Below are 53,390 nucleotides of genomic sequence, written 5' to 3'. Positions count from 1 at the left end.
TGCTCTGCCGGATGGCATGAGAGAGATGACACGTGTGCAGTACCTGAACATGTTGCAGCAGCTCACCGGTTTCCGGCCAAAGGATGAGACTGTACTATATGGGGCCAGTCGTTTTCTGTTGACGACTATTCGACTGTGGTTGGAGGCATTGCATTCTCGATTGATGGCGCTATACTGGATGATCATGTTGACCAGTATACGAGGTTGCTGCTACTCCTGTTGTTTGGAGGGGTCTTGTTCCCGAACACTTCGGGGAACCTAGTCAGCTTGAGATTTCTTCATCATCTTGAGCGGCTAGATGATTTACCCCAGTATAACTGGGGCTCTGCTGTTCTCGCCTACTTGTACAGGTGCATGTGCCGGGCGAGCATGGGCACCCAACGTGAGGTTGTTGGATTCTTGGAGCTACTACAAGTGACAACATATTCGAATACTCTATTCATTTTAACATACCTAGTAAAAATATATCTTAACTTTTACGTCAATTTTTTATGTTAGGTTTAGGCCTGGGAGCGGCTTCTGCAATTGCAGCCACCTCTACCACCATTAGATCCGGATGTACCACCTCGTTTGCTCCCTCTATCTAGGAGGTGGGTTCTCCGGCGGGGACATATGCTCGAGTACGAGGCTCGGCATAATCTCTCCTTATGCAGGGATATATTGGATTTGCTGGATGGTGCACAGGTAAATGTATATCTAAGTTTACTTGTCATTGCTTCAAACATAAGTTGTGTATACTGACGTTTTGTGTTCTTCCTTAATAGTTCATCTGGACGTCATACAACGACGCACTGATAGATGGCTTTCCCGATTGTTGCTTGGCCGGCCGTGATATGTGGGGTTCTTCCATCCTATTGTTATGCCTTCATATTGTGGAGAATCATGCCACCGAGTGAGTACTTTGCCAGTTTGGGAGGCCGCAACTCGTATCGGTAGCGCCCACCTGGGAGGCCACACATTACCAGCGGGATGATCATACTAGGGTGGACGACTTATATTTGACATAGCTACAAGATCAGATATTTACTTGGGACCAGCGATTAGAGCTGATTCCGCCCCCCTCCACCGACTCGGGAGGATATTGAACATGATTATATGCCCGGGTACCGCGGCATTACCTGACTTTTTATCGGGAACCCCATTCACCGAGCTGGCGATCGGTATGTTACATATGCTGGAAAGCACGAGGCATTGGTATGTTATTTGGTATTCTTACTTATAATTGTGATATAGCATTCTGTAATTTATATTTTATATGTTGTGCAGGCTATTGATCCAAACCTCGTTCTAAATTGGGACTTGACACTATACAGAAAAGAAGTCGTACGAAGTACACCCTTCTTCATGATTCAGAAGACTCAGAGAGAAGATGGGTTTCGGCACAATTTATATACAGTTCACATAATATCAAAGCGGTAAAAGCATCATTTAGCACATTAGGCTCAAACACATGTAAAAATCAGATAAAGCCAAATATAACAATTTATCTAAGCTCGAATTTCTAACCCTGAACCAGTGGTTCTGGGTGTTTGTCCCCAGCAGAGTCGCCAGAGCTGTCACACCTCCTTTTTCCGTACCCGAGAGGGTACAAGGGAGTTTTTTCCAATTAAAGGACAATCGAAACGGGATTGGTTTGTTTATTTCAGAGTCGCCACTTGGGAGTTTTAGGGTGTCCCAAGTCACCAATTTTAATCCCGAATCGAGGAAAAGAATGACTCCATATTACAGTCTGCGTACCAGAAATCCGGATAAGGAATTCTGTTAACCCGGGAGAAGATGTTAGGCATTCCCGAATTCCGTGGTTCTAGCACGGTCGCTCAACTGTAATATTCGGCTTGATTATCTGATTTTATACAAATATGAACTTATGTGCAAATTTTAACTTTTTACCGCTTTCATAATTGTTATTATTATTTTCTACAAGGAATTGCAACGTTGTGAAAATATATCCCGAACCGCGTTACAATCAATGTACCCGTGGTCGTCGACACATTTTGACTCTATTGAGATTTGGATTTGGGTCACATCAATGTGCACCCGTGTTTAAGAAGGTTAAATTATTAAAGGTGCGCCTAAAGCAACTAGCGTATTGTTATTTTGGGAAGGCCGTAAAATTCGCTAAACGGCTTGTCCCGAATTCTAAGTATTTTAATATATACATTTAGAGGGCCCCGCAGCTTGTGCATTTTTGTTTGTCGAGGCTCGTCTCATTTTTATTTAAAAGGATAAACCTACAGTGACTATATTTTCCTATTAAGTTCGTCTCTAAAATAAAAGAAAATCTCTTAATTAATTACATGCTAAAAACGTAACTTATTAATTATTAGTTTACGGCTAATGCGAATGGAAAATTGCGACCGAGTTTGTACAAAGAAAAACTGCTTTCATTCTATATTCTATTATTCAATAATACTAAAACGTGAGATTGACACACCATAATATCAAAACAGATTAACTATTCTTTGATTAATTTAAACTAACATTATTAGATGAAGAAGTTATACATATGTGACATCGTTACTAATTTAATCAATCAACTACATTTTTATACAAAGAAAAGAAAATTATATTCAACCACAAATCTAAACAGGAGGAATTCAACAGGAACAAAGCCTGATTAATATTTCATTTTTGCTTCAAGCCGAGATTGTACAAATGTGTACCTGGAAACAGCAGTACAAGAACAAAAGAAGGAGAAGTCAGCAGCAGTAATAACACAGCAACAACAGATTCAGCAACACCGCAAACCAGTACAGTAGGAATAGCAGAAAACCCAGGAGACTATAAACGACTCCAAGTATAGAGAAGAAGTAAAAGGCAGGAAGGTTCTGACTATTTCAGATCTTAAGCGAGGCAATGAAGCAGTAACTATTCTTTTTCAACTTCAAAACTCTCCAAAATGAATTCTGCCCCTGTATATTCAGTATATCCAGAATGTATATCGGGTGTATACTTTTCACTCCGCCCCCTCTTTTTTTCTTCTCTCTATCTAGTTTTTCCTCTTTTTTTCCCATCCCTTCTTCCTAAATTTTCTCTTCTATTTATAGTTCTTTCTAAATTTTCTCTTCTATTTATAGCAAAATTTTCGAAATTTTCAGATTTCTTTTTTATTATTTTATTATTTTTTTAATTAAAAGAAATCCCACTTACAAATTGCTTTTATTTTTTTAGAAAAAGAAATCTCACCTTTATTTACTTTTATTTTTTAAATTCCAACTTTAATTACTTTATCTTATTTAAAATCCCACTTTTTATTTTTTTAAAAGAGAATCTCACTTTATTTAACTTTTCTTTAAAAAACAAACCATTATCTTTTCTTTTTCTTTTAAAAATGCTACTTTCAATTACTTTAAATTTTTTAAATTTTCAGATACCTTTATATTTATTTTTTAATTCCAACCTTCTTTTACTTTTAAATTTTTTTTAAAAATTTCCACAAAACTTTTTATTTTTTAAAAATTTTCTACATTCTTTTACTTTTTTTTTAAAAAAGAAGAAGAGAATTTCACCTATTTTTACTTTTATATTTTTTTTATTCAATACTTCCCTTTTTCTTATTTTTTTTAAATCATTCCCGAAATTATTATATATTTTTTAAAAAAATAAAAATAAAATAAAATAAAATATTTTCGGATTATTTATATATAAAAAAAACAAAAAATAAAACTATTAATAGTGATAATTCACCTTTTATTTTTTATTTATTTTTTTGGTTTTGTTTTGTGTTGGACAAAAATGAAGAAGGGGTGTTGGGTTAATGGAGCGGACCGGATCGACCCGGTTTGAAGTGGACCGGGTCATGGGGAATGTTGGGCAATTATTTGGGCTTGTGGTTTGAAATTGAAGAAGTGGCCCAATCCGATTTTTCTTTGTATTTTTGTTCTCTTTTCTTCTTTTATTTTTCTAAAACTAAATTATAAAAGTACTTAAATTATTATTAAGAACTAAATTAAGTTATAAAAGCGCAAATTAACTTCCAATAACAATTAACGCACAATTAAGTAATAATTAAGTATAAAATTATTCATTTGGACATTAAATGCTAAAAATGCAAAAGATGCCTATTTTTGTAAGTTTTAATTTTTGTACACAAATTTAATTACTAACAATTGTAGAATTAAATCATACATGCAAAAATGCGACATATTTTGTATTTTTTTTATTAATCAAATAAACATGCATAGACAAACATACAAATAGTTACACAAAATATCACAAAATATCACAAAAATTGCACACCAAGAAAAAATATTTTATTTTTGAATTTTTTGGGAGTAATTCTCATATAGGGCAAAAATCACGTGCTTACATCCCCCAGCCAGACAAGCATCCCAACAGTATGCCGTCGTACAGCCTCCAGCTGGTGCTGCCAGCATCGCAAGTGACCCCATCAGATCCATTGTTGATCACGGGCACGAGCATTACCGGAGATTGGGAGCAGTTCTTTTCGGGCCCATCGACCGCTGCTGAGGATCGACCGACCCGAGATGTGGATGGTGGGCACCGACTGAGTTTTGGCTCATCGTCGACGGGTGTTGTAGATCTTTCACATGCGCCGATATGTTTGTATTACTATTAAATTTAAATTTGTTTTTATCTTATTGATTCGCCATAAATAACTTTATAAATTTCTTATTAAGGCTTCATCCCAACCCATCACGGATGCCAATTTGTGCGATGCTGAGGACCCCACGGATGCTTATATTCAGGAGCCCGACGAGACCATGGTACAAAATTTTTATTGACTTAACACGTACATTACTAATATATATTTTCATATACTGAGCTGACTTATTGTGTTGTAGGTTTCTAATGGACCGATGGTGTCACAACCTGGATTTTCCACCCTCGGGAGTCGTGATGGCGCCTACTAATGAGAGCTAGGCAAGCCAAATGTTTAAAACACCTTTCCTGCTTCCTTTCAACAATATAATAAGCGAGACAAAATCTAAACAGAAGACTTTAAATTTAAAACAACTGAAAATCAAAGGTGCGGAAGTTTGAACTAAAATGCTACCCAAAGTTTGGTGTCACTAGCTCACGGACTACTACAGAATGCTACAAACAATGTCTGAAAGGAAAATACATCATGTTTGTCTGATATAAGATAAACAAACGAAAAACATGGAAAGGGACTTCGGCCTGCGAACGCCAGCTAGGCTACCTCGAGAGTCCCTGGGCTGAAGATAGCTCCCAAAAAGTCCTACTATTGCGGTCCGAAAGCTGCTCCCTGATCTGTGCACAAAAATTGTACAAGGTGCAGCATCAGCACAACCGACCCCATGTGCTGGTAAGTGCCTGGCCTAACCCCGGTGAAGTAGTGATGATGCTAGACAGGATCTACCACAATTAACCTGTACAGAAAGTCAAGGACAAGTGCAAGAAACAATAACAAGATAATACAAAGTAAAGCTGGGAGGGGACATGCTATCGGGGAGTAACAGATAAAAATGAAGTATCGGAAATAAACAGAAGAAACTCCGGTTTCCATAATATATAAATATATATATATATATATATATATATATATATATATTATATAAACAGAAGAAACTCCGGTTCTCATGATATATATAGTGGACGGCGTGCCACACGATCCCATAATATCATATATAAGTGGACGGCGTGCCACACGATCCCATAATATCATATATAAGTGGACGGCGTGCCACACGATCCCATAATATCATATATAAGTGAACGGCATGCCACACGATCCCATAATATCATATATATCTGACTTCATATAGTAGACCCCTTTAGGGGAGGATAACAACTCAATACCTTTAACCCGACAAGGGTACAGCTAACAGCCCAAAATATCCCGACAAGGGAGAGTATATATCAGTCTACACATCCCGGCAAGGGAGTACTCACAACACATTCTCTTTTTAAATCACTTCTTCCTCAACTAACACATTCATGTTCGAGCTAACGCTCCAAAAGTACACCAATCACAATTCTACCTCAATCGTTCACATTATATGAAACTCATCAAGTAAACAAGGAGATTGTGTCACATTATTCGAATTAAAAGCAATTAAGACCCGCAGTCATGCTAGACTCCGGTGCATACATAACCGTCACCATGCCTATACACCGTACTCCACATTAGCAAGTAGCAAATAACATCCTAATCCTATTCCCTCAAGCCAAAGTTAGAACAAACACTTACCTCGAACTTCCACGGTCAACTCAAGCCTCAAACATCGCTTTTGCCACGAGTATCAGACTCCAAATGGCCCAAATCTAGTCAATTCAATTTCATAATGTAAATAACACTTCGAGTAACTGATTCTACAATTAAATTCTAAGCTAATATGCAAAATTATGTAAAATGACCAAAATGCCCCTCGAGCCCACATCTCAGAAACGGGTAAAATTTATATTTTCAGAATCCTCATACCCTCACGAGTCTAACCATACCAAAATTATTCAAATTCGACCACAACTCGGCCTTCAAATTCTCAATTAAAATCTATGGAATTTTCTACCATTTTTTTAACCCAAAACACTAATTTGTTGATAAAAACAATAATAGATTCATGTAATTTAACCAAATTCGAGTTAAAATCATTTACTCCAATCAATATGGTGATTCTCAATTCAATTCTTCACTATTCATCTTCTTTTTTCTCCAAAAATAGCATTTTCAAGACCCACCCTTAGGGTTCATACAATATCCCATTACAACTTCAAATAAAACTCATAAACATGCTATCCATACTCCAATATTACATATATATGAAGCTCAAGTGAAGAAATTATCTTTTGGTGGAGGAATCTCATTTTTTTCTCTTTTTGGTGTTCTTGAAGATTCAACCCATTTCCTATGGATTTGATCCATAATAATGTTAGTAGTGTCACCTAGTGATGTTATATAATCATCTTTATGCCAAAATAACTTACCTTGAAATGTATCCATGCTGAAAGAGCTCCTTCTTCTCTCTAAAATTCATTCCAAGTTGAAGAACTAACTCATTCTCTCTCTAAACCCACGTTTTCAGCTCTTTAAAATTCAACTCTAGTTATGCGTAGCCTCCTTGCGTAGCCTACGCATGAAACCTACGCAGGAGGCTTTCAATTTGGCCAAATTCTGATTTTTGCTACGCATGTTGCGTAGCCTGCTGCGTAGCCATACGCAGATTGCGTAGCCTGCTCTGCTAACTTTTTGTAAAACGGTTATAACTTTCTGTATACACCTCCAAATGACAATCGGTTTGATGTTCTGGAAACTAGACTCATAGAGCTTTAATTTGATAGGTTGTGCCTCACACAAATCCTTATATATATGTAGATATGCTCGTCCAAAGTGAGGTCTTGTGCGTACTCATTTGCAACTTTAGTCTATTATGAAAATTTTCCAACTTGGCTTAGACTTAGGACTTTCCTTAGACCCCATATCTCTTCTAGTATGCCTCGTACACCTATTATCATATCTAATTGGTATCCATCATATTAATAGTCCTCGAATGAGAAGTAGAGTCGACCCCCAAACACTTAGCATAACTTATCGCTTTTCTCACACATCTCTAACTCCCAAATTTTGACTAACTCCCAAGTTTTCCAAAATTTTTGCCAGAGTTTCCTTTGTAACTAGGCCTATCTACCTGTCAGAGAATCCCAAGAACCAATCCTAAAAACACATACACAATCCAATCAACGTAACACCACACGAAAAATAATTCTAATAGTGACCTCATAAGCAATATGTTGCTAGAAAAGAAATGCCATATACATCAACTATTTAAGTGATACTCAACTCATAGCAGGTAAGTTCTTGACATTTTCATGAAACATAGAAATAAATATTTAAATTAAAGATGACATTATTGGGTCATCACAGATGGCCCCTTCTACCGATCCTGCCAGCACTACTGACGATCATGCTGCAGCATCCTCATATAAATAGGCAACGTGATGAGGATGATTCTGATAGCATATCCGGGCGGGAAGGGATGCGCCTCCGGCCAGCGGCTGCATTGAAGCACACAGGGTGTGGGACACATTGATTTTTTTTTTTATCTTTTTTACATACACTATGTAAATATTATTTTATGTAAATAATAACAATAATTTTTTATGCTTACATCATATGTGCATTATGTTTTAATTTCCCTGTTTCTTCTACAATACAAACATAAACATAGAAATTTAACATAATTTAAATGCAGTACAAGTAATGAAAACACATGACACGAAAAACATAAAGATAAAGTACTACACTCAACACATACATGTCATATATTAGTCACCACCGCCTAGTATTCTCTGCTCCAACCACTTAAATTTTTCTTCCAACTTATTTTTTTCTTCTTCCACCTCTTTGAGTTTCTCCTTCAACTCCGCAACTTCTCGTTCGTATTCTCGATCATATTCCCACTGTTTTTTGGTCAAATCATGAAGAAAGTGAAAGATTGTTTGTATCATTCCTGGTGACAGGCTACATCAATCCATACCTCAAAATTGCAAAAAGGTTCGTCGGAAACCCTATAAAACTTGTTCACACACATCTAGTAGCGGCGTCCGACTTCACCATCATCCCAACAATCTTTAATGATGCATTTCTTGCTGCACTCGCACTTTGGTACATAAAGGCGTTCAGACATTTATTAAAGCATAAAAAAGCCTTGCTTTTACGGAAAGTTTTGCTATTGATTATTGTTAAGCGCAGAAAATAACTAGAATGCGCCCGTTATTTATAGGCAAGGCAACACACAAAACGCAGTATTTTAACCGCTCTATATATATTCATGCAAAACATAGTATTTAACTGCGCTATGGCGTGTTAAGGATTCTTTCTGATACAAAATAACTTTTTCGCAGTCGTGCAGCTTTTCAAAATGACAAGACAACACACAAAACGTAGTATTCAACCGCGCTATATATATTCACACAAAATGTAGTATTTAGCCGCGCTATGCTTGGCGTGTTAAAGATTCTTTCTGATACAAAAAAGCTTTTTGCAGTCGTGCAGCTTTTCAGAACGACAAGACAACACACAAAACAGATAACACACAAAACGTAGTATTCAACCGCGCTATATATATTCACACAAAACGTAGTATTTAACCGCGCTATGCTATGCGTGTCCCTATATATATAGTCACATACTCAAAACATAAAACACACTTACATACTCAAATCCTAAAGACATAAAACACACTCACATACTCAAACCCTAAACTATGGATGCCTCTTCCTCTACCAAACGAGCCTTATCTTACTTTTCTAATAGCAGTGATGTCTTATCTGCCTCTTCCTCTACCAAACAAGCCTTATCTTACTCTTCTAATAGCAGTGATGCCCTATCTTACTCTTCTACTAGCAGTGATAATAAAGAAGAGAATTCTCCAATATTTGAAGTGGTTATGACTGATTCATGCATCGACGACAACGATCTGGTAAATTATTATGTCCATTAAACTTTATTTCTTTAACATAAAATACTTTTGTTTCTTATACCTTAACTTAAAAAAATATATATACATTAGTATTGTATATCTTTATTCAATTTCATATTTTCCAAAACTTAATAGTAGGGCTTTTTTAAAGTATATTCCAAGAAAAATCTACAAGCATCTTCCTCCAACATTAGTGTCATGACCCCAAATCCGGACTCGGTTGTGATGGTGCCTCTCGTGAAGACAAAACCAGCCGACACATTTTCAGTTCCGTTTCAAATAATTAAACAATAAGTATTTAGTTTTAAACATGATATAACTCCAAAAGTAAGCAGTGACAATACAAAACAATTTGCGGAATACAACCCAACACAACCCGATACCGGGGTGTCACTAGTCATGAGCAACTACCAAATCCGGAAAAATACAAGAAAGGTCTATAAAGCTACTACAGAGTCACTAATCAGAGAAAGGAAATGAGATAAAGGGGGAGAAACACGAGGTTGTGGACGCTGAATAGCTACCTCGTGAACTCTGAAATCTGCCGGGAGCTCTCAACCTTCGCAAGCAGGATTAACAGCGCCTGAATCTGCACATGGGGTGCAGGGAGTAAAGTGAGTACTCCAACTCAGTGAGTAATAATCATAAATAAACGACTGAGAGATATGAAAACACATAAGGCACATTACAGGCTATAACGAAGCAGTAAAACCAGTAAAATAGTGAATCAGTAAAGATATGTAAAATCATTTAAGTTCAGTTTAAGCTTACTAGGATCTCAGCCTCATATCAAGAAGCCACCTCGTGGTGTACATATCTCAGGCCCTCGGCCTCATAATCATAATCAGCGTTTCCTCACAACATAGGCCCTCGACCTTACTCAGTCAAAATCCTCACAAGCCACTCAGGCAATAGTAAAATATGGTTCTCAGCCCAAAATATCATTTAAAAGATCATTTAAGTGTTAAAATAGAGTAATCATGGCTGAGTTATGAAAATAGTGGAATATAGCATGACTGAGTTCAAGAATAAAGTCAAAACACTGAGGAAATATCAATAAGAATCCCCTAAGGGTTCAAATAGTTGGCACGAGGCCCAAATATGACATTCAGCCCAAAACATGGTGTTCACAAATAGATTTCAATCAAATACAAGGTAAAATAGTCATTTGGGACAGATAAATTACAATCCCCAATAGTGTACGACCCCACGCTCGTCATCAAGCATGTTCTTCACCTCAATTAGCACCACGATGTGCAGTCTGAGGTTTCATACCCTCAGGACATCATTTACAATCATTACTCACCTCAATCCGGTCCAAACTCTAGCCTGCGATGCCTTTGCCCCTCGAATCGGCCTCCACTTGCGTCGAATCTATCCAAAATCAGAATCACGGCATCAAAATATGCTAAGGGAACAAAGCCCAAGCAAAAATATTCAATTTACAACATAAATCTCGAAATTACCAAAACCCGACCCCCGAGCCCACGTTTCGGATTTCGGTAAAAATTACATCAATGGATTCTTTATCACTCCCGAGTTCATTCATACCAAAAGCATCAAAATCCATCCACAAATGACCCCTCAAATCCCAAATTTTAGGTCTCCAATTTTAAGCCCTAGTTCTTCAATTTTAGGCTTAGTTTCCATGATTAATTAGGTAGATTTCATATTAGAATCGAGTTTTGAGTCCATGAATCTTATATCCAAGTGATTCTCCTAGAATCCCTCTTCAGTGCTCTTCAAAAAGCTCCAAAAACGCTCAACAATGGTGGAAATAAATCCCAAAATCGCGGACAAGACGATTATTTAAACATTCTGCTCAGGCCTGAAATCCTTCTTCGCGAACACGGTCAAAGCCTCACGTTCGCGAAGAACAAAATAACTTTGACCAGAATTTCCTCTTCAAGATCGCGACCTTCCCATCGCGAACGCATTGCTTTCTCAGACTAACCCTTCGCAATCGCGTTACCTCCCTCGCGATCGCGATGAATGAAATTCCCTGAAGCTCAGCTGCCCATTTTCTTCTATGCGAACGTGACACCACCCCGCAAACGCGATGCACAAACACTCAGCCCTTTGCGAACGCGGAGCCTTCCTCGCGAACGCGAAGTCTTAAATCCCAGCCTTCACCAACTGACCCTTCGCGAACGCGAAGGCCATTTCCTCTGCAACAGTGATCAACAATTTTTGCAATTCCAAACATCATGGAATGGTCCGATTTACCACCCGAGGCCCCCGGGACCTCAACCAAACATGCCAACATATTCCATAACCTCATTCAAACTTGTTCCAACCTTCGGAACGCTCAAAACAATATCAAAACACCAAATTCGCATCAGATTCAAGCCTAAAAATTCCAAAATCTTCTAAATTACGCTTTTGATCAAAAACCCAACCAACCCACGTCTGAATGACCTGAAATTTTGCACACACATACCCAAATGACACCATGGAACTACTACAACTCTCGAAATTCTATTCCGACCCCTATATAAAAATCTCACCTATCAACCGAAAAATGCCAAAATCTCATTTCGTCAATTCAAGCCTAAATCTACTCCGTGCCTCCAAAACACATTCCGATCATGCTTCTAAGTCTCAAATCACCTCCTGAAGCTATCCGAACTATCAGAACTCACATCCGAGTGCTCTAAGACATAAGTCAACATCCGTTTGATTTTTCCAACTTAAGCTTCCTCAAAAGAGACTAAGTGTCTCAAACCTTACCAAATCCTTTCCGAACCCGAGCCAACCAACCCGATCACATATAGAACTGATAGAAAAAGCAATAAGAAGCATAAATGGGGGAAACGGAGCGGTAACTTATGAGACGACTAGCTGGGTCGTCACAATTAGAACACGCATTTCTTCACCATCGTGGCAAAGAGTGGTATATAAATATGAGCGTTTGGGATCAAAGAAGGTTCAAGGTAGGATGGAGACTTTTTGTGTTGGAGAATTTTATCAGGCGAGGTTTCGTCGTCAAATTTACATTGGTTGATGTTTCACCACTGGGTGTTATCTTCAATGTGGACGTGAAGGGAGACAGATATCCTGTTTGTACTAATCCATTTTTAACTTTCTACTTGGATGTGTTTATGTTAATTTATCCTTTTATTATCTTTTATTTTCATGTATGTTGCTTTAGTTATGGTTGTTGTGCTTTTTTCTCTTGAAGTATTATGTTATGAAATTTCAATCTTCATATTGGTCTTCTTTACTAACACCAATAAATTGAATGTTGGAACTATCATATCATCATCGCAATTCAAAAGGTCATGTTCCAATCTGTTCAAATCATACTTAACAAACATAATTTTATTTGATACATCTTGCAACATAAACAAAATAGCTACTTATTACAACATATTATATTGTTTGATAGTTGGGTACATTAGACAAACTTGCACCAGGAGCTTGATTGCCACAGCCACCCAAACCAGCTGAAGGACATTTACGACGGTCGTGTCCTGTTTGCAAGCATATGCCACATTTAAGCGCATAAACGGTATCACCAACATCCATTTGGTTCCGTATAAGCATTCTCTTTTGCACTTGCAGCTTCCGCAAATAGTCCTTGTTACACAACATTTTAAATGGTTTCGTTGTCCAATAATGCTCAGCATTCAAGGGCTGCAACTGTCCACTATATATGTTTACGTATGCAGCAACACTCTATTGCCTATCAACATAGTTGGTTGCCCCTAAACCAACTTGTTGAAAGCACTCCGTGGCATGTGAGCACAACATGTGGTAGATGGTCCATTTCCCACATGAACACAACCTGTTGATTTCATTTACGGTATGTAGATTATTCCCCCGATGTTGACGGATAGCGGTGCCAACTTCAAAAATACCCCGGTCATGATCATAATGTGAATATGAATGCCAATGTGCTCGCCTCCTGTATTTCTCAAATCTTCTCATCAGTATTGGCATAAATTCAACACCCATGTCCATCAATTTCGATATACCTCTATGTCTTTCAACAAACATTTCTGTCATCTGTTTGAATGTCATCCGGACCATGGCAGTGATAGGCAATCCACGTGCAGACTTCAATAACCCATTGAATGAATCCGACACATTTTTAGTCAGGGCCCCCCGTTGTCTGCACCATCAACATGCAATGTCCACTTGTGAAGCTCATGTCGCATCAACCAATTATAGGCTCTTTCGTCTAACTGCCGGATCGATTCCATGTGCCTCCTGAATTTGCACTGCTAATGATCAGTTGCAGCCATCCACATTAAATCATGTAAGTCCTTGTTGGTATATTTCTTCTGGAAATTGGCCTTCAGGTGCCTCACTCAGTAACGGTGGATATATGCATAGGGTTCCTGCCATTCAGGCAAGTGCTGTACAAAACTTAAATTACCACCATGCCGATAAGATATTAGACAAATACCTTAACGTTGTTTGACAACGTGCTACTTCAAGTGGTTCAAAAATAGCATCTACATCTCTTCACTTTCATGGGCACAAATGGCAAAAGCTAGTGGAAATATTTGTCCATTGGCATCTACTATAATGGCGATCAATAACTTAATATCATACTTTTCATAGACATGAGTACCGTCTATGGAAATTACAGGATGGTAATGCACAAAACCATCAATTGCTGATTTAAATGCCCAGAACACGAATCTGAATATATATTCCGGTATTCTCGGACTCCGCTCATGATTCCATTCAACAACAGTCCCGGGGTTAAATTGTTTCAGTACGGCCATGTACTTGGGTAGAGATGAAAATGACTTATCCCAGACACCATAAATAATTTCAAATGCATGTTTGCACCCGAGATATGCCTTTCTTTTGGTAATAGTACACCCATATTCCTGGTGGACGGATGTAATATACTCTTTGATCTTGTACATAATGGACACTTCCAAGTGTGGAATCAAGACAAGAAAAATCAAGTCAACATCCAAGTTGAAGTGATTCTCATTGAATGTGTCCATTTCTCAAACATGGGTGCTAATATATTTACCCACTTTCCACAACCCTGTTTCCTTCTTGCTCGCACGCAACATCCAGTTACAACCCATAAAGTATCTACGGCATACGACATTATATACCTCTGGAGTTGACTCCCATACTGTCATCTCACGACACTCTCTAACGCTGTACATTTTACAAGCCCTGGATAGGCGAGCTTTATTGGGAAAATACATGCCCTTTGCCAACACCGTTGGTCTAGACTCATCCCACATTGCTGACCGAATGTTGTCAACGTCCCTTGTGAAGGCATCCACATCTGGCATACTTGAAAAATTATCAAGGTAGGGAATATGCCTTGAATGAAACGGCACGTGGGACTTTTATACTCTTGGTCTAACGGGAGGTGGAAGAGCATGCTCCCTCGTCAGCTCAGGTTCGACATTCACTTCCTCCACATCTTCACCCTCGTCAAGGAAGGGTATGTCATCTCCAGACTTATTGGCATTGTTTCCAAAATCACTATTATCTTCCTGACTCCGCGCATCTTCTAAATCCCGAGTAAATACGTCGTCTACAAGCAACTAAGTGAGGTCAGGACCATCAAGTTGCTCGTTTTCACTGCACAAACAACAAAATGATAAGCTACTCAAATTGATAAATACTTTATATATAGCTATATCACTTCACTTACAAGTCGTACTGTGTTGACATTCCATGATGGACATTTTCCTGTTGGTGATGACTCCCAGATGGACCACCGTGATCCAACATGCCAAAACTACTCATATTCCAACTGGGCGTGGGGTCATAACTTGTAAAATTCATATCTAGATGGTACCCCTGTGAAATATATGAGTGTTAATATAAATTCAATTCAACAAAAAATAATCATAGTAACACAAAGGAAAATTGAAGTTCACCAGTCGTTTTGTGGATTATGTAAAGTATGAGAGAAATTATTTTCTCACTCCTCATTCGCCCGCGGAGATAATTTTAGATCTGGCCAAACTCTTTCAGCTGGAAGCTGTTGGGCTAAAACTGCTCCAAAATAACCACCCGATGATTGAGGGTTATCCCTGCTTTGCGCAACCTCATTATTGCGAACGTCTTTAGCCTTGACGTACATTTCCAACAATTTTATCATAATAAATTTCCTGTATTCATTTGGAGTCCCCAAAAGATCTCTTAGAGTTTCATCATCTTCGATGTTAAACTCAGCATAACAAGCAAACCCTTGCGGAGTCACAGAATACAGATATCTTTCGGTTATTTTAAGATTCACCGAACGCTTGCTCAATCTCATTTTGTTGCATAACAACGATACTAGTCTATCGTACTCCATTGTAAGTGACAACTTAACATGACTCTGTGGAGATAAACTATAGCTTACTGAGTTATTCTCCACCATAATCTCACCCTGCCAATATAGTGAAACCTTTACTTTTCGCTCTTCAGACATAATGAAAAAAACTTGAGAATTTAACAACAAGAAAAATTTATCACGAAGTTGGAGTATTTCTGAATGATATTTCTCAAAACCCTTAACGCCTTAATATAAGGTAATGCCCAATCCGGGGGGTCAAATTTTTGGAAGTAAAACGCGATTTAAAAGGCGTTTTACATATTTGAATTATTGTTATGTTTGTTAAGCGCATAAGAATTATTGGTGGGCCCACAAAATATGTAAATCGCGGGTTCATTACCGCGTTTTATATAAAGCGCGGTAATAGGCCACGTTTTATATAGCAGTCTTATCTGCTTTATATAAAACGCGATCAGTTAGAGCGTTTGATATAAAACGCGGTTATGTATCGCGTTTTACATAGAAATGTAACTTTTTTTACACTTAAAAAAGTATTTTGAGTCCAAAAGAACCAAATTTAGGTTCCGGACTCGTATATTTTCTAATTCTAAAATCTCTAACTGATCTAGTAACTTTGCAATTTCTTAGTCGGTGTTTGGACATAAAAATTGTAAATTTTAAAAAAAATAGTATTTGAAATTATATTCAAGCATATATTTCATTTGAAAAAATATTGCAGTTTTGTGAACGGAGAAAAAAAAAATTCTGAAAATTTTGAAGTTGTCAAATCCACTTTTTGGTTTTTGAAAAACTCATTTTCAATTTTTTTTTAAAAAACTTACAAAATTTTATAGACAAACATATTTTGGAAAAAATAATTTAAAAAAAAAACTTTTTATGGAAAACTGGGCCTTAATCATTTGATCTAATATGCCCCGTCATCCGCCATTAGATAAAAAAAATCTTTATTTGCTGTTGATCCTTGACGGGACTCCAAATTAGGGGTTATTTTATCAAAAGCTGACGGGTGCATTTAGATCCTTTTTCAACAAATTGAATACACGAAGTCCATCCCTTTGGAGTTCTGGCAATTTACTAATAGTAAAGGTTGAATAGATCAAACGTGTAACGAACGATAAAATTGAATAATTTCATATAGTACAAGGGCATGATAAGAAGAATTGGGTGAATTAAGTAAATTTATCTAGTTGAAGTGATTTTTTACTTGTTCATTGCCGTCTAATTTAGCTCCTGAAATATATAATACTTTTTCATCCTTCGTTTAAGTAGTCACGGCTGGAATCACAAAATGAGTTGTCTTTCTAAATCTAAAAGAGAAACCCATGTTATAAATTTCTTAGCTAAACTTATTGATGATAAAGGTGAAATTTCATCTTTTGTATTTCGATTAATGAATCTGCCATGTATTATAAAGTGACATATAAAAGAAAGGCCTGAAAATATAGGGGTCATTTACACATTTGATGCGGAACTATAAAAATTAAAAGTTTTAGAGATAATCCACAGTCCAGTTATCGTGTTATTTGTACATCATGATCCTTTACAAATTTGAATTTAAGAAAATAATCCTTTTAGATTTCTTATGTGTAAAAGACAGATATTTTATATATAAAAGTAAATCTTCCATGTGTAAAAAAAAAAAAGTTAGGGTCATAAAACTAAAAACAAATTTGTAAAGAACCAAAAAGTTAATTGACCAAAAGGTTACTATTTAAACTGTAATATCACGACTCATTACTTCCGTTTAACTATGTCAAATAATATAGAACTAGAATTACTAAACAAAAACTCTTGAATTTAACAACTACTTGAGAAGACTTCTTTCTGTCCCAAAATCTACGTGAACAAGCAGCAGGGGTGGGCGTTCATACTGTTCGAATTGGATATGAACATTACGGTTTGAATTTTCGTTTTTTAGATTGAAGAAATGACAATTTAAATAAGCTCGAATTGGAACGGATTGTTTAAATTCTGTGTCGGATTAATAAGTTTGAATATTTGGAATTTGCGACATCCGAGCCTATAAATTCTTCTTCTTCTATTATTATTATTATTATTATTATTATTACTATTATTATTATTGCTACCAAAATAAATATCCAAATGAAGTATTCATGTTAAATTATCTATAAGTTCCTCATTCACACATCAATTATCCAAATAAAGCATTCAAGTAATAAAATCATTATCAAGAAAATGCAACAGAGATATTATTTAGGGCGATAAGAATTAGTAACAGTAAAATCATGTCCAAACAGAAAGTAATATGACAGTAACTTAGTAATTAGTATTGAAAATATGAGATAATGTCTAATGCGGATATTAGACTTATAACTATTAGTATATAGACAATAGACTAATGTCTAATGGTACACTAAATATAAAGTATAAAATTTTGAATTTTCAAATATCCAAAAATTTGAAGTACTAAATCTAACATCTAATCCCAGATTCTAAAATTTTAAAAACTAAATCCGAAATCCAATCCATAATCCGAAAATCCAAACAAAAAATTTTAAAAATTCGAATTTCGATTTGAATTTCGGGTTTGCCCAAACTATAGTTTCATATCCGCTTTATGGAAAAAGGGAACTTGAATCCCTTTGTAAATAAAGTCGAGGTTCATATTATTTATAACGTTCATAAATATATCGTCCACAAGTTAATTGGAAAAAAAATTCACAATAATTGTTTTATGTTTTATTTTTTTTGTGTGGAAAAGATGAAATGAAAAGAGGGGGAAAACCAAAACGAATGATTAAATTAAAGGGATGGCTTTTATTGTAGCAATAGTGATTCTAGTAGTAGTTCTCTTGAACGTATTAGCAAGTATAATGATGCCAAACGGAGACGAGGCAAAAACCTTTTCGACGTTTTCGCTGCAGTATGCAAATGATTAGTTCCATTTGGTCATAAATAATAATCCCTCCGGTTCACAATAAGTATCCAATTTGTTTTTAGCACGTCCATTAAGAAAATACTAAATCCTATATAAAAATACCCAGTATAACTAAACTATCCCTAATTAAACATTTAATGTGAGGAGTAAGAAAACTTTTTAGGGATATGTATAGAGGTTATTTTGTAAAAACAAATTGAATTCTTTCTTGATTACATAACTGGACACTTATTTTGAACTAAAATGAAAAAACAAATTGAACATTTATTGTGAACCGGAGGAAGTACTAGTATTTGAAATCCTAGTTGCTGATTAATGTTTGTGTTACAATTAAGTTCATTATTTCAACTCCAACTTGAAATAAAGAATTTGGGAGTTTGAAAAACTAGTTTGAAGAGTAGAGTGTTCAAATGATTGAAATATTTTCCATAACATACAACAGATAAGCCAAATGCATACTTTGCTTAGACAAAATTGTAATTCAGGTAAAGTAGACAATGCAATTGTCGAAATTTAGTGCTACAAAAACGAAATTTATTATACGGCTGAAACCAGTTTTGACAACCTAAGTGAAGTAATAGCAAATTTGATATTTGTGGCACAACTTCAAATCACGGGGTCAATTCCCTTGCTCAAAGAAAATGCAGCCAAAGTAAATGGGTACGTATAAACATACATAAAATCCTTCTTAGGGAAGGTATTCGGTACACCAGTTCAGGAGCAATGATGTTCGGATCATGGCAATTACAATCCTCCTTCACAGCAGGGATGATGGAAGGGCGGATGGAAGAAGGTATGTGCCAACAGCCCAAGTTTGAGAACTTGAAGAAGGAAACTTCTCTTCGAATTCCTTGGTTGTGTTGAGTCTTTTGGGAATGATGGTGCTCACCGTAGGGGGTCAACATCATCTTTGTTTTTGTTCTCCTTCAGATCCCCGCCGATGAGAGAACTTGAGTTCTTGGAAGAAGAAGCCATGATCAGCAGAAGGTAATAAGAGTTCTTTGACGAAGAAGATTAAAGAAGAGTAAAAGCAGGAAAGAGTTGAATGCAAAGAAGTTGAGAGAGTTTGCAGAACTGTGAAGGGTAAAAGAAGAAGAATGAGGCGTATAAGTAAAGGATAGGCGGCTAAAATCGTGGCCATGATTACCTCGAGAACCGGTAAAAATATTAAAAAATCGTGAAGTAACACGTGTTCTGGTTATCAAATGCGGAGAGACGTACGTCTAATCAAGCTTCAAAAACTTTTCAGAAGGGTACATAAAATTTCTCGCCAAGAAAGGAATCTTCATCAACTTCCCGATGCTTTGTGCCACCGGAAAGCAGAGGGACTATCTATATAGGGTAAAATCGGTTCACATTAAATACTTGAATGATAGAATGACATGTGGAACCGGAGACTGACAGAAGACAAAGCGAGTGGAAATCAAGACTAAGGACAACAGCTTTGGTTGGTGATGTGTGGCTATAATTCATGATTTTTGCACATTATATGCTTTGCGTTTTACATGCTTTAATATTAAATTACACTTTTTTTTAGCGTAATGGAGTCTATTTTATGTGTAGGTGCATCGGAAATGAAAGTAGGACTAAAGGGATGCTTAAACGTCGAAATTGCGCTCAAGAACGGTGAAAAGGAGAAGCCGGGCAAAAGCCAGCTCGACCAAACTGTATCCAAGTGAGGCCAGCTTAAAGCCAGGCCTAACCAGGCTTTATCCAGGCGTTAACCAGGCGACGCCAGGCCTAAGGCCAGGCCTAGTCCGAGTTTTGAAGGTTTTAAGTGTTTCCCAGTTTGACTAGAAGTTAACCTACACATTTAGGGCTTGTCCCAAACATATAAATAGACTTAAAAATACCACTTTTGGGGGAATTGGGAGACATACAGAGTTAGAGAGACCGAGAGGGAGATCGAGTTTGGACACACTTGAGACCTACAGAGGCAAGAACACGCTAGGAGCAAGGAGGAAGATTCAACCACGAGTTTTCCCCTTCTTCTTCCTATTTTTATTGTTGGTTATGAATTTGAGTATTGTGTTGTCACATACTTTTATGATTAGCTAATTTATTATCTAGAGTTTTGATAGAACCTCTTAGAGGATGAATTCTTGTTATATTTTAATATAATTTAACCTTTGGTTTTATCTACTTATTCAACTACGTGCTTATTTCAATTAATTGAATGGTCATCGATTGACTGTGCCTATTTATTATGTATTGCTTGAGAAAGAGTGCATAATTAGGTTGTTGTTGAATAACGTCACTCCCAAGGTATATGAGAGATCAATACGGCGGGTTTAAAAGCGGGATTAGAGATAACGAAGCTTTGACGTGATCATAGTGAGAGGTGAAAAAGTGCGAGCTAGCGTAATTCGAGAGAATATGACTAGTAAATTATTGTAGTTGCTCGAGAGAGAATTACGATAAGTCGAGTGCTCATGATCAGTAAAGAATACCTAGGCGAAATTGTAGGAGACTTAACAGGAATGATTACGACAATTGGGGAAATTATAACTCTAGACCTCCTAAGTTTAATCTCCAACCCTTAGTATCTTTAGTTATTAATTTATTGCTTTCGTTACTTAGTTAATTAGTTAGATATAAAAATCTTAATATTATAACTTGGGAATTGTTCGAGTTTGTCTTCTCAGTGATAGTAAACAATTGTAGCTAAACCTTAGTTCTCTGTGGGATTCAACTCCGGACTTTTAGACCGGATTATATTTGCAGCGACCGCTTATCCTTTTTAGGACTAGAGTTGGGCGTGATCAAAATTTGGCGTCGTTGCTGGGAAACTAACAGTATAGCTGTAGGTGTACATATTGCTAGGTTGCAAGTTTGAACTTTTATTTTTGTTTTGTTGTATTTGATTTTTTTTTATATTATTGTTTTACTTGTTAATTTGAGAAACATGACATCCTAGAATTATGAGAGTTTGGATGTTGGTAATTTTACTTTTAATCCTCCTTATGCATATTGTGAAGAAAATCACCCATGGCAAAATGATCAAAATATTCCTAAGAGCGAGTTATGTGCACCAACTCAATCTTATGTGTAGAATGTATGTGATATGTGTGGGGGGTCAAGTTGGTCACTTTTATGGTTGTGCTTATATTTCTTATCTTCCCCCAACCCCTTACTTTGATGGTTCTTCTTTTTCTTGTGAAGTTAATAGGAACAAAGAACCTAGGGATGATGACCTGAAAGAGATCAAGAATATGCTAAGGTGCCTTATGGAACAAAATAATGAGAAATAACTGCACATACAAAGTCAAGATGCTACTATTCGCAACCTGGAGGCACAAGTGAGTTAACTCACGCTCAACAAGCCAATATTGTGGATAGTAGCCAAGAAGAGCATGAATTAGATCCCGAAATTGAGGTGCAAATGGAGGAGGTCAGAGTAGAAAACTAACAATCTAACCAACTAGAATTTGAGGATGGCGATGTTGAAGAAGTGAGACTCGAGTCCGCCAAAGACATTGAGGATATAAATTTTGTTGACTCTAGTATCATTGATGTTGAGGATGTTGAAAGTCCTGAAGTTCATGTGTTTGAGCGCATTGGTCCACACTCCAAGCATTTTTTCACATTGTGTTTGGATGGTGATATGGAAATAGAGTCATCCGAACCAATTGAAGAGTTAAGGAATGAGGAACAAGGTGCGTATATTTTGGAATTCTTCTTGCCAGAAAGTCAGGATTACATACCTCATACAAAGTCCAAGGAGTGCAAAATACTACATTATTTCCTTGGGTCAGTTAGATTCGTTCCACCGCCCCATGACCATAATCATAAGCTTAAATCAAAACTTGGGGTTCAATTCATAAACTCGAGGTAGAGGCAAAACATGATTCACGTCGTGCTACGACGTTAAATCAAGCGCTTGTTGGGAGGCAACCCAGCTTTATTTTTTATTTTATTTTATTTATTTATTTATTTATTTATTTTTATTATTGTATTATTCTTGTAGTGTCAATTTATGATTTTTAGGAGCATGGAATGCAAAGCCATTAGAAGGATGCAACAACAAACCAGATGTTTGGAACTAAGTGTGAGGTACCCGTACGAAGGACCAGGTCTGGGAGAAGTCTGAATACCCCATGAGATGCTAGTGCTTCAGCCTTTGGCTTACCAGGGAGTTCCTTTTACTCTCTTGTATGTATGGATGTGCATTGGGGACAATGCACAATTTAAAGTGTGAGGTGAGGAAATTGTCTAGGTGACATTCTATGCTATTTTAGTTGTGTTAGTTTAGTTGAATAATTTTTTTTAAATAGAAAAGATTGAACTTTTCCCGATGATGGATCTATTAGACAATTTTTTTGAGGGATTTAAGTCTAAAGAAAAAATAAAATAAAAAAATTTATTTTGTTAGGTAGTGTAGCAATTCCTCCTTGGTTTTTCTTTGTGCCGTGGTTCTTTTTCAAGGGTTTTGTTTGAACCAGGTTTAGTTAGTTTTTTTAGGAATAGGAGCCATTGTGTTGTGTTTTGAATTGAAGAAATATCTCTTAACTTTGTTTTGCCTTGAGAATAGTGAGTACTTTGGTTGTGACGCTTAGGCTCAGTTTTTGGCTCTTGTATAAGTACCTTAAATTGTATGATCTTAACTTTGCTTAACTATTTTGATTAGAGTGTCTTGATGAAACCAACCCTGAGTGAGTTATGTGCCATGTGTGTGTGAGGTTTGGGTGTTATTTTGTGCATTGCATTTGATGCCTAGAATTGCCCCGTGTGTTTGCAAAGCGAAATATTAGTTTTGTTCAGTCTTGGAAGTGATATAGGCGTTTCTTTGTTGAGCCAGATGTGTATATTCTACCCACCTAATTGTTATGTAGCGTAGTTAACCTCTTTGAGCCTATAATCCTATTTCTTTGTCAACCACATTACAAGCCTTACCCGTTTGTTTGAATTAACCATCTATTTGAACCTTTTAACATCTCATGAGCACTTGAATTGTGATGATTTATGTAAAAGTTAAAGTGTGGGGTGGTTAGGTTGACTTTTGAGTGGAATTAATGAAATAAGGAGAAAGATGCACTGTTTTAAAAAAGTAAGATCCACTTGAATTGAAAAAGAAAGAAAAGAAAAAATAATTGTATTGCTATGAAAAAAATATATATTCCTTGATAGGTGGTGGCTTTTGATGTAATTGTGCTTAAAGAAGTATGGGGTAATATACATTCATGTGAATGTGAAGTTTTGGTTTGACATAAGTATGTGTTTGAATGTTAAAGTATATGTATTAAAGTGCTTAGGGATGTGTAGTCACTCTTATATCCAAATGTATCCTACCCGACCTGTAGCCTACATTATAACCAAATAAATTCCTATTTGATCCTAGACCGAATAAGCTCGATTAGTAGAGTAGTACACTACGGACAAGCCTATGGTGCACTTTTTGTGGCATATGAATGTTATTTCTGAGAGTGAGTGAATTCTTTCTATCTTGAGTTCCTAATTGTTCTTAAATTTTATTGTGTGTGTGGAACTACTCTCTTTTGTATTGTGATGGCACTTAATTCATGAAGGAAAGGTAATGTCATTGACCTCTATGAATAGAGTAAGTGAGTGAGTGGTGAATAATGCATGGTACTTGCGAGTCAAATCTTGATACTTGAGGTGAAGATGTTACACCCGTGTGCTTAATCTATTTTAAAGATTCTTGGTGTGATGAGTTAGGAGAATTGCTTAATAGGTGGTGTCCATAAGTGTAGCTTGATTGCTCGAGGACGAGCAATGTTTAAGTGTGGGGTATTGATGTGTGGCTATAATTCATGATTTTTGCACATTATATGCTTTGCATTTTACATGCTTTAACGTTAAATTACACTTTTTGAGCGTAATGGAGTCTATTTTATGTGTAGGTGCATCAGAAATGAAAGTAAAGCTAAAGAGATGCTTAAACGTCGAAATTGCAGTCGAGAACGGTGAAAAGGAAAAGTCGGGCAAAAGCCAGCTCGACCAGACTTTATCCAGGTGAGGCCAGCTTAAAGCCAGGCCTAACCAGGCTTTATCCAAGTGAGGCCAGCTTAAAGCCATGCCTAACCAGGCTTTATCCAGGTGTTATCCAGGTGACGTCAGGCCTAAGGCCAGGCCCAGTTTTGAAGGTTTTAAGTGTTTTCCAGTTTGACTAGAAGTTAACCTACACGTATAGGGCTTGTCCCAAACAATGTAAATAGACCTAAAAACGCCACTTTTGGGGGAATTGGATAGACATACAGAGTTAGAGAGACCGAGAGGGAGATCGAGTTTGGACACACTTGAGACCTACGGAGGCAAGAACACGCTAGGAGCAAGGAGGAAGATTCAACCACGAGTTTTTCCCCTTCGTCTTCCTATTTTTATTATTGGTTATGAATTTGAGTATTGTGTTTTCACATACTTTTATGATTAGCTAATTTATTATCTAGAGTTTTGGTAGAAACTCTTGGAGGATGAATTCTTGTTATGTTTTAATATATTTTAACCTTTGGTTTTATCTATTTGTTCAACTATGTGCTTATTTCAGTTGATTGAATGTCCATCGATTGACTGTGCCTATTTATTATGTATTGCTTGAGAAAGAGTGCATATTTAGGTTGTTGTTGAATAACGCCACTCCCAAGGTATATAAGAGATCAATACGGCGGGTTTAAAAGCGGGATTAGAGATAACGAAGCTTTGACGTGATCATAGTGAGCGGTGAAAAAATGTGAGCTAGCGTAATTCGAGAGAATATGACTAGTACATTATTGTAGTTGCTCGAGAGAGAATTACAATAAGTCGAGTGCTCATGATTAGTAGAGAATACTTAGGCGAAATTGTAGGAGATTTAACAGGAAGAATTTCGACAATTGGGGAAATCATAACTCTAGACCTCCTAAGTTTAATCTCCAACCCTTAGTATCTTTAGTTGTTAATTTACTGCTTTCGTTCCTTAGTTAATTAGTTAGATATAAAATTTTTAATATTATAACATAGGAATTGTTCGAGCTTGTCTTCCTAGTGATATTGAACAGTTACAGTGAAACCTTAGTTCTCTATGGGATTCGACTCCGGACTTTTAGACCGGATTATATTTGCAGCGACCGCTTATCCTTTTTAGGACTACAGTTGGGCGTGATCAGTTGGCACCGGGCAGACCCCGAAGGGAATATTGTTAACGAGGGCAAACGAATATTTGCCACCGGATGACATTCAATGAAGAATATTCCTTAGTATTATATACACAATCAGTTACAGAGAATTATGGCATTCATAGCATGCCGTTATATATTCATCAATGGCCCCCATTATTAACATTTAAAAGGAGCTAGCTTGATTTTAGGACCTTGTTTCCTAGGTATCGCTATAAATAGTGACTTCAACAGCCGTTGTACGAGACGAATTTTCTGACAAACTTATGCTACACATTATTTTAATCTAAATAATACTCTATTTTCTGTCTTACAATACTCTTATTTGCTGCCTTCGGAAGCCTGCTCCAGGAATCAAGCTATCTGCTATTTTATCTCGATTACAACGCTAAGTCTTATATTTTATTTAATTTATTTATCATTTTGGGATTAAATCAATTCGCTTGTTTATAAACTACGTTATAAATTTCACTATAACGTTTTACGGATAAATAAAAACAAAATTTATTATACGGTTAAAATCAGTTTTGACAACCAAGTGATGGCAATACCCAAAAAAAATGACAACAATAACAGTAAGAAGGTCGATCAACAAAACTTTTCTTTAACTTCTTTGTAGTTTAACTATAATCAATAAAAGCAGCTCCTGGTCCACGTTGGAACTTTGGAAAAAAGAAAAGGTCTTCTTAGACCATGAATACATATCATACTATCATGTACGGCAGCATATGAGTGATCCACATAATTTCTATTATTAAAAAACAAAAAAAAAAAAATCAAAAGTTCTGTTAAACTTGTTTCTCCACGAGGTCTTCTTTAGACCATGAATCCTAGTATGTCCAACAGCATTCCAAGTTGAAATCATTTCTGAGAAAACGCTTTGAACGCCAAAAGCAGGAAAAGAATACAGAACTTAGTAGCGTAGCCAGTAAGTTCTGCGTCTGAACTAGTTATAATCAAGAAATCCCTGAATTGGTTCCCTGGCCAATATTGCAATGTCCTACAAGGTGGATAAGCGTGGAAAAGAAGGTTTAATCGTACACTCAAAGCAATAGGCAATTGTAGCTAACACGAATCTAGACAACACATCTACATAGAGTGTTTGAGTTGTCACGACCCCAATTTCCAACCTTAGAATGTCGTGATGACACCTAATTTCTAAAACTAAATAAACGTAACATTTAATAATAACTTAACAGAAATTACCAAATTAAGATACTAAAATATAACCGATAAGCTCATATTAATTCCAAATAGAACATCAATATCATAATTTCCAAAACCGGTGGAACTTAGTCATAAACTCTATAGAATATTCTAAAATCTCTACTACAACACTGCCTGATAAAGGAAATAACAGTAATGAGAAGATAACGAAAGGTGACTACGAGGCCTGCGAACATCGAGCAGGTATACCTTGAAGTCCGGAAAAGTAGCTAATCAATCAATCACTAGCGTCCAGCACGAGCAAACGTACCTGGATCTGCACAAAAATATGTAGAAGCATAGTATGAGTACACCACAACGGTACCCAATAAATATCAAGTTAACTTCGGTAGAGTAGTGATGAGGCATGTCAAGACACCTACTAGAATAAAAGAGATCTAACAGAGTAGAGTACAGTCTAAATATGGAAGGCGAGGAAATAAATGACAAGTAAACAGTTCAACAATGTAGGCTAACAACGGAAGTTTAAGCAGTAAAGGCAACAAAGAGTAACATATGATGAAAAAACAAGGAAACAAATACGGGTAATTTGAAGTAAGGCAATGAAGACAACAAGAACTATTCAACCAACAAGCCTTTTTAACATAGAGTGCACAACAAGAAAATACAACTGAGGTATCACCTCGTTTTCACATTTCATAATTTCAATCACAATCTTTCCTCATACCACCGCGTGGGCCTTACATTTAGTTTTTTTTTCTGAAATAGCTACATGTGTTTTAGCCCATCTTATCTCACCGCGTGGCTTCAAGTAGTTCCCATACTAGCAACACGCATATCAAACCCACCTTATCATTCCTTCAGGTGAGACAAGGATAGCCTTAGCGGGTGCTACTTGTCTTTGGGGAGGATCACTCTCTGGAACTTCTGGGAGCTTACCAGGCTTCTTTTATCAAGATTCTCACCCTATTTGTTAACTTGTCAATTCTAGCATCTTGATTTTGCATGGACTTGGTCAAGCCACCAATTGCTTCTGTCAAGTTCTCCAATTGCTACTCTATAGATGAACCGTTCATCACCATTTATTGCATGACTGTTTTAGACATCGAAGAGCATCATGGATTGCCATATAGATTGATCCTCGATTGGCTCATGTTGTGCGGCATAAATGGGAAAGATCCATCACTTGAAGTATCATCATCTTCCTTCACAGTTGAATTCTTGGATCCGAAGAGGTTAAGTAGAGCTAGAGTTTTCTTAAACTTTTCAGCAACATCGCTTCCTCCTTTGGGTGCGTTTGTTAGAGGATCTTGCTCCTTTTGAGGATGAAGATCCGAAAACAGGGATTGATGTGGACTACACTTAGAGTGCTTGATATCCTAAAGAGCTTGCTTTTCTCCTTGTAACTGGTCTAAAGCTTCCAAAGTTAACATCGAGGATGCTTTCCACATCAGCATAGAACCTTAAATTATCTGCATTGGTGGAAGTTGATCTGGAGTTGATTTTCTTTAAAACTATTTTGATGTTCTTGAAATTTGGTGATTGAAAAGTTGAGATGAGAGGTAGAGATTGTCTCACTGGGCGTGCCAGAATTTATAAACAGTAAAATTGGCATCAAGAAAATAATCAAGAACGAAAAGTATTGCAACAATCGTAGTATTTTATTTTAAATAATTTGAGTGTTACAATCTCTATGAACCCTCTGATTCTTCTTTCCAACAATAAATAATTCGAGGACCTTTGAGTTTGATCTTAAATTGGGATTTAAATTTGATTTGCTCGTCAAGATCGCCTTGATGGTAGCCACGAACAAGTAGCCTTGATCTCAACGCCTTGTATTTGATTTGATTTTGTTCTTGATATTGAATACTTGAAACTTTCATTGAAGTGCTTAAACACTTGCCGTTTGTAGAAAATCGTGGCCTTTGATCCACGAGCTCTCTTGTATCTTGTTATTAGTCCTTCATTTTTCCCTCTTAAAATGAGAGAAATGACATCTTTATATAGGCGTGGGTGAAGTAGCCTCCAAGAAAGGCTTATGGGTCATGGGTCAACCCAGTTAGTAGAAGACCATCTAAATGGGCTAGCCCAATAGCATTGGACTTTTATTTAAGTTTATTTAATTAGATTTAAATAGTTAGCTTAATCATATTAGCCTATAATATTTATTTGGAGAAAAATATATTTAATTTTAGGTTAAATCCAAGTTTTAATGAATTTAAGTTTAATAAAATTTTAATTGCCTGCAGTTGGATGAGGCCTTTTGTCCATCACGAGACAAGGCGTAAGTCCTAAGAGCATAATCCCCATAAATCTTTCGTTATTATTATGTCAAATGAAATTGATTTTGATATATTTGTAGATTGTTAATAATAATAGTGCTTCGTATACGTATATGGGCAGTTTTAAGGATTTTTTCTATAATGACTTGGGTTCAAATCCAATTACCAGCAAACTTTTATTTTGGTTTATGTCCTTATTCAATATGCTAGTATATTATTGGGATTTTTATAGAGATACAAAAAGAATCATATTTATGTGATGGTCCAAAAGGTCATCTTATATTTTAGAACCCGATTCTGAATTTTGAAGCCTTCAAAACCTCATTTTATTCCTTCTCGATTTGCGTGCGCAGTCCGGATGTGTTTCCGGAAAGCTCTTATGTTGAAAGTTGATAAAAATAATAAATTTTGCCTTTAAAAGTTGATTTAGTTGACTTCGGTCAACGTTTTGAGTGAACGGATGCAAACTTGTATTTTGACAGTCCGGGTGGGTCCGTATCGAAATATGGGACCCGAGCATAGGCCCGGAATCGAATTCCGAGGTCCCTAACTCGAGATATGAATTTTTGATGAAAATTAAATGGTTTTAAGAATTAGGTTAATGTTTGATCTTATTGGTATCAGACCCGTATTTTAGTTCCGGAGTCCGGTACATGTCCAAAATAATATTTATACCTTATCTATGAAATTTGGGGAGAAACGGAACTACTTTGACGTGATTTAGATGTCCGGTTGTAAAAATAGGAATTTCTAAGTGTTCTTAAAAATTTCATTCAATTTGGTGCTAAATTCGTAGTTCTAGGTGTTATTTTGGTGATTTGATCGCACGAGCTAGTCCGTATGATATTTTTAGACTTGTGTGCATGTCTGATTTGGAGCTCCGAGGGCTCGAGCGAGTTTCGGATAGGCTACGGGTAGTTTGAAACTTAGAAATCTGGTGTGTTTTGCTGCTACTGGTGTATTGATGCTTTGTGCTTCGCGATCGCGAAGGGGAAACGGGGCTCGGGAGGAATTTACTCTTCGGGAACACGGAGATTGGGTTGCGAACGCGGAGCAATGGGGGTCTTACCCTTCGCGATCGCGGCCAGCTCGAAGCGAACACGATGGTTTAGGGACCTGGGGGAGGGGTGAGTTGTTCTTCTACGCGAACGCAATCATTGGGTTGTGAACTCGAAGGCCAGGGGGAGCAGCCTTTCGCGAACACATAGTGAGACTCGCCAAGCGTAGGCCTTTGGGCCGCTGTTTCTTGCGATTGCGACAGGCCCTTCGCGAACGCAAAGGCCTGCCCAGTGAATTAAAAACTGACCAGAAACGGGAATTTTTCAATATTTCACAACTCTTTCACTAGAACTCGACCTAGGGAGATTTTTGAAGAGGGAATTCAACACCAAATCATAGGTTTGTACTCTTTATCTCACTTCATTCAATTTCCAACATCACCTATTTGATTCCTAGTCTTAAATCTTGTTCTTTCATGGTAGAAATTAGGGATTTGGGGGAATTGGTTTTTTTTTTTTTTTTTTTTTTGCAAAATTGCGAATTTAGACCTCGATTTGGGGTCAGATTCCGGAACTAATTACATATTCGGGCTCGGGGGTGAATGGATGAATGGGTTTTGGTCCGAACCTCGAGTTTTGACTAAGCGAGCCAGGGGTCGATTTTAACTTTTGGGGGAAATGTTGGGAAACCTAAATTTATGTATTGAAATTGATTCCTTTAGCAATATTTGATGTTATTAAGTTAATTATGGATAGATACGAGTGGTTTGGAGGTGGAATCTAGAGGAAAAACGCTAATTGAGCAGTGAGTGAGCTGTGGACCGAGGTAAGTGTGGTGTCTAACTTTGACTCGTGGGATTAGGAACCGTTGACTTATTTGCTATGTGAAAATCCATGTGAGTGGCGTATATGTAAGGTGACGAGTAATTATGTGCCGCCAATTCATCTGTTTTGCCTGTTTATTTCCCGTTCTTCTTATATTATCTTTTCTTGCCTTAACTGCTACATGCTTTACTGGTATTTCTATGCTTAGTTGCTATTTTTCAGACATTGTTTTTTATTGTTGAAGGTATTAGCTACCCCGTAGTTTCATTGTCTCATATTATTGGCTTAAGCTAGTTAGCTACCCCGTAGTTTCATTGTCTCATATTATTGGCTTAAGCTAGTTTATCGGTGTTTTATGGTATATTTTGGATTGGTTTTGCTGAGTAGTATTATTTGTGTGAAGTTTTATAATGTACAAGCTTTCCGTTTGCTTTGATTTGAGGTTTAAATATTGTGAAGAGTTTTGAGTTAAATTGTGAAATTTCTGTACTTATCGAGTAATTGATGCTAATATGGTGGGAACGGGTTGCGCGCCTCAACAGGAGGAATAATGGTGATATATTGAGGAGGAATAAGGGTGAAATGCTATTATACGGAGGGATCAGGTTGCACGCCGCAACAAGAGGAATAAGGGTGATATATTGAGGAGGAATAAGGGTGAAATGCTAGTATACGGTGGGATCGGGTTACACGCCGCAACATGAGAAATAAGGGTGGATTGATATGGAGTAATAAGGGTGAATATTCATATTGATATTGATATATGGTAGGATCGGGATGCACGCTGTATCAATTTATGTGTTTATGTATCTTTCTTCTACTGTGTAAGTTATTCTGTAGCTTTGCATTTCACTTAAGGATTGGTTATAACTAGATATTGATAAGACACTTGAGTTCTGTATTCATTCCTTGCAAGTTACTGCTTTATTTTGTCCTGTCCTTCTTTCTGCTTTTATTATACACTGTATGTAGGTTATATTGTAATTGCCCCGCCGTAGCCTCATCACTACCTCGTCGAGGCTAGGCTCGGCACTTACCAGTACATGCGGTCGGTTGTACTGATATTGCATTCTGTACTTTCTGTGAAGATTTTAGAGCAGGTAGTGGCTGATCGAGAGGTCGAGTGCAGATATTTTTAGCTAGGAGACCCAAAGTAGTCATGTTGGCGTCTGCAGGCTCTGGCGTCCCCTTCTATGCTCCTACATTTACTGTTTTTACTTTCCTTCATAAACAATTGTATCTTCTTTCGAACAAATATTTGTAGCAAATCTTAGTGCATTCATGGATTGTGACATCGGATTCTGGGTAGTTATAGCAATAGTATTGGTAACAGTACATAAACAAAGAGGCTATTTACTTACTCCTATATTATTTCTACTTGTTTTAACATGTTTATTTTTTAATCACTGAAACGTAAAAGAAATTGGTTAATAAAACTCTAATGTTGGCTTGCCTAGCAAGTGTGATGTTAGGCGCCATCACGATCCCGATGGTGGCATTTTCAGGTCGTGACAAGTTGGTATCAGAGCACTAGGTTGTCTAGGCCTCACAATTCGCGAACAAGATTAGTAGAGTCTGAGGGATCGATATGGAGACATCTGTGCTTATCCCCCAGAGGCTACAGAGTTTAGGAATAATTTCACTTATATTCTCTTTGTCGTGCGATTTGATCTCTCAATGCTAATTGAAATCTCTACTTTTGTTCCTTCGCAGATGGAGAGAACATGTACCGCTTCATCAGCTGAGCAGCAGCCAGAGCCCCTAGTAGCAGCTCCTATGAGGGGCTGAGGACGAGATTGAGGCCGTGCTAGAGGCCGGGGCAGGGGCAAGGCTCAACCCAGAGCTCGAGCATCAGCACCAGCGGCGGAGCCTCAGGTAGAGTTTGATGAGGAGGCTCCAACCCAGACCATTCCAGGGCCAGCTCTTGTTCTAGAGGGGTTCATCGCTACCCCGGTACTTCAGGATGCTTTGGTCCGTCTAGTGAGCCTCATGGAGAGTGTGGCACAGGACGACACATTCCCTATAGCACCAACCGTCTCTTAGGTTGGAAGAGGAGCACAGACTCCCGCTACTTACACTCCGGAGCAGATGGCTCCCCAGTTTTAGACTCCAGCAGCTTAGCCAGTTGGGGTAGTTCCGTTAGGTGTTGCAGCACAAACCGGTGATAGATCAGCTATGTCTTTTGAGGCCTTGTTCAGATTAGACAAGTTCACCAAGCTCTTTCCAGTTCATTATAGTAGAGAAGCTTTTGAGGACCCACAAGATTATCTTGACCGCAACCATGAGGTGCTGCGAAATATGGGAATAGAGGAGACCAATGGGGTCGATTTTGCTGCTTTCCAGATGATAGGGTCCGCCAAGAGATGGTGGAATGAATTTGTGTTGACTAGACCAGTTAGGTCGCCTGCTTTGACTTGGGACCAGTTCTCTAAGATATTTCTTGAGAAGTTCCTTCCTGTTACACTGAGAGAGGACTATCGCAGGCAGTTTGAGCATCTCCAATAAAGCAGTATGACTGTAACTCAATGCGAGACCCGTTTTGTGGATTTAGCCCGTCATGCTCTTCTTATACTTCCTACCGAGAGAGAGAGAGAGAGAGAGAGAGAGAGAGAGAGAGAGAGAGAGAGAGAGAGAGACAGAGAGAGAGAGAAGGTGATGAGGTTTATTGAGGGACTTGCTCAGCCTATCAGATTGCAGGTGGCTAAGGAGACTGGAGTGAGATTTCTTTCCAAGATGCAACCAATGTTACCAAACTAGTTGAGATGGTTCTAGCTCAGAGGAGTGGTCATGGGTCTGACAAGAGGCCACGTCACTCCGGTGGATTCAATGGGGCCTTATCTGGAGGTCGAGGTACTTTTGTTAGGGGCCATCCTCCCAGGCCATTTCGTTCAGCGCTTCAGGCATCCAACGGAGCTTTACGGAGTCGTGGTCCCTATGTACCTTCTTCGGGGCAGCCAACTTATAGTGCACCACCAGCTCCTATCAGAGCATCTCCTCTTTAGAGTTATTATCGTGGTCAGTCAGCTCGTCTGGGTCAGTCTCAGCTTCCACAACCATAGTATCAGGATGGATGTTTCTAGTTTGGTGATTATGGGCATATCCGGAGGACCTGTCCGAGATTAATGGGTGTTCAACCACAATATAGTAGGGTTCTCGTGCCATGATTCTGGCACCGGGCGCGCTACCGACCGCTCATCCAGCTAGAGGTAGGGGTCAGAGAGTCATAGGTAGAGGTTAGGCCACTAGAGGTGGAGGTCAGGCCGTTAGAGGTGGAGGCCAGGCCACTAGAGGAGGAGGCCAGCCATCAGGAGGCCGTCCTAAAAATATGGTTCAGAGTGGTGGGGCCTAACCCCGATGTTATGCTTTCCCTGCCAGGCCTGAGGCTTAGTCATCCGATGCTGTTATCGCATGTACTGTTTCAGTTTGCAGTAGAGATTCTTCAGTTCTATTTGATCCAGGATCTACATACTCCTATGTGTTATCTTACTTTGCTTCATATTTGGTTGTCTCGTGATTCTTTGAGTGCTCCCGTCTATGTGTCCACACCGATGAGGGATTTTATTATTGTAGATCGTGTCTATCATTTGTGTATGATTATTATTGGGGGTCTTGAGACTAGCGTAGACCTCCTACTTCTCGATATGGTCGATTTTGATGTTATTTTGGGGATGGATTGGATGTCACCTTATTATGCTATAATGGACTGTTATGCCAAGACCATGACCTTAGCCTTGCCGGGGTTGCCTCGATTAGAGTGGAGAGGGACTCCTGGTCATTCTACCAATAGGGTTATCTCTTATATGAAGGCTCGGCATATGGTCGAGAAGGGGTATTTGACATATTTGGCTTATGTTCATGATTCTAGTGCGGAAGTTCCTTTCATGGATTTTATACCAGTTGTTCGGGAGTTTCCAGAGGTATTTCGTGCAGAGCTGTCGGGGATGCCACCCGACAAGGATATTGACTTCTGTATTAATTTGGTTCCGGGCACTCAACCCATTTCTATTCCTCCATACCACATGGCCCTGCCAGAGTTGAAAGAGTTGAAGGAGCAGTTGCAAGATTTGCTGGATAATGGCTTTATTAGACCTAGTGTCTCGCCTTGGGGTGCCCCCGTGTTGTTTGTAAAGAAGAAGGATGGATCGATGAGAATGTGCATAGATTATCGGCAGTTGAATAAAGTCACCATCAAGAACAAGTACCCATTGCCGAGGATTGATGACTTATTTGATCAGCTTCAGGATGCCAAGGTGCTTTCAAAGATTGATTTGAGGTCTGGCTACCATCAGTTGAGGATTAGAGCATCCGATGTCCCTAAGACAGCTTTTCAGACTCGATACGGGCATTATGAATTCCTGGTGATATCATTTGGCTTGACAAATGCCCCAACAACATTTATGGATTTGATGAACCGGGTATTCAAGCCTTACCTGGATTCCTTTGTGATTGTATTTATTGATGATATCTTGATCTACTCTCGCAACCGAGAGGAGCACGAGTAGCATCTTCAGATCGTACTTCAGACTCTGAGAGACAACCAGTTATATGCTAAGTTTTCAAAATGCGAGTTTTGATTGAGTTCAATTGCTTTCTTGGGTCATGTTGTATCAACAAAGGGTATTCAGGTAGATCCTAAGAAGATTGAGGCCGTTCAGAATTGGCCTAGACCTACTTCAGCCACGAAGACAATTTATAATAACATGTGAAAATTTATAAAATTTTAATTGCCTACATTTGGATGAGGCCTTTTGTCCATCACGAGACGAGACGCAAGTCCTAAGAAATAGTTTTAAATCTTTCGTATATGGGCAGTTTTAAGGATTTTTTCTATAATGACTTGGGTTCAAATCCATTTACCAGCAAACTTTTATTTTGGTTTATGTGCTTATTCAATATGCTAGTATATTATTGGGATTTTTACAAAAAAGAATCATATTTATAATAACATACAGTACTATTTCACTTTTATAAAATAGCAATAAATCTTCACATTTATACAACATCTAATAAAATCACAAAATTAGAAATTTTAGAAATCTTCATGCAACTAATTACATGTTATATTCCTCCCGCTTCTTCTTATCTTCTAGCAATCAAAGAATTTGGGAGCTAAAAGAAATAGTTGAAGAAGCACCATTAATGACCCATTTAAAGTCTCAATCGGAATCTGAAAAAGAATTTTAGTTGTTGTCTAGTGAGTGTGGTTGAAAATCGTTAGAAACATGTGAATGCAACTCTATATATATACAAAGTTTGAGAAAGATTGGAGATGTTTTTCAGAGATAATAAAAATCACTGCGACACTCTATGTCGCATGTATATCACTTGTATGTATGTATATGTATATTATTTATAGGCCAAATACATATGCAGCCTATTCAACTTGGCACCATTTTTCATTTTGGCACTCTATCTCTATCTTGTTTCATTTTGGCCCTCCAACTCTATTTTATAGGTTCCACTTTGGCCTTCTAACTCTATTTCTTATGTTTCACTTTAACACGAAAGCTAAAATCAGTGCAAAAAATATAGCCCGTTAAATATGAGGTGTAATAAATATTCAATTAAATATTGCCACATGGTTTTTTCATCCATGTCAAACGGATCAATACTAAAATACCTGAACCCGATCGTATTTTTCCATCCACTGTTGCCCTATCTTCATTCTGTAAGTTCCAAAACTTTCATCTGCCGATTTCATACTTGGCCCGTTTAGATGAAATAAACCCACAAAGATACGGTCGGGTCAAGTATTTTAGTATTGACCCGTTTGATATGGATGAAAAAACCAGATGGTAATATTTAACTGGATATTTATTACACCTCAGATTTAACGGGCTATATTTTTTGCACTGGTTTCAGCTTTTGTGTTGAAGTGGAACATAAGAAATAGAATTGAAGGGCCAAAATGGAACAAAATAAAGATAGAGTACCAAAATAAAAAATGGTGTCAAGTTGGATGAGTTGTATATGTATTTGGCCTTATTTATATATCATATGCATGTCATGTATATAATACTGATGCACACGGGATATGGCATACATATGATATATACAAGATATACAAATGACATACAACAAATATACAGTAAAGTAAAACATTTATTTGGAACGAAATGAAATGCTGCAGTATTGACGAAAGTAGCAGCATCAAGATATCCACAAACTTCTAACATATTGAATATGAAATAACCTAGGATTCTTGAGAAAATTTTAATAGACTTCTTCCTTTTTAATTTTATATAAAGGAAAATATGGGATGACCAGACTTGAACTTTCAATTCTCCACACTGATTAAATCAGAAGTAAACTCTCTACTTTGCAATGGGCGCTAATGGTACTAGCCGGCAGCCTAATATTGGGAGAAATTAAAACATAGCCAGCTTTACAAGTGCTTATTTAAAAATACAGTTCCAAAAGTAATCGAAATTTAGTCATTTTTTATGTAAAGATAAATCTGAACGAAAATATTATTTAAAATCCAAAAAAATACTCCAGCATAATATACTGGAACTGGAATTCCAGTATATTATACTGAAGTTCCAGCATAAGTATATTGGAACTCCAATATAATATACTAGAGTTCCAGTATATTATACTGGAACTTTCCGCGTGTTGGAGTTCCAGCATAATATGCTGGAAGTTCATACACAAATGCACCGATCTCCAGTATATTATGCTGGAACTTTCCGTGTTATAGAAAAATAGTAGCTATTTTTCAATGACTTTGCAAACGCTGACTATTTTTGAATGACCAATCCGAAAACTGGCTAACTCGTGCTATTTTTACCATAATATTGTGTAATATGGGAACCAATAGTACACTAAAGTCTGTAACATTCTGAGTCAAAAGAAAAGACAAATATAATATACTTAAAATTTAAATTCCAGCATAAACAAAAAACGATGATGAAATCTATTCTCATTTGCCTAACTATTAATGGATGGCGAAAATTGATGTAATAGATCAATTGAAGTTTACATGTTGATAATAGATAGAGAAAAAGAAAAAGTAAGAAAGATGACATAGATTCTGGTTAGGTTGGTGGCCTAGCCCCATGAAAGGGACAACAGGCATTTGTATTGGAACACGTCGCCTTGGAAAAAGCATTAAACTTGCCTTGCAATATTGAGCGAGATTCTTCCTTTGGTTACCCTAACATTTAATGGAACTAATTAAAATTGCCATAGTCTTAACTCTTATCCCTAATCACAACTTGTCTTGTGCCACACATGATAGTTTTAGTATTATTAGGTCCTAAAATCTACCAAGTGTGACACAATATTCACATAATTAGTGCTGCTACTCCTGTAACTAAAATAAAAAGTTACTCCTATAACTTTAAAGCAAGTGGAACCAACTCATTGATCGAGATGCCTTTACTTTAAAGTAAAATGTCCTACTCTAGTCTAGTTATGTGAGGACCAATTTTTTTCCTAATAATTCTTTTTTAAAAATAATCATCTGGTATTCGCGATTCACTAACCCAACTAATTTGGATTCGCATCGAGTAGATCCATTAAGAAGGTAAAAACATATCATATCAACAAGTTTTTTATATCTAAAAACTTGAAATCAATACTTGTGATGCCACTATATGCTTTGGTGGTATGTGCGGACCATTTATGGCCTATGGGATACACATGATAAAATTTTACCGTCTATTGACTAACTACATAAAATGGTGAACTTACTTGAAAATTCAGCCGTCAGTTTTAATGGTAAGATAGGTCGTAGGTGCATAAATGGACCACCAAAAATGTAATAGCAAATCTTAAAGTTGAATTTTATCTTGCAAAATACCAAGTGTAATCATAGAAATATAGGAAAAAACTCTAGTTACTCCTAGTCCTTCGTTTTTGATTCACCTTTAGCTAGATGGATATGATTTGCCATTAGATAAACAAAATAGAATTGGTATTATTAACTAAGCTAATAAAAGTAACTGTTAGATTCGGATTGATTGCACAAAAGCTATCCTTTTTTGTCACCCCAACGAAGAGAAAATAAGAATAGGAAAACAGATATTTTACTTATTTTAGTTTGGATCTCATGATTTTTAGCGAATTTCTAGTAGTGAATATTTTTTTGCTATGTTGTAATCTTTGAGAAAAACCCAATAGCACAGAATATTTCTTTTCAGAGAAATTAAAAATAATAGAGAGTGATTTTTTTTTCTTTCTAGAAAAGCCACGCCTCTTTCAAAGTGGATACTCATTAATTATTACAAATGATGCCAATTTTAGTTCGTTTCAACGTTTGTTATTAATGTCTTCTTGTTCTTATTACTCCCTCCGTACTAAAATAAGTTATTTTTTAGTTGTTTTCACACATATTAAGAAATTTACCTTTTAACATAAATTAGTAATGAAATTGACCATATTAACCTTTATTGTCTCTTCACATAAACACTCCTAACACATATTCCAACATTAATTACTCCAAGGGCAATGTAGAAAAAAAATAATTAATTCATTCTTGAAATCTGAAAAAATCACTTATTTTGGACCATAAGAAAAAAGCCAAAAAATTACTTATTTTGGACCGGAGGGAGTACCTTTTAAAATGATACTATACATGAATTATAGATCTGTTAATTTGTTTTTTTTTTCTTTTACTTCAAAAGCTGTAGAAAGTAACTTCCTTATGCTACAAACTGTCCTATCTTTCCTACAATAGAATCATAGTACGGTCAAACCTCTCTATAACATTCTCGTTTGTTCCGAATATTTTTGGATGTTATAGCGAAGTGCTGTTACAGAGAAATATATTATAACATAATATTAAAATTGGTTAAGGAAAAGCTTGGCTTTTATAGTGAAGTATTGTTATATAGGGATGCTGTCATAGAGAGGTCTGACCTAAACTCCTCATTCTACTCATTTACGAAATTTTTATGCACATTCGATATTTAAATCGAATCAAATAATTTAATGTAAAAATTTATAAATTAAAGAAAGAATATTTATTAGTTTGTGCAGTCCCACTCTCTAAGGATGCTAGCAAAAAGATTTCTTAATTTTGTGCCTTTTTCCATATTTGGTCAATTTACTAAGCAATTTTCCTCACCTTGTAAATGCTAAAGGAATGGAAATTAACTGGTCCCTTTTTTTTTTCCTTACACAATTAATCATTCAATAAATGCCTATTTGGATTTGACAATTCAAATCATCTACACCATCTAGTTTATTCAAGCTAATTTCGTGCCACCTCTAAAGGATATAGATATACTATAATTTTGTCATTACTGTTATTATTTCGTTTGCATAATTATCAATTTAACTCTTTTTGAATCGTGAAGAGAAGATAAAAGGCAAAGTTGAAATTTAAATGGAAAAAAGTTCTATTTGAAGGAAAGAAAATATAATTCTGTTCCCCTTTCTTACCTTCATTGGCTTTTGCCACATAATGATAAGGAAGAAATGCAAGAACCTGTTAGGACAAGTTGGTGGAGAGTCATTGAATCAAATTTTAAATTAGTTGTGGTTAGTGGGAATTTGTATAATTCCTTTTAAGTGCAATTTAACTTGGTGTACAACACTTAATGCAGGTGAAAGATACTTCCAATGCACATTCTTCCACCAAATTATCTAGTTGGAAGCAAGAGCGGAGCTAGCCCTTCAGTTACGAGTTCGGACGAACTCAGTAACGTTAGTCCAAATCTTGTATTTGTTTTATGAATTTAGAACTCAGACGTAACTTAAGCGAACTAAAATTCTTAACTCATAAACTTCAAATCATGACTTCGCCCAGGGGCGAAGCTACACTTTGGTAAGGACCACCCTTCGTCAGAAAATTACACTGCGTATATATGTAAAATATTAGGTTTTAAAGGTATATAACATATATTGAACACCCTTTGTCATGGATTTTTTTACGTCTTTCAAGTTTGAACACCCGTGAGAAAATTCCTGATTTTGCCACTAGCTCTGCCTCAGGTTGGAAGGAAAAGGTCCAAGAAAACAAATACATAGCATGTAAAGCTAAAGGGTGAAATGAATTTTCTAATGAGGAGGAAATTTAAGATTGGGATACATTACTCTAGGAGCACAGAAAAATGAAAGGCATACTAAACAAACATTTGGATTGTCTTTCTTTATATAGGTTTCATAATATAAGAATTAAATTCCAATATCCACAAAAAGAAATGTGTACTCTTTTCTCAATCTCCTCTGTCACATTTGATTCCATGCATGGAATTCTCATCCTAGAAATAAAAGACTGAGAGGTTGGGGGGGGGGGGGGGGAGAGGAAAGAGTCTTTGGTTTTCTGTTGTGATTTGGTTTTTAAATCACCCTAATATTATGCTAGTCTTATGGTCATTAGGAGTGATCCATCTATTCAAAATATTTTTTATATAATGATTCTTGAAATTTTGAACATTTAATATTTGTATGTCTGAGTTGAGGGGGAGATTACATGGATATGGAATTGAAAGAGTCTCCTTTTTTTGTGGGTCTGATCATTTACTTCCCAAAATTGCCCTTTTTATTATTTGCAGGATAGTTATAGACTATAGTGCAATACTCAAATAGAGACTTAGTGATCTGTATCCAACCCCATATATACTAGTATATTCTTAAAGCTTTTTCCATTTTCTCTCTTTCCTTTTGATCTTAGGTTCCTCTAAAACATTTTGTGCTAGAACTGCTGTTTACTACTAGATCATGGAATGTAGCATTTTGTCATGATTTTAACTTGAAACACTCTTCACTTGATCTTGAATTTACTCACTGGATTTTGTTTGATAGTTGATTTGTTTTTACTCAATGGAAGAAGATCAAGATTTGAAGTATTTTTGCAAGTTGTGTAACAAGAGGTATCCATGTGGGAAGTCATTTGGGGGTCACATGAGGTCTCATGTATTAGCAAATTCTGCTAAATTAGAGGAAAAAGTTGAACTCAAACACAAAAAGGTGCAATCTTGGATTAATCTTGGGAAAAAAAATAGCAAGAGAGATCATAAATCAAAGTATGAACTAGGTGAAAATTCTGGTTATGGCCTTAGAGATAACCCTAAGAAAACTTGGAGGGCTGTCGATTCGAGGTCCCCTTTGCCTCAAGAGAATGTTTGCCAGCAATGTGGTAAGATTTTTCAATCACTGAAAGCTTTGTGTGGTCACATGGCTTGTCACTCGGGCAAAGATAAGGGCTCGAAAGATGATCACTCGTGGACTAGTGAAAACAAGAATATAGCGATGGATAGCAACTCGGATACTGAAGCTGAGGAGCCAATAATGCTGAGGAGCAGATCAAAAATTAAAAGGTACAATAAGTCTAAGTCCTCTTCTTTTTGTTTGGTTAACAATAGAAGTTTTTCCTCATCTGTTTCTGAGATTGATGAGCAAGATCAAGAGGAAGTAGCAAAGTGTTTGATGATGTTGTCAATGGATTCTGGGAATTGGAATGGTGTAATCAATTCAGTTGTTGAGTCTTCTGACAACAATTCTGTTGTTTTTGAGTCGAAATCATCATCTGTCGACATGAAAATTGCAAGAAAGGATAGTCTAAAATATGCTGACAGTCTAGATGGAACGCCTCGAAGCAAGAAAAAGGCGGACAGGAACTTAAAACTTAATGTTCTGAATGGTGAAGTTCAATCTGAGAACTCTGATTCCGGATACTTTTTAGACGAATATATGAACGTTGAATCAGACGCCTCTGTTGATGAGTTCCATAGAAAGTATAATTACCAACGTAATACGTCTAACAAGAGCCTCGGAGTTTGGTACGATGAGTCTAGAATCGACGAGGAAAAGGGCTTAAACAGAATGAAAAAGCATATAACAGACATAAGGAATGGTTCAACCAAGGACTATAAATACAATAGCTATGGCATGGCTTCAAATTTGGTTAAGTGTGAATCAAGAAAGAGAAATAAGGATAGTTCTTATCACTCAGAATTAGGAAATGAGTCCTTTAATAAGAAGATAAAGCTTGGTTTTAAAGGTGCAGAAGGAAGCAAACATACTCAGAAGAAGAAAAAGTATGAATGCTTCAACTGCAAGAAGACTTTTAGCTCTTACCAAGCTCTTGGTGGACACAGACCCTGCACTAAAAAGATCAATACCTATATCGAATCGAAGTATGAAACGAACGAAAATAGCCGAGATGCTGATCGGGAGACATTTAGCAACAAAAAACCAGCTGCTCATACTCGAGATATCTCTTATAATCCTGAGAAAAAGATGAAGGCTAAGAAATTCAAAGGACATGAATGCCCATTTTGCAACAGGATGTTTAAGTCCGGACAAGCTTTAGGCGGACACAAAAGGTCACATTTCCTTACTGGTTCTCAGGAGAATCAGTATCAAGCTTCAGCATTCAAAAGAGAAGTTGTTGATTTACTTGATCTTAATCTTCCTGCTCCTGTTGAGGATGTGAACGGCGAGCCTGCCTTTGTGTCTTCTTGGTAGTTAGTAATAAACAGAACCGCCATGTTTGCTGGTAAGCTGATTTCAAATAGAGAGAACAGAAGCAATGCTAAGTTGTATAGACAACGCGCTGCTACTACGGTTTTTTCTCAGCTGTAAGAACCTTACACCAATGCTACTTCTGGCATGTTCCATGAATATGCTTCAATTTTTGCTAGTTAAGTTCATTCATATCTTTAGCTTGAGACATTCTTATATTATGTCCATTTTTGTTTTGTTGGCTCTTTTATAAAGACTAGTTGTTATATTTGAAGTAAGTTGTTACCATGCTTTAAGCTTTCTTGCCAAGTGATTTGCCTTCTCAATGAAAAAGTTAACTAAATTGAATAAAAAGATTTATAAGATGGCCTACTGGATTGATTCTTTGTTGAAGTTTGCATCTAAACTTGGCTGAGGAAAAGCAATTCATGGGGTTGGATAGCTCAAATTTTCTTTATAATTAATATTTTATCCTTTGCCAAATCATTCTTCGTTAGTGATTCATAGCCTGTTTGGCCAAGATTTTTCAGCCCCAAAAGTACTTTTTTTTTTTATTTAAAAAAATGCTTTTTTTTTTAAAGTTGAAGATTTTGGTCAAGCTTTTAAAAGAAAAAAAAAATATATATATATCAGAAGCAGTTTTAGAGAAGCATAAAAATGTAGCTTCTCTCCGGAAGCACTTTTTTTGAAAAGCACTTTAAAGAAAAATATACGTAGAGGCACTTTTTTACAGTTTGGCCAAATACTAATTGCTGCTCAAAAGCTCTTTTCGGATTAATTAGCCAAATACAAACTGCTTCTCACCAAATGTACTTGTGAAAGAAACACTTTTAAGAAATGTACTTTCAAAATAAACTAATTTTAAAAGTTTGATCAAACAGGCTACGAGTTGCCGTATGTGTTATTTCTTTATAAAGAGTCAGCATCTTGAATGGTATTTCTAAATGCTAATCCTAGGTGAATGATTTTGGTGCATTCCAAAATAAGTTACTTGGACTAAGATGTTGAACGGCTTATGTCCAGTGTCCCCGAAAGATGGGGAAAAAATGATTGCTTTAAAATTTATGATGGATTACAAAATAGTACTTGTTCAAGAGAATCTTTATATCATATTTAAAAGTGATTGGGACCTCCTAAATTGAAAAAATTACTCTCTATGTCAATTGGAGTAACAATGCTACCAAAATTAGCACATAATTTAGCTTTTTATCCAGTTTAACCCACTTTATATATAACTTGAAATTCCTTTTTCATTTCTTAGTTCGACATTAAAGACCTACTTCAAAATGTTCTTTTTCTTTTCTTTCTTCTTCTCCTTCGTACAAAAAACAAACTTCAATGTGTAGTTCATCATTTGTTGACTCCATATAATCACGCAAGTATTTTAACCTTAATTACCCAATCATATTCAAAAATCAAAAAAATAATACAGAAGAATATGGGAATATCGTTGTAGTATTAATGCTCAACACTACCATATTTATATGTTAGGGCCATCTTTATACTCATTTTTTTAATTGAAGCGGCAAAGTTCTAAACCATGGTCCATGAATAACAAGATTAAACTTATGAGTAATTAAGTTATCATTACAAACCAATAACATTCTATGCTTGTCATGATTGATGATAAACCCCCTGATCGGGCACACACTTTATTTTCCTCCTTTTTTTATCTGCGTAAATGACGTTAAAATTTTTTTAATTGGGTTTATTTTTTTAGGTGTTTGGATTTTGTGTTGTTCCAATTGATAACTTAAATTTGAAGTAATTAGGAGTAGATTTGAGGTAAATTTTAGATCTTGGTTTTTCTAGTTTGTTAGTTGTTTGGATTTGGTACTATTCCTATCAATTGGAAATATCAAAAGGAGTTCAAAACTTTAATCTGAAGTGATTTGGAGTAGATTTGAACTAAATTTGAGTTGAATTTCATAAGAGAATCAAGGAAGAAGACGAAGTCAGTTTTTGTGTAATAGTGTATAATGTTGTATTTTATTAATTAAACAGTCACCATTGATTATTGATGTGCAAAAAGTTATATATTGAGTTTGGCATCCCAAACTTTGTACATGATCATTGAGATGTGACTATCACTCTATATCCTAACTAAAGGATATCAAAAAATAAAGTTAGCTCAAGGAGGATCATAGATGATGTTAGATGGTTTTGTGTGCTTTATTCTGAAGGTAGGTAAGCTTCATTTGTCCATATTTACTAGGCCCCTTATGGCTAGGAAGATCAGAGAAAAGGTCGAAGATCTTGTTTCATTCAATTCTGTGACTTCGACTTGCTAAACCGTCGGTAGCTTCTCTGAAGAATGTTGAAGTTGTGATCTTCAAACATTTTCTGGATCTCTTTTGCTTGGTTGTTGATATTCCATGGAGCTTTTCACTCCCTTTTGGCACATTTGACCACTAGGAGTGAGTCAGATTCTCCTATGGCCTTCTCTAGACCTCTGTCAGCACCATTTCAAAACAAAGAGAAGTGCTTCAGCTTATGCATAATTACTGGTGCTTGCTCCTAAAAAGATGAAGTAGGCAGTGATGAAATTTCCTTCTTGGTCTCGAATAATACCCCCTCCCCCTCCACATTGCCCATTAGAGCAACTTCCATCACTATTCAGCTTGACTAATTGAGCAGGTGGTCTGATCCATTTCATAAAGAAGTTGCTAGTATGTTGAATGTGTGCTTCATATGCTATGTATATACTGCTCCAGCTATCTCCAATACGAACTCTGCTAAAATGTTTCTTGATTATCTGTAAAAGAAAATTAGTGATATTAGAACTGGTTCTATATATTGAGGGTCTAGTCCCTTCAAACTTGTTGCAGCATCTTGATTTCTATAGCTCCCAGCAAATGATAAGTGGGAGATTCTTGGTGATGAATCTCGCGATTGGATTGGACGATTTGTGATTCCGCCAACTCAAAAGAATCATGTTTAGGCCGTTGAAATTCTAACCAATACCCAAAGGGCCCGCAAATTTCTTGAAAATTTTCCTAGCAAGATCACATTGACAGAATAGGTGATTAATGTCCTCAAGCTCAGTTTGGTTGATAGCAGGGTTACAATAATAAAATTGGGGGTTTAGAGTAATTCCAATCCTAGCCATTCTCTTGTCAGTGTAGAGTTTATTACCAACTGCTCTCCATAAGAGAAAAGACATCTTGAATGGTATGTCCTTTGTCCATAAGTTGCTATAGAAAGGATTATGGTCGTTCCTTTGCCTAATAGAATTCCAGGTAGAGCTGATGGTAAAATTTCCTGAGTTGGAATGGCTCCAGTTAGCTTTATCATAACAATTGATGTCTAGTTCAATGTCCAAGGATAAGAGATGAGATTTGATGTCGACGTTGAGTTGAATGGTTAGCATGTTCCAATTCCAAGTGTTATGCCGAAGAATTTCATTTAGCTTGATGTTAGGCAGGGGGACCTCTGTCACGACCCGAATTTCCCACCCTAGGGAGTCGTGATGGCGCCTACTAGTGAAAGCTACGCAAGCCAACCAACTGAACTATCTACCTTATTTCCATTTTTAATCCGATAACGGTTAAGAGCCAACAATTAAATAACAACAGAATTGAATAAGCGGAAGACTGCATTGTAGAGATTTAATAATACTGCTAATACCAAACCATAACAAATCTACCCAAGACTAGTGTCACAACTTCACAGACTGTCTAGGAGTACTACAAATAAAGGTCTGAAAGAAATAAATACAATACTGTCTCTGGAAATACATGAAAGAAACAGGAATAGTAGATAGAAGGAGACGCGCCAAGGCCTGCGGACGCCTGCAGGACTACCTCGGATTGCCTGATGAACAAGAAAACAACAATCTCACTGCAGTCCGAAGTCTACAACACTGGGATCTGCACAAAAGAGTGCAGAGTGTAGTATCAGCACAACCGACCCCATGTGCTGGTAAGTGCCTAGCCTAACCTCGGCGAAGTAGTGACGAAGATAGGACCAGACTACCAAATAAACCTGTGCAATATAGCATACAAAAATAATAGGAAGCAGATAACAATGATGGAAACAATGACCAACCAGTGATGTAAATAGCAGGCCACAAGAACACCATAAATGTGTCTCAACAAATAATAGATACAAGTGCAATCAATTCATCAAGTCCTTCAAATATAAATCTTTCACCTATAAATCCTTCAAGTAATAATCTCCAAGATAATATGCTTTTTAATGAATATATATCGAATATATTTCCTTTAAATAATATCTTTCAAATAAGCATCTTTCGAATATAATTCTTTCGAGTAAATGTCACCTTGTGACGCCTCATTCACTTAATATAAAGTAGAGTACAACTTCCAACCCAATTAAGAAATCAACAAGAAAATATGAAGTTATTTTTAGAAATCATTTGATAAAGAAGATACCCTTTTCAATTAAAGTACTATTCCCTTACCCCTATTTTGAAATTACTATTCCCAAAGAAACTGCCCTTTTCTATGCCTAAACTACCCCTGAAAGCTTCTTCAAATCACTGATTCTACCTATATTCTCAACAGCTATAACCAATCCCCTGAATTAATTCAAAACTAACTAGGACTTCTTAATTAGAAGTCAGACATTAACCAATTAAACTAACCAATCCCAATTGTTCAAACACCCGAACCCAGACAACTTAAAAAACAGGATCAGTCAATATTAAAAAAAATGGTACTGAATCCAAACTAATTAATTATGTCGATTCTACAATTGAAATTGTGATTAAATAATAAACGACACATGCCTCAATCTAAATTACAAATGCGAAGATACTTTACTGATCAAAGAGCACGGAACAAAGAAGATTTAAACTATACTAATACACACAAAACAAAATTGTAAAATTAACAGAACACCTTAATGAAATCAAAACTTATAACTAAAACTGTAACTATGCAAGTAAAAAAGGAAACAAGAAAGCTCACTGAAGCACGAGAAATCCAGGCCGATTGCTATCATCCGAATCTTTCCAGATTTTTGACTCGTAACATCCCTAACCATGTGTTTTCACAATAAACACATGGTTAAGGATAGTACAGTCCAAAATCACAAGATTTTGTGTTAGGGTTTTGACCGAAAATTTTCAGATTTGAAATCCGAGCTACTTCACCAGGATTCGAAGGAAAATAGTCATGGATTTGGGTTGAGGGAAGTCTGGGGATTGTGTGGTATGATTTTGGACGGGTTTGGACAAACTTGCGAACTAACCGGAAAATTAAAATCGATATTCGACGAGTTCTGGCCGGATTCGAGGAAAAGAAAATACAGGACTGGAAAGAGGTAGAAGAGGGGAGTTGATGGTGTTAATTGGGTGACCGTTGGTGTAGTTGACGTTCACCGCCGGCGAGGGATTTGGGGGCGGCGTGGATTAAGGTTTGTGAGGGTGAGGGAGACGATGCAAATGGGGTAAGGGGGCGTTTCGGACACTTATATACCAAACATCCTAGTTAGATCCGGACCGTTGGATTGATGAGATCCAACGGTCGTGATTGAGGGCTGGGGAAACGACGTCGTTTAATCAACTGAGAGGAGGACCGGGTAAGGGATTGGGCCTGGGTTGTTTGGCCGGTGGAAATGGATATTGGGCTAAGGGAATTGGATCAGAAATGGCCCAGATTGGTCTTTTGAAAGTCCTCCCCTTTCACACTCTATTTTTTCTCTTTTATTTCTTTTATCCAATTTGTATTTTGTATTTATTTTTCTGATTTTATAAAATTGTAACAATTAAAATAAAGTCCTAATATATTTCAAAACTAGACTAATTAAATTCTAAAATTATTAAAAACCTTTTTTACGCCAAATTTACGATTAAAACAATTAAAATGCGGAAGTGAGCTATTTTGTATTCTAAATGCAAAAATGCATTTTTTATATTTTATATGAATTAACATGCACAAATAAAAGGCAACCATTATCATAAAATGATATCAAAGTGCACAAAAAAAATTGTAAAAATAACAAAATATTATTTTGCTTGAATTTTGGGAATTATTCATATATAGGGCAAAAATCACGTGCTCACAGCTGCCCCTCTTTGATCGGAAACACGAAGAGTTTTCGTGCAAAGATAAGTGAGCAATCACGAGCGATTTTTGCCCATTCAAACATTCCGTTGTGAAGCATTTTGAAAAGTTTGACCGCACTCTGCTTCAGAAGTTGCCTACATATCCTGGGCTAAACAGGAATCAGGTCAGTGTAGTTCGGGAGTGTCCGGTAGCTGGGACTACCGGGAGCTGTGATTTCACTGCGATTGCTGCTGCTGCTGCTACTGCTCGTTAACCTTCCTTATTACACCACGTCAAAGATAAAAGAAGCTAAACTAACTATGCTTTATGAATTACAAAAGTTCTATCTAGATTCTTCAAACTTGCTCTTGTACTTCCTGGTTGCCTTGTTGTCTTGCGTTTTCTTGTTGCCTCATTGTCTTGTGTTTTCTCGATAAAATTCCTTGTTGCTACTTCAACTGGTCAACTGAGATGCTGTTCCCTCTCTCCAAACTGCTGAACTTGAATAAACTTGAACTTGAAAGTACTCCTCTGTTATCCAGGCGGGCTCCTGATTGCTGAACTTGAACTTGAAGGTACTCCTCTATTATCCAGGCGGGCTCCTGACTTCACCTACTTAAAAATTTACCACCTCCATTCTCCAGGCGGGCTCCTGACTTTGACTACTTAAAGATTTAACACCTCCATTCTCCAGGCGGGCTCCTGACTTCGAATACACAAAGAAATTGATTGAAAACTAAAATCTGAATTGTGTCACCTCTGTTCTTTAGGCGGGCTCCTGACTTCTGAATTTTGAAATTGTATGCCTCTGTTCTCCAGGCGGGCTCCTGATTTTCTGAAACTTGAAATTGTATGCCTTTGTTCTCCAGGCGGGCTCCTGATTTCAACATGGACAAAGAGATTGATTGAAAACTAAAACTGAATTGTATCACCTCTGTTCTTCAGGCGGGCTCCTGATTTCTGAATTTTGCAATTGTATGCCTCTGTTCTCCAGGCGAGCTCCTGATTTCAAAAATAGACGAACCAAGAAAACTTCCTGCCCCAGTTTGGGAAAACTGGGGCTCGTTATCATATAATAATAAGGGTTGAAAACTAAAACTTGCATGCTTTGAAATTTACAGACTGAAATGTATTCCTCCATTATGGGGCGGGTTCCCCACTTCAACACTTTACCACTACTCTAATATGCAGACCTGGAACAACTTACGTCTCCCTATGCTACTCTTCATTTTCTTGTATTTTAACCATGCCAAACATGTGATTAAACTGAGTTAATACCTGCTCTTCCCTCACGGAGATCCCTTCCGCCAAACAATTTTCTGCCCCTGTTTTAATCAAAGAAAATTCCGTTAGTTTAAAAATGGTGGTTAGCTGATGGCACTCTTGCTGCATCGTCCTTCCCTTGCTTTGCTTTGTGTTGACTAACTTCCTCTGAACTGCCTGACTTTCCAACCGACTTCCACATTCCCCAATTTCTGACCACCTGAATGCTTTTGTACCCATACTGCTGTCTCATCTTTCCGACCCTTTTTTGCCTTGACCTTCACACTTCTCACAATATTTCCCAAATATTCTGCCGGTGCAACTTCTGGCGACCTCCCCTATTACATTATGCTTTACCATTTTCTGAAGTTGGTAGTGGGCTTTGAGATCCTTTCCCCTTTGCTTTAGACAAAACTGACATTGGAACATTTAGACAAACAAAAAACCCCAAAAGAGAATGAAATGCAATGGTTTTACGGGTTAAGGATAAGAAGAATCCAAAACCGGATGACTACTAAAATGAAGTAAAGAAAAGAAACTTATCTGACCGGAACAGCTGGTACCAATGGTCCTGACATGCATTTTGGGTTAATCGGCCCAATCTGTCCATCTAACCAACTTTCAATTGCCATACTTTATTGCCCCAGAATTTCTATCGCTTGATTACTTTACCCAAACCTTAACTTTGTTCATCCTGCGGTGTCTCGAGACAGTTTTCCAACCACAGACCTTTTGCCAATTAATCATTTTTCAACTCCCTTTCGCCTCAAGGTGCCCGCGAGGGTTTTCACCAATAAGACTCTCTCATTTATTTTCGCTCAGCTCCCGTCGCCTTATGGTGCCTGTGAAGGTTTTCACCAATAAGACTCTCTCATTTTTACTTTGTTTTTTCTTGCTTGAACCAGAGTATTGCCCCTATCATGAATTTCTTCTATCTGCTCGACTTGGCATTTCTCAAAACTGATCAGAAGGTCTTTCTTTGAACTGTAATGTAGGCTTTTGGATTGGGTTAGAAAGAAAGGCATAAACGACTCAAAAACAATTCAAATGGGTTTAAATTACAACTTTCGGAATCCAATTTTTCACAACAATCACAACTTCTGCCCCAATTTCTTGTTTGGGGATTTTTGGATTTTTATTTTGGTATGACTGAACCTCGGAGTAAGGCTGCCTACGTACCCTTTCGGGATCAAGTCAAACGTAGTTCACTGTATCATAGTTACCTTTGTTATTGTTTTTTTCTTTCTTTTCTTCTTCTTTTCCTTCTCTTTCTCTTTTCCTTCACTTTTCATTTTTCTTCTTTTTTTTCCTTCCTTTTTCCTTCTTTTTTTTCTCTTTTCTTTTCTTTTTCCCTTTGCTTTTCTCTTTTTTTTGTTCGACACCTGTGTTCCTTGATAGTGTCATTGATTCTGAAAGAGGGGTATGAAAAATAAGTAAGGCTCAAAGGGGATGACAAGGGATAAAAGTGTTTGGATAGCAGGACAAAACGCCTTCGTCATTTCAATCTTTAAGATATGCCAAATACAAATAGATATATTCAGAAATAAAGAAATCATACATAATATCTCTTGACTGTATCGGAATTGATAGCCATTTCTATACATTTTCATTCTACATCTGTCAAATACAATGCCCCGTTAGACAACACTCTGGTTACTACAAATGGTCCCTGCCAGTTTGGGGCAAATTTTTCTTTTGCTTCAGCCCAATGAGGCAAAATCCGCCTTAATACTAACTGTCCGACTTCGAATTTCCTTGGACGCACCTTCTTGTTGTATGCTCTTGCCATTCTCCGTTGGTACAGTTGACCATGACACACTGATGCCAATCTTTTCTCATCAATCAAACTCAACTACTCAAGGCGGCTTTTCACCCATTCATCATCATCGATCTCAGCCTCCGCAACGATTCGCAAAGACGAGATTTCCACCTCTGCAGGTATTACTACCTCGGTTCCATACACCAATAAATAAGGAGTCGCCCCCACCGAGGTACGAACGGTGGTGCGGTATCCTAACAATGCAAAAGGTAATTTCTCATGCCACTGTCTAGACCCTTCAGCCATCTTCCGGAGTATTTTCATTATATTCTTATTGGCTGCTTCAACCGCACCATTTGCCTTGGGACGGTATGGAGTAGAATGTCTATGAGTAATCTTAAACTGATCACATGTCTCTTTCATCAAATGGCTATTAAGATTAGCTCCATTATCCGTGATGATTACCATCAGAATCCCAAACCGACAGATGATATTTGAGTGCACGAAGTCGACTACAGCTTTCTTAGTTACAGACTTGAACGTTTTAGCTTCCACCCATTTGGTAAAATAGTCTATAGCTACCAGAATAAACCTGTGCCCATTTGACGCTGCTGGATCAATTGGCCCAATAACATCCATGCCCCATGCAACAAAAGGCCATGGTGCGGACATCGTATGTAGTTCTGATGGTGGAGAGTGAATCAAATCTCCATGCACTTGGCACTGATGACACTTACGCACAAAACTAATACAATCCCGCTCCATAGTGAGCCAATAATAACCTGCTCGGAGAATCTTTTTTGCTAGAACGTACCCACTCATATGCGGTCCACAAACTCCAGAATGTACCTCAGTCATGATAGATGTAGCCTATCTCGCGTCCATGCATCTTAACAATCCGAGATCTGGAGTTCTTTTGTACAACACTCCTCCACTAAAGAAAAACCCGCTTGCCAATCGCCGAATCATTCTTTTCTGATCACCG

The 53,390-nt window shown here is 37.1% G+C and overlaps 1 protein-coding gene across 1 annotated transcript; it reads left to right on the top strand.

Annotated features, from left to right (window-relative positions):
* Window positions 1–41,265: 41,265 nt before the first annotated feature.
* On the top strand, window positions 41,266–43,527 carry LOC142170759 (uncharacterized). Its single transcript, XM_075233297.1, has one exon. The coding sequence runs from the start codon at window positions 41,729–41,731 to the stop codon at window positions 43,373–43,375; it is 1,647 nt and encodes a 548-aa protein (XP_075089398.1). The 5' UTR covers window positions 41,266–41,728; the 3' UTR covers window positions 43,376–43,527.
* The last annotated feature ends 9,863 nt before the right edge of the window (window positions 43,528–53,390 follow it).

This window comes from Nicotiana tabacum, chromosome 16 (genome assembly GCF_000715075.1).
Source record: "Nicotiana tabacum cultivar K326 chromosome 16, ASM71507v2, whole genome shotgun sequence".
Classification (NCBI taxonomy): domain Eukaryota; kingdom Viridiplantae; phylum Streptophyta; class Magnoliopsida; order Solanales; family Solanaceae; genus Nicotiana; species Nicotiana tabacum.
This window is presented reverse-complemented; position numbering and strand designations above follow the sequence as displayed.

Coding starts and splice junctions, on each gene's coding strand:
- LOC142170759 (XM_075233297.1), top strand. CDS start 41,729: ATGGAAGAAGATCAAGATTTGAAGTATTTTTGCAAGTTGTGTAACAAG.